We start from the raw sequence: 51,654 nt of genomic DNA, 5'->3' as shown, positions 1-51,654 counted from the left end.
GACACAAAGTGAGACGTAGGTGCCGCTTTCCCTTATCTCATGTGGAAGGTAGGTTGCAGCACCCTCGGTTCTAAGCGAGACTGTGATGGATGGATGGATGGATGGGCTGAAGACTGGCTGGCTGTCATCTACCTTCTGGTGCCACTTCTTGCTTGCTCTCTCCGTTGTGACGCCGTGGCGTGCAGTATCACCTTTCCTTGGGGGGCTTGTGGCTCAGTCCTACTCAGGTGGGTGTTTGTAAACCAGTGAAGGTTTGTGAAGTGAAAGGTTTTGCATGGATTTCAGATTTTTAGGGATGTCGTGATGTGATCCACCTCTGGAACCGAGGTGCAGGGTCGCTTGCTTGCACATGAGCCCCCTCTCTTGGGAATTTGTGCTTGGAGCCTCTAAGGTGTTGGTGCCTCCAGAGCCCAGCGTTCAGAACCTCTCATCTGAGTTGAATTCTGTTTTTGCCCATCCACTAACCACATTAAAATCAGCACTTTGCTCTTTCCAGTGCTCTTGATACAGAAGTGAATTGATGTTTTCTGTGTTGGTATTTTTCAAGCTTTCTTTATCCTTTATTGAAAGCTTCATTTTTAGGTCTGTTGAAGAATCAGGAACAAAATCACACTGTATTTTAGTCTTTTTCTTTTTTTTTTTTTTTGTGGATGTGTACAGCTTGGTTGCCAGGAGCATCCTGCTTCTCAACAGTGAACACATACTCTGTGTAGTACCATGTGTATGGGATTGTGGCGAACCGTAGGGGTTTTGTAAATACTGATGCAAGAAAACCCCAAGACTAAAATCCCAAACCCATTGTTTAAACTCTGTTTTCAACGACTTGGAAACCTATGTGTTCCAAGGACTAGAAACAAGCAGGAGCCAGGAAAACATTGTTTATTTACTTGAATTTTATCTTATCTCCCTTTTTCTTTGCCCTTGAGCTGTTTTCATTGAAGGAAGCGGAACTAATGTACAGTATGAAAACTGGGCAGGGTAAATATCATTCACTGGAAGATGCGCTACTGGTCCTGTTCCTCAAGGCATCTGTTCTCCTCCCTGCCTGCAGATGGAGGGGAAAATCTCAAAACCACTCAGAACTTGTGTTTGTTGAAGAAAGGTTTGGCATTCTTGACATGCTGAGAAAGAGAGAGGCGTGATAACCTCCCTGAATGCTGCGCAGAAGGCAAGGGGGTTAAAATGTGGGGCTGGATGTGGTCTCCAGCCTTACCCTGGCCAGGAGGCGATGGGCGATGCTGGAATGTCCCTCCCGGCTCTCTGCTAAGAGCTGTTCCTAAATCAGGTGTTGCAACTTGAGCACAGCGTTAAAGCCACTTAGAGGCTGAAAATATCCTTGGATGGCATTCATTTAAAAGCGATTTGCTGTTGTATGTGGGGCTTCTTATGCACCCTTAGTAGGACTTTTGCAGACTAAGGATTCAAATTCTCAATGCTTTCACTTCATAAGTATATGTACATGCAAATTTTAAGCAATTACAGGTTAGTGGATAAGATCACTAATAGCTTTAATGCTTTTTTCCCCTGCTGAGATGGCTGTTTAACTCCTGAGTGCCTGGGGTAAGCAATCAGGATGTGAGAGTTGTGCTTTTTTTCAAAGAATCAGCTGCATACTTCCTTCAGTGTTGAAACAGCCGGCAGCTTGTTTCAAAAAGGATGAAATGATCCTTTATTATCCTGAGTCTGGAGGGGCCTGAGCAGGCTCTGGGGCTGTCCCGGACTGCCAGCCCTGCCCAGCACTTGGCTCCAGGCTGTGCATAAACTGGTTAAGCAAGTACCTGCATCTCTTTGAAGATCTGACCTTGGGTTCTGATGCGTGGACTGGAATATAGCTTTTTATTTCTTCTGTTAGTTCTCAACTCTTTCTGTCGGCAACCAAAGCAATGTGAGACAGTGGTGGCAGGGGGGGAAGGCAGATTTTTCTTCAGAAAGATCAATTTGGCTAGTGCTCAGGCTGAAGAGTTACACCAAGCAAGGGAAAAAAATCATATTTGTTACCAGCCAAAGTACTTTAGTTTTTTTTATTATTATTATTTTAAATCCAAATTAATAATTTTTTTGCTATCCAGAAGTTGATTTGTCTTGTGGAGCTCTGAGCCCTTTCAAGATTTTCCTCTCTTTTTCTTAATCCTTCAAATCACATGTGAGCAGTTGTCTTCTCCTGGCCCACGTGTTCCTTAACTGGAGAGAACAGTTTACTTCAATTTTAGATGACATATGAATTTATAACCAATTTATCTCATGAAACTCCCTTACTGAAACATTTTTGTTGTTTTCTGTTTTCCTGGGTGTGTTCTTTCCTGGCGCAGGAACTGCCCTGCCATAAGAAGGAGATCAGATTTCTGCTGTCTCTGTGACATCTCGTGTCTGGGAGGGTGTGTGTGACTCTTTCCTTGTCGGTGCATCTCCTTTAAGCAGCTCTGAGGTTTCTTCTTCACCTTTTCCACTCTTGCTGTGGTTCAGTGGGTGCCTCGACTTGCGTGCTGGGTCAGAAGACAGGTCAAGGCTGAAGCGTGCGGTGCCCAGTGGGGACTGGTGTGAGATGGGGGTTGGACTGGATGATTTTTTGGGTCCCTTCCAACCCAGAACATTCTATAATTCTATGATCTCAGCAGAGCCCAGCTCCAGGTAATCCATGAACCTCATGTTTTCAGCAGTCTAGTTTAGCAAATCCCAGGAAATATGGAAGCAGTTTCACAGGATCAGCATGCTTTGGGTGATTTTTTTTTTTTTAATTTTTTGTTTTTTGAGGACCTGCCTCTGACTAAGTAGAGGTCTGGAGTGACCGATCAAAGAAAGCGGCCAACAAAGCAGCACGGTTCTAGACATCCCCAAGGCCTAGAGTCTCGCTCCCAAGATGAATTTTTGCATTTCCCATACCACAGCAGCTATTCTGAGCAAAGCACAGCATTCGAAACTCTCCCAGAAATGTGTTTCAGAGATCCTTTGTGTTTTGTGTGAGCAGTGAAGGAATCTTTTGAAAAATGTTAGGTTTAAAATCCTAAGTCATGTTAAGAAATGCTTGATACCTTAACAACTACATTGATCTTCAAGGAATCAGGAATCCTTTCTTCTCCAGGCTTGGTGTTTTATATGAAAGTCTCTTTCAGCGTGATGGGTTTCACGCAAAAACTGTCTGCTCATCTAGAAGATGATCGGGATCAGATTCGTCCTGCAAAATACACAGATGAATCTGTGTAATCATAAAACCTAGAGGAAACTTAACTTCACCTTTTACTGAGTCTGCCTTTTGGAAATTGACGCTTTAAACCTGACTTAAATGCAGTTTGATCCAGGGCTTCATTTAAAGTGAGCTGGTTTTGACTATTTTGTATAAGATCTCAGTTATTGCTGAGTCTGCCTCATCTGTTTGCTGTCCAAATTCCTTTTCCCATTTGTCATTACTGTGAAGACATTTTGAGTTCATTAGATAAGACTGAAGAATAAATTTGTAGAAATCTCGATTTGTAGCCGTTAGGCTTTTTGGGTTATTGAAGAGAATGATAGCACGTGGTTTCTAATTGCTTGGAGCCTGCTGGTGTAAGTAATGCTGCAAACACCAGCACATCTGATTGATGGTATTTATTTTGGTCAACTTTTGTCAGCTCATTATGGCAAAGTTCCAGTTATCTTCAGGGGTGCCATAATCAGCCTTTGGGCTGTGTTCTCTGCTATATTTTGGGGAAGAGCGCTGAGAGACCACGTGTGCTGGTGCGGCTGGTAGGAGATGGCAGCTTGACAAGAGAAACCTTGTCCGGGTTCCAGCTGATCTGCAGCTTTGCGGCAGCTCTGGCAGCGGGGTATTAGCGGTAGTTGATAATTAGCGTCCAGATGCTTTGGTGCATTCCTTGGGGCTCGGCACATGCTCCCCGTGCTGCGCGCTGCCCTCGTACCGCACGACTGCAAGCACCCTGGCTGGGACTTGGTCCAGAGGTAAATGACTGTACGGAGCTGGACGTTGTGGCTGTTTGGGGTGGAGGCTGGGTTTGGTCGGTTCCAGAAAACGTTAAAACTAGAGGAGAGCCTTTGATCTGTCTCTCGTGGAGCTTTCTGGAGAGATAGATGGAAGCAAGTGGTGCCTTTGTCCAGCAGTGTAAAGCGTTTCCCACCGTACCAGTGAGCACATCTCACTGAGCAAACAATCATAGAATTGTCAGGGTTGGAAGGGGCCTTAAAGATCATCTAGTTCTTGGTTCATGGACTCTTCATTTGGCTTTTGACCTGACCCTGGGAAATTTGGAAGAAGGGAACTCTGATAGTCTCTTCAGATTAGTGCCTTGCTGTAATTCCTTGAGGCAACTGTTCAGCTGAACCTGATGCTTTGCAGCCCTCGTGCCCAGCAAGGTGCATGCAAACGAGCTGTTGGAAACTCATTTATTTTGTGAAGAGGTTATACTCCAAAGGGTATCATTCTGATATAACCATAAGCATTTCTCTTCCCTCTTTTGGTACCTTAGTGGATAGAAATAGAGGTTTTGGAAGAGGGAGAAGAGCAGAGTAACTTTGACTTCTATTTCTGTGTTTTGTATAACGTTAAAGCAAAAGTGGATGGGTAGATGCTGGACTTAAGGATGTGTGAAGGTTTATAGGTTTCATGTATATTGGTAAAAAGTTAGCTTTCTTTTTAAGAGCTTGATTTAAAACAGGCCAGGGCTGTAGCCATGGAAGGTAATTGTGTTGCTCTGTAATTTTGCACAATTTAACTTTAAATTTCCTGTTCCACGCAGGCTGTTGCAATTATGAAAATAGCTTGTGATGTGAATGTATGACATTGTTTCTAAGTACATACAAGAGCTATAATAAAGCTTGGTTAGCATAGAGGTGCTTTTTCAGGGTTCCTTTATAAATAAATCCACCTGTATGGAATTGTCTCAGGCTGCCTGTCCTGATGACCATGTCTGTTCAGGTCTCTTGTATTCTGTGTAGTGTCAGAGTCCTTTTAGCCATGGTTCTGTACCCAGCTCCTTGATGCCCGACAGCAATATGGTTGAGCTAATGGTAGGGTTTCTGCTGAAACTTCACAAGCTTGCTGGCTGAGAGCAAATAACAGCCTTGCTTTGCAGAAATAACTGGAGCCCACAAAGAGCAGCAGCATCCTTGATCCATGAGGGCTGATCCATGAGCTTTTTTTCCACAGCTGGACTGTGTGAGCTGACATCTGCAGTTCCCACTGGGTTGGGTTAGTCTGGCCGTTTGGGACAAGCCATTGTAAAAGGCAGTTTCTAAAAAGGGAGTCCAAGTGTCTACGGCATGATAAAAACCTCTCAAACATAAAAACCATGTTCACTTACTGACTTTTCCTTTCCCTTCACCGGGGAACGGAGAGGTGTGATGAAAAGTCTATGAAAGCAGAGAATTCTCTGAACAAAAATGTGCTATTCTTTATGAAAACGTGGGAAACTTGTAAACTGACAAAAAACTGTCATGCAAGAGTATGATTTAAAATACAGAATTTATTGCTGTAGGATTGTATTGAAACCAAAAATGCCTCAGCTATGATAAATGAGGGAGATGCTTTACATGGATAACTGAAGGTTAGTAGCTCTTCCAAATTTACGTTAAGCATTCTGCCTCATGGCTTAAGGCAATTCCCAGCTCTGGGGAGATTTATGGGGTTTCTTGCACCTTTCTCTGAAGCATCGGGCATTAGCCTCTGCAGAAGACAGGATGTTGTATTAAAAAAGAGGAAAAAAAAAGCCCAGTCTCATCCATCATGCTAGTCTCTGTGTTCAAATACTCCCTGTCAATAGCGGCTTCTGCAAAATGTTCTCTTTCTCCTTGCAGTTGTTAGAGAACCCTGAGGCCTAGCATCAAGTTTTGAGAGCAACTTACCATTATTCTCAAGAATTTCTGCCTTCATGGTATTACTGAGTCCCTCGACTGAATCGTGCTTGGACTCTGCTGTCTGGCTGCTGGATGTGGCTTTGAGCATTTTGAGCTTTGGCGTGCCCTGCGTCAGCCGCCCACTGCTGGGAAAATGATGCCGCTTCACTGGGCAAATGGGTGCCTGGAGTCCCTGTCTCTGTGTCAGACATTTGTAATCAATGCAGGTCTAAAAAAAGGTGGATCTTAATTCTTTACAGGAAAAGAAGGTGGTGTGTTGGTGAAGCTTGCATGGTTTTTGTTATCCCTTTAACATTTATGGAGATCTTAGGTATTAGGCTTTTAAGCTGCTTTGTTGAAACTCATTTGACAAGGACTTGCACAGATGGTGCTTTACTTTCTGTCTGAAATGTGACGCTTTTTCATTTCCCTTGGGTCAACTCAGTGAATCTGGCTAGAAATTCTTCAATGGATATTTATTTCCCATATCTCTGACTTGCTTCTTTGAAATAAAATTTAGTCTGATAGGAGCAACACGTTGGGTGTCTTTAACTGTGGGCAGAGCTACCGCATTCAATCATCTCTTTCAGCCCTGGAATATTCAATAATTGCTGTACTATTAATTCTTGTGGTCTAAGTAATAAAATACTGAAATCTGCTTCTTCTCAAAGCAGATTTTTTTTTTTTCCACGCTGAGTATGTTCCTGAAGAGCTAGCAAAAGGTGATTAGTTGAAAAAGAAATGCGTGACTGGACAAGGACTTCTTATGAGATGCTGATCTGTCCTTAACCTGTCTTAATGCCTGATATTAATGGTGGCTAGGCAAACCTGCTGCAGGGACGCTGGCATCCCAAAAGATGCTGTGGCACCTGAAAGCTCCGAATGTGTCTTGGGTTGGATTGTGCTGCACACGCACGCAGCGGTTAAAAGATAGCATTCTGTAATCTCATTGAATCTGGTCCATCTGCCAGGCAGTGTGTTACAAATACATACCTACTTAAAATGTTGAATTTTTGCTTTAATAATACCTATTAGTGAAAGCCACTGGTGGGTTGCTTGAACACAGCAGCTGGGGGGGTGCTGTGATCTGCTCGCTCGTGCTGGAGAACGCTGCTGCTGGGAGCATCATCTGGTGGGGTTTTGATCAGAATGAACCCTCCAGAAAGAAGCAGGAGGAGGTAAAAAAAAAGGAGCGTGGCAGCTCTAAACAGAAGGCACGCCGTGCTGAGGAGGTTAGATCTCTGTGAGCTGCCTCTAAGTCCCTTTGCTGGCGCGCTGCTGGAGGTGACGTCTGCGGGAGCAGGCAGCGGAGCCGGATGGGTGAGCGTCTGCTGACCTACTTCAGCCGCAGTGACCCACGTGAGCTTAACCTGGTTACGGAGCAGCCCTGCTAACCTCACCCGCTTCCCCTCGCAGTGAGTTACCAGGTTTGAGGGGGCGGTAATCTCCGGCGATGAGCCGCTGAGGGGAGTGATGTGTTTCTTGGGTAAGTGCGCTCCCAGCCTGAGGAGCAGAACCGTCTGCGAATACGAAATCTCTTTCCAAGGCGTATTGGGTTTTTGCAGAAGTGAATCCGATCCGACTATAGAGAATGTGTCTGGTCCTCTTGCGGTCATCTTGTTGAAAACTAAAGTCTTGTTTTAACAGCAGACTCGAGTCAATACATCGTCTTTGCCCCTCACAAGGGTTTGTTTGAGGTTGTACGTAGGTATTATCCTGTGCGCTGCACAGCACTTTGGGTGCTGCGTGTTACTTTCAAGAGCCCCGGGTTGGACGCTTGATAGCATTTAAAGGTCTGATCCCAGAACAGGAGAGTGTAGGAAGAGGTGATGTTGTTTTGCGTCGTAGAAATACGAGGGTAAATATTTTCAACTGTTTTAAAGGGATGTTACTCATGCAAAATTCTGGGTTTACTGATTTTGTTTTGTGACTGTCCTAGGCTTTCGGGCAGGCCCACACCAACCACAAGAAGGTAGCGGCAGATGGAGAGAGCAGAGAGGAGACCTTGATTCAGGAATCAGCTACCAAGGAGGAGTACTACATGAAGAAGGTTATGGAGTTGCAGACAGAACTGAAGCAGCTCAGAAACGTCCTTGCCAACACTCAGTCTGAAAATGAACGCCTTAATTCTGTTGCACAGGAACTGAGAGAGGTGAGTGAAGGTGCACTGTGTGTGCCACAGCCTGTGGCGTGGTTATGCTTTCTTGTGCCGTGTGGCCAAAATAAGGAGGATTCTTGAGCTGATTGATATCTGCTTAATACCGGTAGCTGCTAAGATGAGTTGTTATTTGAAAGGCAAAAGAATTGGTTTAGTCCAAGCATCGAGATGCTTTGGACATGCTTTTTCTGCATCACACCCACTATGTATTTTCTGGCCACAAAATATTTGCAGCATTATTTCCCCTTCTATCAATTTTTCCACCCTAACTTCTAAGGAGATGGGAGTGTAACAAAACCCTGAAATGCACAGAAGGAGTAATAGTAAAGTTTGTAGTCTTGAGTTTTCTCTCATGAAAGTGATGACTTTTACTTTTTCATAGATTGATTAACTTACTACCTCGAAGTGTCTTTGACCTTTTGTTGGTTTAGTATTGCAACTGCCTACTTCTGAGGGGAAGTAATCACCGAGAAACTGACTTAAAAAGTTTAGTTACCGAAGAAATCTATAGGTCAGCAGGAGTCTCTGTGGGACTGATGGAGAAAAGATTGTTTTGAGGGCTGAAACCTCTGAGTAAAAGTTGCAGAGACTGTAAATCACAGATGGATGTGGTAAAGAAACAACGATTATTATTCATGAGCTTTCTTGCACCTTTCTTTGAAGCGCTGGGTCCTAGTCCTGTTTAGCCTTGTGATAGCTGACTGGCCTTCCCTGCCGAGAGGGAGTACGTCTTAATCTCGACATATTCTACATGGCCACAGCCGAAAACAGAAACGTCTCATTTGATTTCTTTAGGACGTAGTAGCAAATACGTAGATAATATTTGCTGGTGGAGTACTTATGTGGAGATGTGAGGGTTCAGTAATACCACTCTTGGGGATATAACAGAGAAGGAGATTTGTGGGCCAACCTGTCACAGGCAATGAAACAGGTCAGTCAAGCTCTCCTTTAATTTCATGGGTCCTGGCTGGGGGGTAACAGAGCCGGAATCAGGCTGGAACCAGTCCCTGCAAGCACACACGCAACTCTTGCCTTTATTTCCTAACCTTGAAGAGCAGCCTAAAAGAAGAAATCTGCCTGGCCTAGAGGCAGCGTTTGTGTGTGTAGCATGTCCCAAAGGCCACTCAAAAGCATGTTCGTCGGTGGATTTCAATCCAGCGCCCTGCATCTCTGTAACTGCTCCCTCTGGATGCTGCCACCTTTCAGCCACCTTTGCCTGGGGCTGTGTTCTGCTTCATACGACCCTCGGATAAGCTCTTAGTTTGCAAAGTTTTAGGGTGGGTTTGTTCTTGCGCTTCATCCTTCCACCTCACCCACGCACCCTTTTGTACGAACATGCTTGAGTGAGGTGGACCCTGGTGAGAGCTGAAGAGTGCAGGAAGGGGGAAAGTGTGTTATGTCAGGTGTCTTGTGAAGATTTTAGGGTTTTTTTTTTAAAGAAATTATTCTAGTTTTATATATATATATTTATATATATATGCACAAGGTTTCTTCTGCTGCATGTGGGAAGGTGCATTTAATTACTCAACTAGAAATAAAGGCTGATGATAATTAACCAGATATGACTGATTTTAGGAACTGAACTCAGTGAGAGAAAAATGCAAATCAAGCCCTAATGTGATAAATAACTGCAACCTTACACTTAGGAGTTTCTTGTATCATCTCAGGGCCGTGTTCTTCCCTTGCCTTTTTTATAGCCTAGCTCTTTCCTCTGCTACTGGTAAACTGTGGTGGTGTGAAGAGGTAAGGAGGAGGAAAAGAAATGGTGTGAAAGACTTAGCATTCAACTGAAAGCAGCTGGGCCACTTGACCATCTGTGGTTTGGGTTTCTCTTCCTGTCAAGATGCCCAGTTGTTTATTGCATTTGGGTTTTGCGTTTTGGTCTGAATTTTCTTAGAACTAGTGGTAGGAAACGGTGACGCAAGGTGTGTGAACAGAGCTGCCGACCTCCTTCTGGCGCACAAAAAAGCTGAGTCAACATGATTGGCAAGATGAGCAGCGTGGTTTTCCCCCGTCCTTGTTGCCGTGCTTGGCTTTAGGCTGTCTCAGGGTCCAAGTTTTACGCTGATGTTAATCCAGGGAGAGACTCCATGCTCTGAAGAACGCTGCTGGAGTCTGAAAGTGTTGGGCCTGAAGGTGGAGTGTGATCTCCTGTTTCATACTGCAGAGACGTGGTGTAAATTCCTTCCTTCATTTTTTCTGACTGCCGATGAAAGAAAAACTACCGTGGCTCTTCTCTGTCTCGTAGGGAATGTTTGTGGCAGATTTAGTCTTTCTAGTGTGTATTTTGGAAATCCTGTATTGTTGCCTATTGAGAGGACTGACTGCAAGAGCAGGAAACTTCACTTCCATTGTAACCGTTCTGGATTTGATCCAAGTAGGAGGAGGGATGTGGAAAATGCTTGACTCTGTCCAGGCAGAGCTCTTCAGCTGTCGAAACTAAAAGGAAGTTTAAAAAAAATAAAGAAAAAAGAAAAAGTCAGGAAATCAACGAAGGCCAAATCTCTGCTTTGTTGTTAAGGGAGGTTTGCTTGTGAGGGCAGGCTGCAGAAGTTTTTTATGTGCTGTTTTGCAGCTACCTGGTACCATACAGAGTTTTAGTGTTGCTTTTTTGAAAAAGACTGTTCAGCCTGTAGTAGGGGCACAGGGAGGGTGGTCGAGCCCATCGGCCAGCAGCTCCTGCTGAGGTGCTGGGGGCGTGTTGGAACAAGTTGTTGACCTGAAGCACTTGGGTGTGCGTTTGAAACCCAGTGTTTAAGATGCCGTCGTTCCTTTTGTGTCTTCTCAGGACACTTGCACAGAAGCAACAAGTTGTTTTCAGAAGGAGATGAGTGACATTCAGCACCCCTGGAGCTGCTGTAGCAGATGCAAGTGGTTTTGACGCTCTCCGTTCAATTATCTAACTCTGGCCTGTTGAGACAGGCCACGGGGTGTTACCAGTTCTGAATTCTGCTGCAGTCATTTGCTAGCTCAGCAGCTCCTGTGTCCTGGAAGAGTCACTGGAAGGAGTAATTGCTCCTGAGTAATTGCTAATTGCTATTCCTTTTTAATCTTCTTTAATCTCTCCTGTGTTTTAGTGGCACCAAAACAGATTTCACAGGGTTATTTGGCTGTGAAGTCATGAGGCAGCCGTGCCCGGTAGAAGCTGAAAAATAAATGAGCGATTCTTTCCCAGGAAAGTAAATAGTGTTCTGGTTATGTAAACTAAAGAGGAAAATATATTTTAATGTGTGTGCTTCTATACGCTAAGCTGACATGGCCATGGTACGTTATAATAGTGTGTGTCAGGCATAACGAACACCACGCAGGGACCTGGCCCTGCTGTGCATGAAGGACACTCTCCCACTTTTTTTTCCTGTTAGTAATGGTGGGATTTTCAGGTTTGTGTTAAACACTGGCACACGATTATTTATCCTGGGTTGTGTTTGTTTTTAGACCTCTGTAAACATCTTGGGTTTCTCCTTTCTTCTTACTCTCCCGTCTCACATTGGAGGAATTGATCATGAGTTTGTTCTTCCAGAATCAAAAATGACTCTAACCGCCTTCTTGCTCTAGTCATATCCTGTAAATAAGTTCATGGCATGTGGAACTCACTTGTGCTCTCAGAGTAAACCTAAAAACCTAACCAACCAGCCCCGACACCTTTATTCTGCAGTGAAGACTCACAACTTGATCTCTGGTCGTTGGTAGCTGGATGCTTCGCTGAGGGGCACACGAAGATCATTGCCTGATTACGTTCTCTGATGACAGCAGATCCAGGTGGAAGCTGATCTTCAGGCCCTGAGAATGTAAGATGCACTGTGTTATCTACCGATCAGGCCACTTTGACCATGACATGTGCAGTGATGCAGTTGCTTGCATCTGTCTCTCCACATGCTTGCCCCTAGTGCTGGTGCTTGTATCAGTTTATTTGGCCTTGCGGTTAAAATGTGTGAAGAGAGGTGGGAGAGACATTGCTGGGAATCCCAGGACGTAGTCTGTTCAAAATATTTGACTTCTATTTTTTGGAGCCAGTGTTTTCACCATGATAGGCCAATAAGTTCTTTGTTAGTCATGACCCTGTCTGCTCAGAGCAATGACGGCCGATGGGTCCTTTATAAATACTCAGTAACTGATTGCTGGAGCTCTCCGGGTTTCCGTAACATCACTGGCGAAGGACAAGTATTCCTAAAGTTATGATTACACTTTCCTTTCCCACCAGGATTTATAGCTAAGATGCTGAATCGTCCTTTGTGTTGTTTTCTCTTTCTCCCCTTGGCCACACCAGTAACAGGAAGATGCACAACCGACCTCCCCTGCGGCTGAGGAAGGAAAGCCTCCGTGTTGTACGTTCCCTAAATGCTGCATCAGGAGCCGTGCTTAAAGAAGGCATGGGTTTTGTTATAGAAGGGAATGAGCGGAAACAACATCTTATTGTGCTCTAAATTACCCATGGTGCACTGCTGGGATGTGGCCAGAAGTGTGTTCAAGCAGTTTATTACAAAGTATTCTAGATTTTGAAGTCCTGTGGTGCGTGTAATCTGTCGTGTATTTCTGTATTTTATCAAGAGGGCTCACTCTTCGTTTTCTTTAGCTAAGTGGAGGAAGGAGGGATACATTCTTGGTGCAATGAAATCACATGGAATTCTCCATGCTATTGCTGTAATACTTGTGGACATATTGCAAATGTCAAAAAAACCTGAGGCAATGTTAATCACGTAGCAAAAAATATGCTTGTGGAGACCCTCTGTACACGCTTGCATAGTATAAACTAAATGACCTCCCCCAGTGTCCAGTCTGTGCTGCTGCATATGTAAGTGAACAGCTTAGGGAAGGGTGAGTGTGGAAAGATTTGTCTTTCCTAATAAGAATCTTGGAGAAGAAGGGAAGAAAAAGTTACTTGATCTTTGCTACGAGGACAGGCTGCGAGAGCTGGGAGTGTTCAGTCTGGAAAAGAGAAGACTTGGGGGGGACCTAATAGCTGCCTTCCAATACCTGAAGGGAACCTACAGGAAGGCTGGGGAGGGACTTTTTACAAGAGTGTCCACTGACAGGACAAGGGGAAATGGGTTTAAGTTGAAGGAGAATAGATTTAGATTGGACCTTTGGAATAAATTCTTCAGTACGAGGGCGGCAAGACTTTGGAATAAATTGCCCAGAGATGCTGTGGCTGCCCCCTCCCTGGAGGTGTTTCAGGCCCGGGTGGACGGAGCCTTGAGTAGCCTGATCTAGTTGAGAGGCGTCCCTGCCCATGACAGGGAGGTTGGACAAGATGAGCTCTAAGGTCCCTTCCAGCCTAGGCCAGTCTAGGGTTCTTTAGAGGAGTTCTTTGCAAGCAGGAAGGACAGTAGGGGAGGAGGATTGGCAGCTTGTAAAAGTGGGAAGAGTGGAAAAAGTGGTCAGAGATGTAAATGGCATTAAAATGATGTCAAACGTAGAAAACGGGGAAAAGGCAGATTTTTCATCGGCCATATGACTTGGAGGAAGGGAAAGGAAGATGGCTTCAGTGGTAATCTTTGGGTTAGTTGGAGTGAAGGTGGCTGAGAAGCTCATGGTAGACTTGGTTGCTGTGGAGCAATGGAATTTGGAGTTTTGGTGGTATAAGAGCTTTGACTGCACTTCAGGAAGGTGTAAATAAAGGCTTTTCTATAAACCTTGCCTCTAGGAGGTATGGAGAGTTGGAGACCCCGTGGAGACAGAATGAGTTGAGAGAGAAATTCATCATGGTCACCAAAGAAACGGGAGCGCAGGGCTGTGATCTAGAGGAAGAGACAAGAAGAAAAACAAGGGTTGGGGTGGAATGTGGACAAAGAGCAAGGAGCAAGCTCCTTTTGTTTAAGGAGCTAAACTAAAAAAGAAAAATAATCAACTGCAGAATACGGTGAGCTTTGCTAGAAAGCCCCGGTAGCAGGGCTGTGGGGTTGGTTTGTGCTTCAGCCTCGTCTACCAGATGAAGCAGCCCGAGTGCTCATATTCCTACCATGCAGTCCAGCAGCCCTTAGAAGATACTCATTGATTCGTTGCTGGTTTTTTGAACTGTGCGTACAGCAGCCTCTTTAAATAATGCTAAAATACACTGAAAGAGTGACGTCAAGTGAGCGGCGTGGCTGGAAATCATCTGCGAGACGTGCTCCAAATGTCCAAGTGGCTGCTGCGGATTGGTAAAGCTCCATTTCTAAAAGCAAAGCAGTGACGAGCCCATCACATTTAGTGTGCGGGACTAGACTTTTGAAAGAATTAAGGTTATGATGGGAATAGTTTTATTTCGATTTTTCTTTCTTTCTTTCTTTTTTTTTTTAATTTTTGAAAATGTCGTTTGTGCAGTGCAGGAAGTTCAGAGGCAGCGATAACCGTACGATAGCGGCATGCTGCTGCGTGCTGGCTCAGCACATTGCAGATGGCAGCTGTTCTCTTCCCACCTTTTTATTTTCATTGAAGTTGATTTTTATACTGACAGCTTCTTTTTTTTTCTTTCCTTTTTTTTTAAAAAAAGAATAAGCTGAGTATTTTTACAAGGAAGTTCTGCATGTCATTTGTGTCCATCTGAAACACAGTAAAAATCCGTTCCAAAGAAGACGGATTGTCGTGGAAATTCAGTTGATGTGCTTTGCACGTATTCAAGGAGGCATCTGCTCGTGATTTCTCTATTGTTGTTGTTCACTGATATATTCAGATGAAAGATGTTAACAACAGTGTTTTTCTTGCTGTAATGGCTGCTGCCTGGGAACTCAGTGTCCAAAACAGAATTCATGCTGAATATTGAGGAGATGAAACCATTTGAACACTGTGTGTTTTCAGATTTCAGACTGTGAAGAAACATTAAAATAAAATCTTGTTCTTTCGACATCATAAAACTCTTAATGTGATTCTCGAAGTTTCAAATAGTAGTTAAGATTCCACGATAGTCCATTGTTTGGGAATTAACCTGGTAGCGTGCTTGCTGGGGGATCTTTTCATTGTCGTGTTCTAATTAAATTGCTGGGTGCCTGTTGGTGCTGCAGTAACAGCAGGGTGAGTCTGTCTGTTTAGACACAACTCCTCGACCTTCGTTAGGACCTTTGCTCTGCCCGAGGTTTCTGCCTGGAGCAGTTGAGGCAGAAAGACTCTTGTCTGCAGCTGTAATCTTTTAACAGATGTAAAATCAATATGTGCAATTAAAAGAGCAGCTGGAAATGCTTTAATCAGTGAAACAATGGCTTGAAGTTACTTTGCAAACTTAGAGGCGATTTAGATTAAATTTTTTTTTTTCCCCCTCCCTGCTTAGTGAAAACTTCCGCTTCTCTGGCGGTGTGGGTTTAGGCTGCAGAAGCAGAGAGATTGCTTTGTCTGTGCTTGGCACTGCTTCCATTCAAGTACGTGACCCTTGGCAGTCTATCCAAGCGAGATTTGTTTGGGTCAGGTTGGCATTTTTTATTTTTTTATTAAATAGGAAAGAGCATGTACTACTGTATGCCTCGAAGCAGCACTGTAATATACCTGGGAAAAAAATTCCTTTATTTCACCTCGTAGTTGTGTGCTGATAGAACTGCACGCTGAGATTTATTTTCAGGTCACATACAGTAGGGTTTTGAAAACAGGGCTTGGGCAGAAGCACGAAGAGGCAGTGAGGGGATGTGTCTGTAGCATCACAAATAAGATTGCTGTGCTGGTTTTTGTGGCTATATCAAAATTCTTTTTTTTTTTAACACCTATGTTTTGGTTTTTAAGTTTAATTTTGATGTACTTTACTGATACTCCTCTTCATACTTTTTTTAGGTGAAATAAGTTTGGGGTGGTAATGTATTAAATTTCCCTCCCCAGCTCCCCATAAATGCCCACTGGATCATCTGCAGATGAATGCAGAAGTCTAGGGGTTTTTAACTGACATTGCTTAGTATTCTTTTTCTTTATTTCATTAGTGAGTGTAGCTAACTCGTTAACCCCTACTCATTTTTAGCATTTGATTGCCCAGAGGAGGTGTCGGCTGCTCTAGCAGTTGAGCAGATGAGAGAAGCCCAGGGTAGGTGGCATTCCCTGAACCAAAGCTCCCTGTCCTCTGTGTGCCTGGCACTGCCCTGAGCTCTTCCTGGGCTCCCCAAAACCGAAGGGGAAGCACAGAATGGAATGACCAGGTCTTGAGTAACAGTGTGCGATGAAATCCCAGCTGCATCTGCGCGGTCTGGAAGCCAGAGAGGTATCACTGGTTTTTTTCTTATCTGGGTTATCCTGACTCTCCATTGCTGGAGGGATTGAAAAGACTGGTAAGTAACTGGTTTGGATTTGGATTCCGAGAATTTCCAAGCAAGTTTATGGTGTTTCAGTGGTGTGGCCAACGTGAACGCCATCGGCAGCCCTAGGACCGTTGGACAGCTGATGCCATACAGGCAGCTGTGTCACTGACAGCTAACTGCTTCCAGGAACTGAGTGCCACCACTGCGACCGTCATGGTATTTTGCTCTAAAATGCAGAATAAAGAATGGAGAGCAACCCTTTTTGTGTCGTGGTGATGGCAGTGTACGTTCCGGTGGTTGTTCTGACAGACCTGTTTGATCTTCACAACGTCTCAGAGGAACTTGGACAAAAGCTCTTGTGGAAGGAAAAGCTAGCATGAGGTCAATGAACGTAGCTTTTTTTCCAGGACAGAGAGACTCTGCTGCTGCTGCCGCCAGTTTTGCCTACATGTGGATTTTTATACAGGATAATTTTGGGATGATATATGACATCAGGTCTTAGGAAGAGAATCTCTTTTTTTTTATAGAAAGAGGGCATTGTGTTATTCTATTAAGGCCAAAGATTGATTTTTATTTTTTTCCCCTTGCTTTATAGAAATAAAAGTCAGTGGCCTTACAGCAGACACAAAGTTTGACTTTGAGCATGGAGCCGAGAAAATGGTATCTTGCTAGTTACTGGTGGCCAGCTTGAGTGGTAGAGTATTGTGCGCACAACTTGGCTGCTCCCTCCAAAGCTTGTCCTGCAAAGAGGAGGCTGCTGTGGCGTAAATATATTCAGAACAACTGACCCACTGGTGGTTTGGGCTTTTGAAAGCCACTTGTAGTTGCAAGATACCAGTCAAGAGACAAAGGAAATCGTGAAGGCAGCATTTAGTCATTATTTGACCAAGATCCAGTTCCTATGTCCCCACATCTGTTTCTGTAGTAAACAAGCCAGATGTAACATGCTGTCTGACGTGCAACTGTGAAAAGGGAGGGAGGTTTCATCCTTTAGTCCTAATATATATGAAGTAATTGCATGAAGTCATCAGAAAGCTATTAAAGTCTGTCCTGCTAAGTGGTAAACAAGGCTGCCGAAAGAAAATCTGAGCTACTTGGGTCCTGCTCCTGGTGCAGCCTGCAGGTTGTCTGATGGAAAACAGAAATGCCGGCTGGGATACGACAGCAGCTGGGGTTATGCCCATCCTGATGCTCTCCTGCTCCGTCCTGGCTTTCTGTCCTCACTTGATCCTTTTCTCTTGCCAGACATGTTGCCTCTAGGTCAATACAACTTATACACAGCAACTTAATTTGGAAAAAAAATTGCACTGGGGACACTTTTCGCAATTGGTGCAGTTGGTGTGGAAGTCAGTGAGTTGTGTGTGAAGTGTTACTGGAAAACGTGGCTGCTAGATTAGAAAACAGCTACTACTTTGATTTGGGAATGCTGAGTGGTCCTGATCTCACAGCATGAACTGTGCTAGAGCCTGATGCTGCTCATTTTGGGAGCTGTTCCTGCAGCCAAAACACATGGAGCCCCTGGCAGAAGCTGGCTGTTTGTGTGAGTGAAGACTGGTAGGACTGTGGTGCTAGCAGATCCTGCTCTGGGAGCAGAGTTAAGGCAGTGTTTTATCTCCAGTATCACAGTATAGAGCTCACTGTATCCACCAGTTGTGTTTCCTACGGCTCGGGAGTGCTTTGAGCGTTTCTGACAGCCCCAGGTGCTGCTTCAAAATGTGAGGGTGAACCTGGCGGGCATTCCTTTAGGTTGGACTGGGGGTGGGTGTCATTTAATGACTCGCACCATGTCCCTCTCACCCTTTGGGGCTCCCAGGCAGCTGCTTCTTCTCTGCTTTACTCTGGCCTGTAAAGGGAAAATCTCTTTTTTCATTATTTTTTTAATCTGTAAGGCTTCCATATCATATTACTTGATATTACAGCATTTTCCTTTATTCCATGGCATTTTCTGAAAAGAAGCACTACTTCCATAATCGAAATGTGAAGCGAAAAATCTTTCATGTGCCTCTGCTCTTTATCAAGCGATATCTTAGGTATCATTAATGTAGGCAGAGAACCCCTTTGGGTTTTAGGTCATTAAAATTGCTTGAAATAGTGATGGAGCTATAAGCCAGTGGTGTGGAGATGATTGTATCTCGGTAGGATTGGGTAGTGTAAGCTGAGCATTTTGCACGTTCGGGAGGTGTGGCACCTTGTGAAAATAGGCCACTAATGCTGGGAGTATAAATTTAGCCAAAGCTTTCATCTCATGCTTTACATATAAATGAGTTATGGTGATATTAAGTCAGTAGGAGACCTCTAATCTTTCATAGCTATACTAACTTTGACTTCTTGTTGATACTGTTTTAATTGTAAATTTTTCCAGGTCTAAGAGATTTGTGGTATCTCGTGCTGAAGGCTGTACACTTGCTCCTGACCTGCTCCTAGCATTAAATCTGCTCCAGAGAGACTGTTGCCACTGGAAACAGTTAATGGAGACATGAAAGTAGACTTTTTAATATTGCAGTAAGAAATACGGATAAGAAAATAAATAAACCTCCAACAGACCTTGTAACAGAGGAGGGGTAGGCTTCAATTAATAAGAGAAGCATTGAAAATGTGGTTTGGGCTGCTGGCGTGGAGCACAGTGTGGTTTTATTCTGGTGTGGGAGGATTTTTATCGATAATCATCACAGATTAACAGAAAGGTGATAAAGTAAAACAACAGAAGTAACAATAAAACAGTGAGTTGGCACCTCAGTGGATACAATCCCTATTCTGACATGTTGTGCTTGTGTTGCGAGCCGTGTTCCAGCAGCGTGCTTGCTCTTGAGATGAGTGTCTTTCTGAAACCAGAGATTTAGGCCAGTTTCTAGGTAAGGCAATTGGTCTGGTTTGAGTTTGCTACCAAATTATTGCAGTGAATCGTGTGTGTGTGTTTGATTCTCCTAAGACACCTGGTTCGTTAGAGAAGTCTAGATTACGTGCCTCAGTTGGGGAAACAAAACTGGGAGACCTTTCAAGGATCTGAAATAAATTTCAGCAGAGTACTCCTTCAAAGCTTACTTTATTGGTCTCGTGTTCTGTAACTCCTTAGAGCCATCACAGCTTTTCCAGGCAGAGCAGTATCTCACGTGCAGGTTTTATTGCTGTTTTCTGTTAAGGAGTGCAGATGTAGGGGAACGACTGATTTTGGTTATTAGCTCTTAATAAGCAGTTCCAAACTGAAATACAAAACCCCCTATGTTTGATGTCACAGTATAGTTTATGTTTGTTTTTTCCTGATTAAATTAGAGCTACTAATTGAAATCCATCTTTGGTATCTTTTTATTCCCTGAAGTATGGGCTGCAGACAGAAGCACGGAGGAGGCAGCGATGACTCTTTATGCTTCTTGTGTAAGTCTAGCTGGTTTGTTGTTCATTTTGTGTTCCTGGCAGCGTGCTTCATCTTTCAAGTCCCTTGCTAGTTTGCATCCGTAGAGAGAACGACTGCAGTTGGAGCTTGAGTTCAGATATTCCTGAGGTACATCCGAGTTCAGCTGTGCCCCAGGGAATGACATCTGTGTGCCCTCCCAAACCTGGGGCAATGAGAGGCAAGCCCTTGAATGTTGATTCAGTTACTGAGCACTTTTCTTCCATCTTCTTTCAGCTTGAGGGAGGCTTGTTGAAACAACCTCAAGCTTATTTCATTAGCATCTGAAAATACAAACACAGTGCATGGAAAACCCCTCCAAAGCTGCTGGCTGAGGCTGCAGGCAGGCAGTTTTCCTGGGGTGTGGTGGGCAAGGCTGCCGTTGAGCATTGCCCGTCTCTGCAGGTGGTTGCTTGGGGACACTGTGGGTGGCAGTGACTTTCTCGGTCACTTGGCTTCACCAGCTGTTCTGGAGGTACAAACTGGAAGGCCTCGGAAGGGTTAAATGTTTTCCGTGTGGCAGTGAAGGACATGGAAAGCCGCCAAGCATTTAGGTTTGAGATTTGAAAAGCAGCTGGAGTTCGACTGCTCTTAGCAAGCAATTCCGGGGGGAAAAGCCTGTAATAATAACGTTACACAGCGCCATTCATAACCCCGTTGTTAACTTGGGGGCAGCTTTTCCATCCAGACTCCCACGCTCGGCTGGAGCTGAGGTGCAGAGCCCAGGCTCACTCGGCGCTGCAGGAGGACAAGCCCAGGTCTCCGAAGAAGAAGGGTCAGTTTTATAGGCTTTTTAAATCCATCACATATAAAAATGAGCCGTTTTTGAAGCTCTGGGAGCTTCCCTCCGTGTGCTCCCAGCCACCCTTCTTCTTCGGAGATGTGGGCTCCAGGACACGCTGTGGTGACTGAGTTTCTCTAATATAGTGCCGAAAAGAAGGCCACGACAGTGCATTGTTCTCCGGTGTTGCGATAAACCCATCCTTAATGTGGCAGCTTCACAAAGCTTTTTATTTAATGGTATGCCAAAAAAAATCAATAAATCTCAAGCTGAGTGTATTAGAAAGGTGGTTCCCCAACTAAATCAGAGCTAAAGAAAACCCTGAGACACGTATCCATAGTAAGATGCTTTGTCATGGGGTAGATGTTTGGATACTGAGAAGATGTGCATGCACCGAAATTTCCGTGTAGGTGCATGTCTTGCATTAATGGTTCAGAGCTAGTGGGAGCATTATGTGTATAATTCATAATAAATAGCTAGTATACTCTTTTCCCCATTTGGTGCCAGGGAATAAATGTGCTGCGAGTTGCCCATATGCCACCTCTTCTTCCCTGCCATCTCTTATTTGTGTTGCCCGCAGGGGACTCGTCATGGAGTTCAACCTGACTGTGCTTGGGAACACTTGGTGTGCCTCAGGAATTAGAGCTCTTCAGATCTTGTCTCCTAGTCCAATTAATAAAAAGTAAGGCTGCAGCTTTGCTGGGAAAGAGACATCAGATCAGATTAGCTCAGTAACTCCAAATGCTTTAAATGTAGGAAAACCTCGAACGGGGTCAGGTGAGGAACTTCTCTGGTAAGTCCTTTTTTAGTGTTAGTTGCAGAACAACCCAGGGTGCTCACAAAGGGGTTCCTGGTGCAGTATTTGGGAGGCTCTTGCTGCGTTCCTGAGCTGTGCTGGGAGCACAGGGCCGCTCCAGCGGCATCGGAGCGTAGCTGGGATTTGTGTGAGAGCGCTGGGGACAAGGGCTGTGCTGATGGGCTTGGAGCTTCTCGTGTGCTTTTCACTATTGGGTTGGGGTTTTTTGGGGGGGGAGGAGGAAAAGGGGTTTTTCTTTTTGGTGTTGGGGTTTTTTTGTTTGTTTTTCCAGAGTGAAGTGATATTTCGGAGAGGCACCTGGAAAAGAAGGGAGACTTTGACCAAGATATGAGTCATCTCTCTCTTGGTTGTTTTGTGGGGTTTTTTTCACTCAGTATTTTTTTCTGTATGAAACGCAATTAAAGCTTGACTTTGCTTTTGAAAACACACAAACAAAACACTGTTTCTTCTACTTCTGAGTGACCCTGGTGCTCCACCTTCTTCTGTCCTTCCCTATTTCTCTCTTCTCCGCCTGCAGTGGCGCTTAGAAAGCTTAGCTTGGAAAGCTTCACAGCTTTCTGAACTTTCACAGCTTACAAAGTCGAGCAGCTTTTCAGCAGATAGACCGTGTCGTGCTATGACTTGCAACAAAGAGTGGAGAAAAGTCCAAACTGTAGTTCAGTGTAATATCTTCATTTTTTCACCAGTGAGTTGTGTGAACAAGTCACTGAAGCCAAGTGCTATGAATTCCAGAAAGCACAGTCCGACCGATGCAGAGAGTGGCTTTGTCGACTGGTTGTCTGGTTTTTCTTTTGACTGTGTTTGTGTTGTAAAACACTGCTGAGAGCATCTTAACCTTTCTGGCACTTATAGGAACTGTTTTCTTTGTAGTTCCCCATGCAGTGTTTAGAGAAGACCACACAGCTGCTGGGTACAATTAGAAAAAGCGAAGGTTTGTATCCAGAGCGTGGTCCGTGCCTGGTGGGTAGGACCAGAGGGGGATGTCTGTGGCTCAAACTCAGTTGAAGTATGAAAGTTGTGATAAGTACGGTTGAGTAACTCACTGACTGTCATATGTCACCCAGAATAGTTGAATGCAGTCATAAACACAAATTTGGGGTGGTAGTTTTTGTATATATTTTTTTTTTTATGTATAGAAAACAGCCAGGCGCAGCGATACCTGTAACTGTCAGTCTCCAGAAGAGTTGTTTTAATTTCCTGGCATTCCACATGTGGAATACATGTGCTTATTGTGGTAGAGCCTGAATTCCATACAGGGGTTATATGGGAAATAAAATGGTGTCTTTTCCCAACTTGAGGTTGCCTGAGCCATGGTACCTACAGCTGATTTATTTATAAATCTTTCCTTGTATAACAGAGCATCTTGTGCTGTACTGACACCTGTGCACGCAGGATGCTGGAGGTGCAGGTGGGATTGGAGGCAGAACCAGGCCACCATGGCATTTCTTCACCACATAAATAAATACGTAAATGTTTCTATACTGCCTTATATTTCTCCTATTGTAAGAACAGACTGCACAAAATTCTAGAAACAAGTAGCTCTTGTAGCTCCTGTGTCTGAGGAAGATGAGAGGGAAGAGGCCATCGTTAGGAGGTGGGTGTGGATCTGCCTCTCCACCCCAAAAGCCTGATCTTGTTATTGCAGTAGTGCGAGTTCAGATTTTCAAACCTTTTGCTGATAAACAGTTGGATGTAATGGAACATTTAATCTGTTTTCTCTCAAATATTTGTGTTCTGTTTAGTATCTATGATACAAAAAATAGAAATTTAAAAGCCTGTAATTTGAGAACTAGGGGAACATTATTTTTGGTTTCTTATGCAATCTAATTTTATATCCCAGCCCTAAATTACAGTTACACAATACTTGCCACAGGACTACGGTCGTCACAGATGGCAAAGGCAGGCAGTAAAATCAGATGGGCAGCTGTGAATTTCACACAAAACTTGCAACTGCTAAATAATGGAACCTGTTAGTTTTTTGGGTGTCTAGTGATTGACCTGAAGTTTTCTTTTTGTGCATAGAAGAGCTTTATGGTCCATATTTGGAGTTCTTAATTTCACTGTTGGTACTTAGGGTAGATGAGTTAGCTCTGTGGTTGGCTCTTCCAGAGGGACAGCTGTAAGTATGAAGGAGGCGTTCAGAAAAATATTGGCTGAAGTACCTCCTTCAGAAAAGTGCCAAATGCCCTGAGTTACGTGTCCAAGGATTAGTCACCCCAATTTTCACGCTGCTATTTAATAAAATGTTTAAGAGGTGGTGTTGTATTGATTATTTTGATGGACTTGGTAGTGTTAGGTTAACAGTTGGACTCGATAATTTTAAGGGTCTTTTCCAACATAAGTGATTCTGTGAGTCTATAATTTTCTTCTCCCCACAACAACAGAATACATGTGAATTGCCGTTCTTTCTGCCTGCACTGCATTTCTTCATCCTTTTCTGTGAATCCTTCACGTGAAGAACAAGAGGGAATGATGACATCTAGAAGTATTTACTGCATGAAACACTAAATCTTATTCTAATATTAGTCGTTAATTTGGGCAAACTAAGTCTTGACTCTTGATGACATAACGACATGGAAAATGAGGTGTGAGCGTGTTGACTATAGTGAGGAATTCGAACTGACCCGTGACCTCCTGAGCTGGTGGAGCTCAGGGTGACAAACCCTGCTGGTGACACAGCATCGCTTGCAAGACCAGCCCTGGGCTGGTGTCAGATTGGTGGTTGGACTTGATGATCCCAGAGGTCTTTTCCAGCCTCAACAATTCTGTGATTCTAGCACCAGTGCTGCTCGGAGGGGCCCTTTGCAGAACTCTTCGGAGGCAAAGCCGAGAGGTTGAGAACGCTGAAGACACGCTCTCCAGCAGCAGGAGGGGGTATTCTGTGGCCTTTGGATCGGGCCAAATCACTTTCAGATTGCAGCCTTTTCCTGAGCAGGATGGAGGGGAGGCTTCTGCATGGCAGGAACATTCTCTAGGTCAAGAAGTTGAGGGGTTTTGTCAGGTAGATGAGCACTCAACAGGATTTTATAGTCATCAGTTCTCCATATAGCGCTAATGATATTTTAAAGGGCTGTATGATTCGCTTGGGTGGAGGTGTGAGTTCCTCTAGCTGAGAGCCCAGCCAGGCATGCCCCTGCTCCAGCTCCCTTTTCTCCTCCCTGCTTGGGGGTGACTCAAGGCAGAGGAGAAAGAAGAAGCCACTAAGATACTGAAGCAGCAAGAGTGACGGAAACGTTCAAACTCATTGGTTTGTAAAACAACACCTGTGAGAACATGTGCTATGTGTGTGTCTTGAAATACATGAATACCACGTGCTGTATGGGTCATAGAAAAGTCTGACGAAGGAAGGATGCAGTAGCTTGTTTCCTGCAGAAATAAATCCCGCCTTTTGGTCAGTTATAGGAGCTGGCGTGGCATCCTGTTTAACTTTGCAGCTTGCACATTTATTTGGCAAGAAAATGCTAAAGGCAAAGCGAACGTGCAGTTTGCTAAACAGCCAATAAATCTGGGTTGTATATTCCTTCCCCGGTCAGGAAACCAGGGAGCTATTTTTAAATCTGGCCTTCCTGTACACATTGAAATAGAATGATTTTTCTTGTGCTAGGCAGAGCACGACAATACTTTCCCATTAAGTAACGAGCTCTTAGTGTTGCTCTGAATTAAATGGGCAGGATTGGACAGAAACCATTCTTTCTTCAAAAAAGGCCAACTCCAGTGATTTCTCCAGGCATTGACCTCGGCAAAGATTAGATCATCCAGGGAGGAAGAGGAGCAAAGCACCCTGAATGGTGGGGAGAGAAGCTCGCCAGTAGCTTCGTGGGAGGTCTTTCGTTGCATTTCACTTCCTCAGAAACGGGGAAAATTACAGATACAAACCTCCTAATTTGTACGAAACTCAGCTTGATGCAAGAGCCTTTTGCAATCCTGAGTGTTAAACAGTTGGGATTCTCTGGCTGGAGGCTTTTCCTGCCAAGGGCAGGAGGTCTTCACTGCAGTTGTTAAGGAGAAAGTTGGGCAGTGAATTCACGTCAGCCTGTAGCCTTCGGCTACCTGCGGCCCCGGGTTTGTGTGAAGATAGAGGCGACACCCACCAAGGCACGGAATGTGGAACGGAGCAACTTTTCGCGTGCGTTGCTGTACTGCAGTGCCTGGTTTCAGCAATTAATGTTTATTTTAGCCTCTCGGTGTGCTGCAAGGCAGTGCTCTTCATTGCTCAGAATAAGCAGACAAGTTTATATAGTCTAATTTTCACCTGACATGTATAATTTAAATATATCGGTCTTAACAGCGGCAGGTGATTCTGTGTTGGTGTTCAGAACGTGCCAGGTTCAAGTCTTGGCACGCGCTCCTGCTGCAAACATTTCCTTTATCTCTCGGCTTCCTGAGGGCGCCTGTTAATACCTGTGTTGGATTTACTTGGGCTGTGTTCCTGCCACACGCTTGCGAGGGGACTGAGGCTGTCTTTCATTCACTGCTGATGTTCTGGTTTCTACGCAGAAGTGGAGAACGCGAAGGGAATCTGAGTTGGTGTACCAGAGGGTGAAGCTTTCATGGCTAGGCTGCTGGACAGGTGAAAACAGAAATAACATATCATAACCCAGCTGGCCGAATGGGTAGGCTGCCTCTTTCCCGAGCCTGTGTTTGTTTTGCGCTGGTTTAGAACGGTTTGAGGAGCCATCCTGTCACTTCCCGGCTACGGCTGCTAAAACATCTGGATGCTATTTCTGTAGGCAACTGTGTTGCCTTTTTGCTTATCTCCGAAAATACTTCTGCTAATGTTTTAAAACAAAGTGGAAAATATGTTCTAATTAGGTGTTTAAAGATGTGGTTCAAAGGAAAGTAATGCTGGAAGAAAATGAGAGGTAAGTACAGTGAGCTATTCACACAGCTGGCTATGTGTAGGTCAATTTATTTAAGTGTCTGTGCATATTCACAAAAGATCTAAAGATTGTACTACACCAGTATATTGATTTTTTTACTACTTATCTACCCCAAAACAATAATGGTGATTTAGTTTTTTATATATATGTATGTAGTTTTTCTTTAAGGTCTTATACGTAAGTCTTGGAGCTGAGAGGAGGGAACATTTTATAAGTCAACCACAGTTGTTACGTCTTTTGACCTGGGACCTTGGGTTTCTATGCTTTAACTTGGTGTCTTTCTCCAAAAGGATTCTTTAGAATGTATTCCCAAATTTTTGCGCTGGGCATAAGGAAAAGGTCTGTTGAAAAGCAGCAGCAAATACATGTCCAAATAACATCTAGGGTCAATCTGCCTATCTCTTGTGAAAAGACTCACAACATCAGCGTGGATGCCGCTTTCCTTGCTTGCTCATTTAGTTTTCCTTGAATTAAGGGTGAGAATTTGCAAGAAAACAAAGTTCATCTGTTGTGTAAATGACTAATTTTACTGTAATTGTTTTGGAGGGGAAGAGTTTCTGTTTAAAGATAATTTAATTGATTAGTGCATGTAAGGAGAGGTAAAACTTTGAAATTGAATTGTAGCTGATAAATCACCACCTTTGGGGGTTTCTTTGTTTTTCTAGGTCAATCAGAATGTGGAGATCCAAAGGACTCGTCTTCGAGATGATATTAAGGAATATAAGTTCAGAGAAGCGCGTTTGTTGCAAGACTACACTGAGCTTGAGGAGGAAAACATCTGTCTCCAGAAACAAGTGTCTGTCCTGAAGCAAAATCAGGCAAGTTTTCAAAACAGTGAGCACTGCTTTGGTAGCACCAGTTAATTCCTGTGTTATGGCATGGTTCTGTCTCTTTTGAACATCCAATCACTTCTGCTCTGTGTTTCTATTACTTTTAGTACCCAAAATTGTCCTAAAGTGTCTGAGTCCTTTCTGACTCGTTCTATAGCCAGTCTGCTGTGTTACTTGGTTTAGGTTTTTTGCTACACTAGTTTTTCCAGTGTCTCTTTAAATAGCATCCATCCATCCATCCTCTTCTGCAGTATCTCTGGCTGGGGGCATTTTTGACCATATGTCTTTATTGCTACTTAGTGCTTGTATTACTTCAGCTCTGTACTCCTCCCCTCCTCTGGCTACTGTCATTAAGCATGGACTGCTGGTAGGGGTGCTCTGTGCCATCAGATCTGTGTGACCGCTCGTCCGAAAAGTTTGGTTTGCAGAGTTCCAGCTATTTTCAGAATTTTAGAAAACTGCATTTTTGGAACAACTCAGTTTCCCTGCGTTGTCATTTCATAGAACAGTTTGAGTTGGAAGGGACCTTAAAGATCATCTCCTTCCAGCCCCCCTGCCATGGGCAGGGACACCTCTCTACCACCAGCCCAGGCTGCTCCAAGCCCCGTCCAACCTGGCCTTGGGCACTTCCCGGGAGGGGACATCAACAACTTCTCTGGGCAACCGGCTCCAGTGTCTCACCGCTCTTACAGAAAATAATTTCTTTCAAATATCTAATCAAAATCTACTTTTTCTTTTTTGTTTTTGGTGGAGGCAATTAGATTAGATGTGGTCCTTGGCAGGGTTTACTTATCTTCATCTGTCAGTTGGGGACTAACTATTTTTATTCTTCATACACCTGTCAGTCTCATTGTGGAAAATGCTCGAGGTTCAGTTGAAAAAATGGCATAATATTCCTGAAATAAAAGCTCTTGAGGAAAACAGTGGTGTTAATACCGTCTGTTGTAATGAGCACATAGCGAAAGTTTATCAGGATTTCCTTCAGAACTGCTCTAGTGTTCTGAGTGAAAGCTGCCCTGCCAAGCAAGGTATTGGGGATATTGATTGTATTTCACTTATCTCCAGGGGAAACTCCATGTTGGTGTTTATCACTTTAGCCTCACTGATGTGCCCCAAACGGGTTTCCAGGTTGGGCCTGGAATATATTTATTCATTTGATTATGTATATTCCTGGTCTAAGTAAGCTGTTTTGTGTGCCCTGATGTCCTGCAGTCAGGATGCAGGGGCTAGAGCAGGTAGTGATCTGCTAAAATCCAGCCTCTGCAGTTGGTTACTTTTTTTTTTTTTTTTTACATTTTTGGCATCTCATCAGTTGTAATCAGAGGAGCAAGTGAAAGTTTCCCAGCTTCATGCTCATGTTCGAAAAGAATGATAGTTGAGAATGCTGTCATTCTAGCCCGAGCCAAATTTAACCTCAGATGCTATCTAAATTACTGTGTTTGTGTTCTGGAACCTTTGAAAATAGAGTCCAACCTTCAATATTTCAGCTCAGTGGGCATACATAGAACCGAGAGCTAATTCTTTTCATCACCATGGATCACTTCATTTTCTACCTTGTCCTAATTCTACTTGATGAATTTTAAGAAGCTTTAATAATTCTACTGACATAACCAGAAGAAGCCATGAAAATTTCCTAGGCTTAACTTGTAAAACTGAATTAACATGATTGGTTCTTGGTTTTAAAATCAGATGTGGTTCAGCATTACCATATTGGTGTACATTGACATCTAAAATTCCTTTAGCAGTTGGCAAAAATAAATAGTGTCATATATCACGTGGTATGTTTTCCTTTCTTTCAAGGTAACTAAAAGCTAAAAACTTCTAATTAAAAATTCTTCATGCTTGTTTGTTTTTACTTTTTCCCCTAAGGGATTCAAAATTTTATACTAATGGTTCATGTTTGTGATTTCAGTGCAAGACAGGTTTTAAAAAAAGCAATTTTACAGGTAAAAACTTTTTCAGCGTGCCATCAGATTTCATGTAGCAGCACTGAATCTGAAGTGTAGAGTGTGAATTGTAGCGCTCGCAAGATGGGCTGGAAGGATGGTAACAGAAATTATAAAAGCATTTTATTTTGAATGTGTAAAAGCAGGCTTTGACTGCTGGGTGCATCCCAACGGTTTGAAGCCCAGTAGCATATTCTAAGAGCAGTGCAGCAGAGTGTCAGAAGCACAGCTTTGCCATGCTGGGTTTTGGAAATGTCGAGCTTTAATTTGTGGGAAAGTTGGCCAGGGAATCTGTCAATCAAACAGAGGAAGAGTTTGCATAAATGCTAGGAAAACCTGGTTTGTGCTTCTTCTGTATCAGGCACTGTGTTTCCCACCTGTCTTAATTAACGTGGAATAGATCAGCTTGTTTGATGGTTTGCATAGAAATTCTATTCCATGGTCTCTGCAGGTAAACTGTGTATGCAGTGTTTACACTCTTAGTGCCGAAACTAGAGTCCAGAACTGAAATTGTTGTTGCCATATTTAGCCAAATCGACATTCAGAAGTAAAATTCCTGGGTGCCTTGCAGGCAGATATTTTCATTAGGGTGTTGGGTTTTTTTCCCCTCCATTTTTATATCTGCAGGTGGAGTTTGAAGGCCTGAAGCATGAAATCAAAAGGCTCGAAGAGGAAACGGAATTTCTCAACAGCCAGCTGGAAGATGCCATAAGGTTGAAGGAGATCTCCGAGCGCCAGCTCGAGGAGGCCTTAGAGACCCTGAAGACGGAGCGGGAGCAGAAGAACAATCTGCGTAAGGAGCTCTCTCACTACATGAACATCAACGACTCCATGTACAACAGCCACCTGAACATCTCGTTGGATGGACTGAAGTTCAGCGATGAAGCCACCGAGCCCAATAACGATGAAATCATGAACGGATTCGAGCAAAACTGCCTCAGCAAACTCAGCAATGGCAAGAATAGTTCGTCAACACCTAAGAAAAATGAAAGCTTTCCTCCAGCCCCCAGTCTTGTTTCAGATCTTCTGAGTGAATTAAATATTTCTGAAATCCAGAAGCTGAAACAACAGCTTGTACAGGTACGTAGATTTCCTAAACAGCTATGTGCTTCCAAAGAGCTGCTGGAGTTCATCTGGATTGTGATTTCAGGCTTTTTAAGATCTCATGTGGCCACCATACAGTATGTAAAGACTCTGATTTAGAATTTGAAGATGTTAAATGTTTGTCAGTGAAAAGGCATTGCTTTTTAAATTCTTTTTTCTTTGCAGTCGTGTCCCGTGTTTGGAGAAAGGTTTAATGCACCTTCTGTGGGATGCATGCTGTGTCTGCTTCATTATGTCAGTAGTGGGAAAGATAGTGTTTTGTTCAAAAATTGATAGTTACTTCATCTTCGTCAAAAGGGGTTTTGTAAACTGAAACTATGTTCTGTAATTAGTTCAAAGAATGTGAAGCTTTAATCTGCACCAGGCATTTCTATGTTGTTTGTGCTGTCAGGAGGTTGGAGAGTTTGAAACAAGGTACATGTTTGTGTTGTCTAGAAATGTTTTCAAGTTTTGTGAAGCATTTTCTGAGTCTTCTGTAAGAAAAAGCCCTCGTGGGGGAAAAAAAAAAAAAGTTGGATTTCTTCAAAGTGAGACCTTTCAGAGCAGAAACTTGAAACTCTCATGAAGCTGCAAGCTTCCACCATAGACTAGCTGCATGTTTTCTAATATTTACTTGATTATCTGCAAGATAGAACAGCAAACTTTAGCTAATCTTCAGCTGAAAGGATGTTTTCACAATATGACCACCGGCTCTGGAAGACATTGGTCAAATTGGTCAAATTTTGAAGGGGAACTGAGAAAGAATTGGTAAGGCAACCCTGTGCTCAAGATAGTTTTAAAATAAATTAAATAACCTTTTCCGTAATGTGCAAGTCATCAGATTTCTCTAACCATGTGGACCTTGGCTAAGTTGTTGTCTCTTACAAGAAAACCATTTAAGTGTTTGATGAAGAGGAGGCTGAGGGGGGATCTCATCACGCTCTACAATTACTTGAAAGGACATTGTAGAGAGGTTGGTGCTGGTCTCTTCTCACAGGTCATTAGGGACAGAACCAGGGGGAATGGTTGCAAGTTGCAACAGGGCAGGTTTAGGCTGGACGTTAGGAAGAAATTCTTCATGGACATTAGGAAGAAATTCTGTGCAGAAAGAGTGGTCAGACCCTGGAACAGACTGCTTGGGGAGGGGGTTGAGTCGCCATCCCTGGGTGTGTTCAAGTGTCGTTTAGATGTGGTGTTGGGTGAGATGGTTTAGGGGTGAGCTTGTAGTGTAGGGTCAGTGGTTGGACTTGATGATCCCGAGGGTCTTTTCCAACCTGAATTGTTCTGTGATTCTGGGATTCTGTGATGCAGTTTCCTTTACATAGATGCCTGTGTTCATGCATTTCAGATGGAAAGAGAAAAGGTGAACCTGTTAACAACGCTACAGGAATCTCAGAAACAGCTGGAAAATACGCGGGGCGCCCTCTCAGAGCAGCATGAGAAAGTTGGCAGACTCACCGAAAACCTGAATGCAATGAAGAAGCTCCAGGTCAGCAAGGAACGTCAGTCTGCCCTTGACAACGAGAAGGACCGAGACAGCCACGAAGATGGAGACTATTATGAAGTTGACATCAATGGCCCAGAGATCCTGGAGTGCAAGTACAAAGTGGCTGTGTCAGAGATTAGTGACCTGAAAGAAGAGCTCAAAAATCTTAAGGCCAAATACAAAGAATGTGAGTCCAAGTATGAGGAAGAGAAGAGCAGGTATGAGACCGAGAGCCAAGCTTTCACTGAGAAGATCACCTCATTAGAAAAGTCCAGTAGGCATGATAGAGAGCAAGTGGCCAGACTGGAGAAAGAGCTGAAGAAAGTCAGTGATGTTGCTGGAGAAACACAGGGCAGCCTCAGTGTGGCCCAAGATGAACTGGTCACCTTCAGTGAAGAACTGGCCAATTTATACCACCATGTCTGCATGTGCAACAATGAAACCCCAAACAGAGTGATGCTGGATTACTACAAGGAAGGTAAAGGTGGACGCAGCAGTCCGGAGGCCAAGGGAAGGAGGTCTCCCATTCTTCTTTCTAAAGGGCTGTTAACTATCGAGCTAGGAAAGGCAGAGAATGGAAGCAGTGACAGCAGCCCCTCTCCAGTGTCGTCTCTGCCATCTCCTGTGTCAGATCCTCGGAAGGAACCGATGAACATTTACAACTTGATCGCTATAATCCGAGATCAGATCAAACACCTGCAAGCTGCTGTGGACAGAACAACCGAGTTGTCCAGGCAGCGTGTTGCCACTCAAGAACTCGGGCCAGTGGTGGACAAGGACAAGGAAGCTCTCATGGAGGAAATCCTGAAGCTGAAGTCCCTGCTGAGCACCAAGAGAGAACAGATAGCTACTCTGAGAACTGTGCTGAAGGCCAACAAGCAGGTAACCAGCTCTTACAGATGTGGAGGTTAATAATGTTGAGGAATTAGGTCATAAAGACAAGAGATTTATCCTTGAGGTCATGCTGCCCTACCCTCGACTCAATGGGGCTTTTGTTACTGATTTTTTCGGTACGGGCTGAAGCAGGCTGTTCCGTTAGGGGCACACAGATGTCCTGCTGTAGAGCTGAGCTGAGGCTTTAACTGAATTTTGCTTGTCGCATACTCATGAGACAAGACTCACTAAGCTTAAGGGAGCTTCAGTCTACTGCCTGTCTGAATTGTATCACATTTTACAGACTGTAAGACACCTAAAATGAAGAGGTAAATCTTATTTTCTAGTTGAAAGAATCCCAGTGGTTACTCTTAAAGAGATCTTACGCTTAAGTATTCTTCGGTCTCAAATTGCAGAATAAAAGAAAGCCTTCTGAGATGAGGATGGGATAAAAGAACATGGTCAAGATAACAGGGGCGTAGGGTAGAATTAGTCTTTGGGGATTGGGCTGTGCTTTTTGATACGTGTTAGCAATGCAGTAGATGAAAATAACTACTGTTAAGACACCATGTGACAGGCTTCATTGTCTCCTCTCAAGTTAAAGTAATGCACATTGAAGTTGTCTTTAAAAAAAACGCCAAAAATGCATAGTGTTGCTTGAGAAATATATATGTACTTTCGATTTTCTTTTGCACATTTTAACAAAGATGTCCTGAAACGAAAGATAGGCAAAATGCTCTACACTTTAGAGAACTGGGCAAGTGATGATGTGTTTAGAGGTACTGAATTGACTATTTTGTTCTTCCTGTTGAAGTATGTAAAGTTTAACAGCGGGAGATCGGTGTCACTGAATTTATATTCTGTAACTTCCTAGATGCTGCTGTGTGGTTAATGGGAGTAGGAGACACATCTGTCTGATCCATTTCCACTGTTCAGAAACGAATTTTTTAATCTGTACAAGGAAAGTTTGCCAGAAGTTTAACGTTCGAGTACAAAGTAAAAGTTGCATTATGTGAATAGTGATTAGAAATCTCTTTGCCAGCCCCTTTGTGAAGAGTTCCATTAACTAGTTCATTTCTGTTCTTCTTGGTAAAAACAGACTGCAGAGGTAGCCCTCGCCAACTTAAAAAGCAAGTATGAAAACGAGAAAGCTATGGTTACCGAGACCATGATGAAGCTGCGAAATGAGCTGAAGGCTTTGAAAGAAGATGCCGCTACCTTCTCTTCCCTGAGAGCGATGTTTGCCACAAGGTAAGGAGCATGTGAGCTCTGGAAAATGTTGTTCCTTCCTTGGGTGGGGGAAGAGCTGAACATCTGCCCACCTACTCATGCACAGAGGGCTGGAGGGGTGTCTTTTCCCAAGTTTTTACAGTGTTAGTGTGCAAAATGTTCTGACCAATGAGGAAAACATCAGGGATAGAGTATCTTGCTACAAAACAAGTTATGGAGGTATTTATTTAATTAAGGTGTGTGCTGGTTCTTGAAGCCATTAACTCTGGGAAGAAGTGACATCTAACAACGCAAAATCAGTGTTTATTATGCAATGAAGATGTGATTCTGCTTGATCTGTAATGAACCACAAAAGAGTAAAGGTGTTAGAAATATCTTACTATTTTTAGATTGTCCATCTTGCAGTTGGCATCTCTATCATTTCATTTACCCGTGTGAGCTGATTTGGGTTGCATTTATGTTTGAAACTTGCTTCTGCTTCCTATTTGTGCTTCGTGGTGTTACAGACAAAAACCACCCACCTATGTGTCACGTGCTGTCCAAGTGAGAAATGCTGTTGTGATCTGCATGTCGCTACTGCCGCCGGCATTGACTTCTTGAAGTCTGCGTGTTTATTTTGGGTAATGTTCAGGCAACGACTTCATGTTTCAAAATCCAGGTCTAGACCACAGCTAAGGAACATTCAGTTGGCTCCTGTGCAGATGATCCTGGAAAACAGGAAAATATTTAAAAGTTGTCAGTTGCAGCTCAGTGGGAGTCTCAGGGACAGCCCTGGCAACATTTGCTTGCAAATTCATGCGTTGCCTAAAGAAGATCGAGAAGAGAGACTGCACAGGATGCTGTTTAATGTAGCCTTGATGCGTGCTTTTCAGCTGACCCAGGGAGGTGGGAGAGTCTGTACGTGCTGTATGGTGCTTCGTTCTCTGGACACTTTAAAAAACAAAACAAAAACACCAAAGAACAAAACCCAAACAGCAACCAAAAGCAACACCAAAACCAGACAGAAAGCATTTTATTTCTGTCACTGCTGGAGGACTGTAGTGTGGAATCACAAAGGTGCTTATGAGGATTCCTCAGGCTCTTCTGTATGGTCTTTTGTGGGGATGGTTCTGCAGCAGCTCTCATTTCCTGAATAATTTTAGGCTTCCTGGTGATTCAGCCTGTCTCAGCAGTATCTGTGCATGTGGGTAAGCATGGAAAGGAGACATGGATCCCAAGGAATGCCAAGGGTTGAACTGTGGCAGATCATTATGCTGGAGAAAGGACTGCCCTGTACAGTCTGGATTTGTCCTCATTTCTCTTGTCTCCCTCCCTCCCTTTCCTGGAGTGTAACTGATATGTAGAAATTGCGATCCTTTTTGTTAGCTGTAGATCAACTTGAAGCTGAGAGGAAAAAAGCATTCTGTTAACTTTCAGTTGTTTTTCCTAGCTGCGGGTAGCTAGCTGGCTAAATTACACGTAACTGCAGCGTGTTTTCCCTCCACGTTGTTGTTCCTGCTTCAGCGTGGAAGTGTGAGGGTGGCTGCAAACTGATTGTCAGAGAGATGCCAGAGGGGTAACTCTCTATTCTGCCTTTCTCTGGTGTATTGCCTAGAATTTGGTCTTGTCCTTTTACCGGGAGGACAATAATGAGGATTCCTTGGCATTGCGAAGTAAAAGCGTTTCTGAAAGCAACAGATTTAAGAGCTCTGGGGGAAGCTGTGGGTGACTCGAGGCAGGAGCGAGCTCTCTGCAGGGACACGTGGCAGGCTCCCTGCCTAAACGCATAATTGTAATTTCTGAACTTACGCTTTACTTAGTAACTTAAGCAAAAAAAAAAATTTAAAATATCAGGGGCCAAGAGCAAAGAGGGACTTAAAAAGCTGGGGATGGAGTGAGCAATGACGTGGTCCCCTAAGCCTTCCGTCCTGTGAGCGCTTGCATTCCTGATGGTGCATGGCAGCTGGGCTTCGCATTTGGCATCTAGCCTAGGGGAACGGCAGTTGCATGGAGCACGAAGAATTGCTTCTTTCTCCCAGTGTGCCATGTTTCAGATGCCACAGTGGCTGCGAAGATCGATTACTGCAGGCAGGACACTGTCAGCCCTTCCCTGCCCCATGCCTGGTCAGAGGGGATTAGCGGCGTGGTGCTTGGCCGAGCGTATCCCTCTGCCAGCGACTGTTTCTTCTAAGTCTTCCTTTCGGGTAAGGTAGGTTTGGAAGGGACGTTCCTCAGTGCTTTGGTGAAGATAACCTCAAAAACTGTTTTGGAGTCTGATTTCCAGGTGTGTTTCAAATATCAGAAGTATGTAACAGCCCAGTTTGTCTTCGCAAAGGACCTGCTAATGGGACACCTCTTAATCTAGAGTAAGTGTTTCTTTTCTGCCCAAGAGGTTTGTATCAGCAGGGACTGAAAACAAGCGATGGGGCCTTTACCCCGCCATGTTTGTGCCGGTGTTGTGCTGGAGCGTGGGATGAAGCAGGCTGCCCTGCTGATACGTATTTTCCACAGGAAGATGCCTGTTTGGTAGGATGCGGGAGAGCGGTGACAATACATGAGAGTTGAAGGTTGAGCATGAATATAGTAACTGACCTAATTTCCTTTTTTAAAGTAGGTTAATCCCACTAATTTGACAATACTACCAGCTATTTTTAATAAGTAAGGAAAATACAGTACGACCTTAGCCTGGAGACAAAGGAACGCTTGCAAACAGAGATTAAGAGCTTCCAGCACTGGGGGACTGTGGCAGCGCTCAACACTGCGCCTAAAATTGAGCCGTTGTACAAAGGAATAAATCAAAGTGTGCATAATGTACTATAGACATACATGTAAGAGCAGTCCTGCTACAGTCCAGATTCTCTTAATGAACACACATATCCCTCTAGTATGTACAAACGGTCTGAAAGCACTGGAAGCAGATTAAAATCTGCCCTGTAGAGCTGAAAATGGAATTTATCAGCTTAATTAGACTGTAATGGGTATTTGTGTATCACCCTCACAATCAAACATTTTGGTGTTTCGTTAGTAAACTCTCTCCTCACCAGACAAAAAAAAAAAAAGATGCAATCACTTCTCCATTTAAAATCTGAAGAGAAACTGAGCATCTTTTTTTTTGTTTTACTTTTGTCAAGTAGATTTGCACTTGCTAACAGGCAGCTTGGGTGCTGGAAAATATAAAGGAAAAAAGGGCTGATGCTGATGCAGCAAGTGTTCATTAGGGTGCAAGGCTTCAGCTTTATTACAACATGTGAGGTGGTGCTTAGTTCTCTCTGTAGGTGCCAGCTGGCTTCTGTACTTTACCTGCTCTCTGGAAGAACTGTTTGACAGAACTATTTCCCAAAAGAATCTTTCTCAAAATTCATCTTATAAAATACCCTGCTGTCCTTACGGGCTTGAGCAAGTTATGAATGTGTTTACTTAGGAATTTAAAACAGAAGAGCTTGTATTCACATGATGAGATTGACCATTGTAAAGAAAGCAGTCCCTTTGACACATCTAACACGGAACTGCAGTAATCTCTGGGTGGGTATGGTCTGTATTTTAAATAATAAATCCTTGCAAATTGGCAAAAGGAAATAAGGCTTCGCACAAGCTACTCATGCGAATTTTTACCTTAGTATCAACTAATTTGTTTTCAAATAAATTTTTCAGTGGGAATTTCTAGAAGGCGGAATAAGTCTTCAAAATGCTGTGTTAGCGCTCTGAATTTGAACTGAGTTTTAACTGCATCTCCGTAACGGAAAAGTAGAAAGCGGACATATTTGCAGCTAACTCGTTTAACTCGGGTCTTTGCTGAAGTACATACGAATCAAGGGGCTGCTTTCAAAGTGTTTGAGTTTTTATTACAGAGTTTAATGTGACCAGTGCCCTATGGTAACAACACCAAGGGAAAAGCAGAGAGGGAGAGCAGGAGTGCCCAGACTGGTGGCAGATCCTGCTCGTGGCATTCGGGTCACTTGGAAGTGATGTCAAGGGAGCACAGGGCCAGGAGCTGCCGCTGTTTTTTCTTGTCAAAAATACTTGACCTCCAAAAATACTTCATGGTGGGCTTAAATTATGATTTATAGTGTTTTAACTCTCATTCAGTCGGTTAAGATTGATTATTTTTATATATGCAGAGCACTAGTAATCCCTACTTAAGTATGAAGAGAGGATGTTAGTAGCAAATTTGAGATAATTAATTCATCTTCCTCTGAAGTATTGTCAGAACAAAGACTGATTCCTTTCTTTGCTAGAAAAAGAGCTTCTCTCAAGTGCTTTGAGGGCGCTTGAAATGAGTATGTCCCGTTTCTCATGATTTGGTGTGGGAGTGAAGCACCGTTTCCTTGTCTTGTAGGTTGAGCTATATTTCTCGATTGCCTGTAAGCAATTTGTCTTTCAAACGTGTGAGCCACACTAGAGCTCAGGTTTATTAAAATTGGTTAGAGGAGGGGGAAAAAGTATGAAAACAGATGAGAAAAATTTGGCTTGGAATTTAAGCTTGAGTCTGGTTTAACTTTTCGGTAAGGAAGGAGGGAGTAAGAAGCCTGTTGGTTCTGTTAGTTATTGGGAGAACACCTCTGATTCTGTAGTTCCCAGAGTACACTGGGAAACAGCTTGTTGTGGCTTGGACAAGGAGGCAATTTAAACACAATTTTGCATTTTAAAAAGCAAAAATTATTTTGTTACGTTAGTCTTCTCCTTGAGTTTGATTTGCTAGAATTTATGTGAGCATCCTGGCAAAAATTAATTCTACTGTGTTCCGAGAATGGAGAAACTGTACACAGTGCAAGTACAATGTGGTGTTTCACATTTCTCTTCCCCGTGTTATTTTTCTGCTGGTTTTCCCTCTTTTGATGTAGCCTGCATGTTTCTTGTCTCTTTAACTTGCGTCTTAAGTACTACACGCACTCATGGGAGGACACCATGATTTCTTCTCTCTAGAAGTGCCTCCTGTGCGACAGGTTACAGCCAAACTCTTGCGGTGGATGGAGTAAATTAGGCTAAAACCAGCCAAGCTGGCTCCTCGCTGGCTTATTCACTCAAGGTCAGGCAACAAAACCGAACGATTATATTCAGTGTCCTGATAAACCCCAGTGGACTTAAACTGCCTCGGAGAAATGACTTAGGATTCATCTTCCCTTCTCTGATTAAAGACAAGGGTTTCTCAGCTTTGAGATTCATAGATTTTGTTTCTTTTCCAGAGCCTGCGTGCAAACGAGGGTGGTAAGAGAAGAGACGTTTCTCATCCCTCTAACATAAAGATAGAATAGTAATTCAGAAATCTAGCAGAAAGGTTTGAAAAGGAGGATAAATGTGCCTAGGTGTAATTACTGGCTCTCCCCATGTTCTGGTGTTTCACAAACGGTAAATAAAAGGAAAGACAAGTCAGCGCGGGGACAAGTGTCAAGTGTTAGAACACACTGGGAAGACTGACAGCGTGGAACAGAGACTAAAATTACAAGATAGCGCTCGTGATAAAGCAAGAAAGCCATGATTACATGTGCAAAACTAGCAGTTAGCTGTCGTTCATTAATGGAGAAAAGGTGTTTCAAATGAGTACATATGTCAGAATCCTACGCGGTCTGTCAGTTTTCCAAGCATCCAAAGCATTTGAGAAAATATTCTTGAGTTCATGGACACGAAAGCTCTGCAAAATGTAAAGCAGTTTGAATTCATGCAGAGAATTGTGCGGTCCTCCCAGGCCTGAGAATTATATATAGAGAGAGTTAGAGCGTCATCCTGCTGGACTGCACACAGCAGAAATACTCCACTTCTCTAAAAATATCAAGGCTCAGAGGAGCCAGACACAGAAAACGTGACTTTGAAAGTTTCCAGCATGGGATTCCCAGACAGGAGCAAGAGCATTTGCCTCCTATTCCTGGTGCTAGATCTAGAGGTGATGAATGACGTCTGAAGAGAAAAATGTCTGGGCCGCCAGCACCCACGTGAAAGCACGGAGACACCCGGGCAGGCCAAAGGCATCCAGCTCTTACACACGTGCTGCAAAAACCCGTGAGTGACCTCTTGCACGTAGTCACGTTTATAACACGTTTATGACTCTAGGCTCTGAGTGTGTGTGGCAATTAAAATATCTGCTAAAAGAAATGCCAGATACGTTGAGCCTCAGCCTTGGTGAATGTGCCGCTTGTGGATGGACTTGCTGCGTTTCATCGAGGAGGTTGCGCTCTTTTCCCGGGTGTTTTTCCAAGTGGCTGGGCCCACACCACTAATTCCTGCGTGCTGCGGGGCCTAACGTTAAGGGGAATAAAACACAGGAGGTGTTCTTGTGATGTACTAGGGATGCTGTAGAAATACTCAGAATAAGGCAGGTGCCAGCTCTTGTGAAGCCTTTTTGTTTTCAGTCAAAATGGAAAATGAGTCACTTGAGAATAGCTTTTATGGGAGACTACTGCAGCAGCCGTTACTTGCCTCTGGAGAGTTTTAGATAAAGTCTGGGTTTCATTTGGCAATTAATAGGAAGCATCAGTGCTTGTAGTCTGTGAAAAACAAAGCGTGTGCACAGCTTCCGTGGTGTAGGGTAGAGAGGGATGGAGAGGTTGGGGTTAGATCCTCCACCCCTTGCTACTCCTGTTGGTGAAGAACTGGGAAAAATGTCCTGCCCACGCAATAGCTTTAAGCTTGCTTCTCATCCCGTGGTGTAGGATTGTTGATTTCAATCTGTAAACATTAAAAAAAAAAAAAAAGGGAGTTTTATTTTGAATTCTAGGAGGAGGGGACGTGCCATGAAATTTTATGATCTCTCCTTGAGAGCTTTTCTTAGTGGAAATTTAGAAGAGCTGCACTTCCAGCAATATGGGGCTGATTGTTCCCTCTCAGTACAGGAGGTAATTCTTCCCATATGTTTCAAACCACAAGAGAGATTTGGGGTCCGTTTATTTTCTGTAATAGCTTTGACTAATGGACATTGATTACACATGGCTGATTTTGAACATTTTGGAAAACTATAGCTGGTTATAAACTATTCTCTGTTCTTCATGAAAATTACTGTGATTTACACAAATGAAGGCCACAGCAGTCATTCCTTTTGTATATACAGCTCGGATGAGTTTTCAGAGCAAGGTATTGAGGAAGTAATTACAAATTGGCAATTGGCTAAAGCTTCCACAGATGTTCCCGTTAACTTGCTTATCCGTAATTCTAAACTGCCTAGATCTGGGGTGCTGGTTCTTCTGCCTTCTTCAGGATTGGTGCTCTGTTTCGTTCTTTGGGGGTTCTTGAAGAACACGTCACTGGAGTTTGGATGTGTGTGGCTTACAATTGTGCAAACTGAGGCAAGAGACGGGCTTAGTATTCTCGCCACAGATGCCTCAAAGGTGCCGACCGAGCAGAGGGACGTGTCCTGCAGTCAGGTCTGTCTCAGTTCTGGGGCAGCCGCGCTCCGACTAGCGCACACGGGGCAAACTCGCCCACCTGGAGCGTGCGTATGTGGGGCCAAGCTTTTAATACTCCCTCTTCAACAGCTTTTTAAAGAAACAAATTGTATTTGGGTTTATAGATAGGCACAACTCTCTCCAGTGTGAGCTCCTGCAGAGGAGACCAGCTCAGGCTGACGTGATGGTTATCGTGGAGTTTTTGCAGGCGTGCCTCGGTTTTGGTGCTGCCAGTCCCTAGTTCTCAGCCTTCTGCCTTCTTCCACTCTTAAATCCGTGTATAGCCAGACTCTAAGCCTTGCCCTCGGTTCTTCCCTGTGTCCTCCTCTGGTTATACGAAAGTGTCGCTTTCTCTGCGCGTGAGCTGGTGTTCACCAGGGGGCAAAGTGTTGAAATCCAGTCTTTTAGCATTGGTTTCTAATCTACAGGTTTGGTTTGAAATTGCAGGTGGCCAATACCCCTTCCAGCCGAAGGCAGCCAGTGCTCATTGACCTGCCAGTTGAACTGCTGCCCTGATAACATGTCCCCCCCCTATACTTTTAATAAAGCCAAAAAAATTAACTTTAATCCTCCATGTTTTAATTTCTGACAATTTAATCTCGTGAGGTAGAAGCTGAAATAGTCAGTACTTCTCTCAAAAGGCCTCCTTCAGTTGCCTCTGTATTGCTTTCTGGGAAGGTGTCATCTGGTCAGATCGACTGCAGAAGAGCGAGGGAAATAGAACTACACCCAGATGCATTGGATTTTTTTTTTCCTCCAGAATAGATCTTGATTCAGTAGTGAATTTAGTTATAAATATTATTAAATATAGTACATACTAGAGCTTCAATAAAATATTTCAACAATTTGGCTTCAGATGGTGCTTTAGAGAATTTAGGTTTTTATTTCTCATCATTATAGTTAAGATTCAGGATATTTATTTCCTCTGCGTAGGTGTATTAGCTGGTGGTATTTTTAAAAAAACTTGTTGATGTTTCCTTAAGCTCCTTTTCTGTGTGTTATTGTTAATTAACAGTCATAAGAAAACAGGCAACATCAAAGCCTCCTGTTCACTATCCACTTAAAACCGTGAATGTGTAAATGTGCGACAGGCTTATGCTAATTTCATATTCTGCTTTAAAGCATGAAAGCTCAATTATTTTCTTTCAAAGGTATTTTTAAGACGTAGACATTTTCTGTTCTGATTTCCTAATGATTTTTTTGTATTGAATGTACAACTGGGAAGTAGCTCAGCATGTGGAAAAGGAAATTATAAAGAAGAAATGGGTTTCTTGAGAAAATTAAAAAGGGAGCTGGTGAACAGCAGGAAGGGTGTAAGTAGGGCAGATCCCAGCCCACCTGTGCACGCAGCCTCTGCATCCACTTCTGGGAAACTTTTCTCTTCAAGTGAGCAGTTGCTGTATTTCTCAGAGTGCAGCGTTCCTCTGCCCCGGCCAGCCGCGCTGCACCAGGAGAAGGTTTGGTTTTGAGGCTGTATAATTTAATTTGACATAAAGCTCAGGAAAACAGGTTCCAGATGCAGGCCTGTGTGTAGTCATAGTTGTCCTGCCTCTCCCCAGCCCCCTCCTATGTGTGAGAGAACAGTTATTGAGACAGTAGAGACTGCAGCTGGCAGATAACGCTTCCTTTTGGTTGGAAAGGAAGGAAAAACTCCTTGCGTAGAGGGTTTTTCTGGTAGGAGAAAAATAATTTCTGTATTTGAAGTAATGCCTTGTAATTTCTAAGGCCAGCCGTTTGATGTTTTAAACCTTTGTGCTAACAGAAAGCTTGAGGAGATAATGACTTGCTGCAGTAACCTTTCGGAGTCAAAATCTTGGCTGGAATTCTAGCTTGGCTCACGGCGAAGGACTCCGCTGCCTTCTAGACTCTGACAAGCGCTCGTGTTACCAGTCAGCTCCCAGGTTTGGCACAGCGGGCTGGGTTTGATCAAGAAGCATTTGAGTAACACCAGAAATGTTTAGAGAAGAGGATTAAGGGACATTAGCAAGACAGTGTGGGAAGTCCCTACTCTGCTGTGCTGCAATGGTTTTGTTTTCTTTTCATCATATTATCTTCTTCTTTTTTTTTTTTCCTTTCTTTTTCTTTCCTTTTTTTTCTAAATTGGGCTGGAGGTTGCTGAGAGGGATCTGCCGCTCTTGCCTGGGCTGGCTTTGATCAGCACCTCTCTGGTGGAAGTCCGGAGCAGACAGACTGCAGTGAGTGATTGTGCTTCACCGAGCTGAAAATTTGGGAGCTAAATTGACTCCCTGTTCTATAGAAGAAAAAAAAAAAAAGTGGGTGCATTTCAATTGACAAGAAAGGAACTAGAAAAGGGGGTAAAAGACTTCCTATAATTTCACCCTGCCCAAATCTCTTGGGAGGGCACTACTGAGAATGAAAGAAGGGTGATGGGGACCGGTCACTCCAGTTCTGAATCATATTTTGCTGAAGAAATCACAAGACATTCCTCAAAGACTTGGTGTAACGCTTTCTGGACATTCCTCAGGTTGGCAGTTAGTGGAGCTTTGAAGGAATGTGGCATGGGGAGAAGAGAAAGGTAACTTGGGACATCACCAGACATGTGCTTTTCACCTCAGATGTGTGTGTGAGAACTGGAAGGAAAGCCCGTAGCCCTCAGGCCTTGCTCCTGTCCCGAAGCGAGGCAAAGCCGTCTCTGACAAGCTGGAGCAAGAGGGCACAGGCTGAGCAGAGGTGCTGTGAGCTCTTTGTTCCTGCAGCCGTGCCCTCCTCTTGGAGCTGGTGCCACCTCCCCTAAGAGGGGAGGACTGCTATACCCGCAAGATTTCTTTTCGTCTTCCTCTCTAGTGTTAATGGTTAATCGGGTAAGACCTTCCCTTTGGTGTGTGTCCACTCACTGGGGTGTACGGATTCGGTGATCCCAGGGGTCTTTTCCAACCTGAATGATTCTGTGACTGTGATTGCTTTTGCCTTGTAAGGTCCATCTAGCTATGAAAGATTAAGCTAGCAAGATTAAGGTTCCTGGGTTTCTGTTTTCAAAAGAGAAACCCTCCTGGTTTTCCGCTGTGCTCCATAGTACGAGAGATGGTGCTGAGCTCAGGAGCAGGATGCACAGAGATTTGAGAGGGTCGAGTCCCTCAACTCAACACCTTCTGGCATGCTAAGCGAAGCTACTCTGCAGTTGTAGTTCACACAGGTTTTATATGAATATTTCTGGGTTGTTGTTTAATCTCCATATCTATTAGAAATAAAATTCTGTGGATTTCTTGCCCTTTTTCTCTTCCCAAGCAAATACAATTAGGAATATGAGCCTAATCCGGCTATTTAAAGTCAGGGAGAGCAGAAATCAGGACTTGGTGGCATAAGCACAGCTTATCTGCATGTGAAAGCAGTTTTGGTTTGTGGTGTGGCTTTTTCTCCTCAGTCTGCTTTGTATTACTTCGTGGTGATAAACATCCCTTAAAGTTGGGGACTTTGCCATCTTCATGTTAAAATAACTTTGCTGTTGATATTTTTGCTGTGTTTTACAGATGTAGCCACTGGAAATTCCAGCTGGTACCTATGAATTTTTCTACATATACACGTAACTGGTCTTCTATGTGCAGTAAATATGCATCTACATGTAAAGACACACTTTTGTTTTTTAATTGTTCATGATGCACTGCACAAGTCAAGTAGCTTCCAAGCTCAGTGAAAAAAACTGTCATGAAACAGCTTGCAGGCGTCTGTACAGCTTCCCCCCCAGGGTTCCAAGCGATGCTCAGTTCCTTTCTGAAATTGTTTTAAAGCTACTTTGGTGGGGAAAACAATTACATAAAGGCCATGTGCTGTGATGAAAACAATAATAAAACACTATAAATAAGAATTTTTACATCAGGAGTCAGGGTGGGATAAAGTCGAATAGTGCTTGTTTTTTAATAACGCTGTTCAGTCACCGCTGGAAATTGGTTGCTTGAATCCTCTGTGTAAAGTAACTATGAAGTTTGGGTGCTCATCCAGCGGTTTTAATAGTCATTGTACAGCGCTCCGGTTCCCCTCAGACTCCCTTTCCAGCCTGAAGCTCAGAACTTTCGTGCTCTCTGCGTAAGTAGAGACAACAGTAACGGGACTGCGTTGTGCCTGCTCACTATGGAACCACATCTTGCTCATCTTTAGACATTTATGCTTTACTTTGGGCCCCACACTTCCATTATCTAAGGATGCTGTTGATTATACTACACCTTGACAGGTGCGAACGTAAGCACCGAGTGTTGGATTGCAAGAACCCCCAGTGTAAAGGAATTGTGATTTTCTGCAGGTTTGGTTGAAGCTCCTGTTTACAAGTGTGCAAATGCACAAGCGAGCACAGAGCTGTCGCTCTGCTCCTACGGGCCAGGCGCGAGGGACTCGTGTTTGATGGATGGAAACGAGATTGCTAAAGATTGATGTATTTCATTGCAGATGTGACGAATATGTCACACAGCTGGACGAAATGCAGCGGCAGCTTGCGGCAGCCGAGGACGAGAAGAAGACCCTGAACTCCTTGCTCCGGATGGCCATCCAGCAGAAACTGGCACTGACCCAGCGCCTGGAACATTTGGAGCTAGACCACGAGCAGTCCAAAAGGGTGCGCACAAAATCCGCCTCCAAAGCTAAGAGCGGTAACCCTAGTGTAAGTCACATTCGGTCCTGCGGGGACAGGTCTGAGGGATCTGTCCTTAACAACCAGGTTTTTTGTAGCGAGAAGTATAAAATCTATTGTGACTAGGACAGGTGTTTAGGGAAACCGTATTATGCATCTTATTTTATGCTGTAACTGTCAGCGTAAATCCCCACTATCTAATGTTGCGGTGAGTTGACTTGTACTAGTATGTTGTTGAACCAGGTAATACAAATTGTATTATGGTGGTCTTAACTGTAACTAATTCGTAAGTGCGGGGATGCTATTAACGAGTTAATAGTGGAAAAGAATTAGCTTTTTCCACGATTAACGTGTATGGGGTTTGCTGTTTATGGTAAGTGTTAAAAAGAGTACACCTGATAGAGTATATCTGGTGCTACTAATCGTAGATTGTACAGCACAAACGGGATCCTTTCTCCAGGGTTGCAGCATACTTCAATAAATGCTTTCGCAGGCAGAAACACACAGAAAACCTTCCTCGTTATTGTGGCTTAAGAAGTGGTGAAAAGCAAATGTTAAAATTAGAGGTAGGTCTTGCAAATGCAGAGCATTTTGAAACTGGGACTTAATTTGCCTGTTGTGGCAGATGTTGAGAACTTGCTGTCCTATCTCCACTGGCCAAAGTCCTGAAGCTTTTCTAGGTTATAAAAAGCTAGAAAAAAATACTTGGTAGGGTACATTATTTACACTCTGCTTCCCTCTCTTCAGAGGGCTAACCAGAAGAAACTTGCACATTTCCATGAAAAATATGCAATATTTACCCCGTCTGATATAAAACCTAAAATTTTAAGAATTGGGATCCTACCTGGTAGGCAGTTCCACTTTAAGAAGTTATGCTGTGGAAAAGTGTCGTGTCCTGAAAGGGTCTTTGTGGTCTCATGTTGCTCGTTGCAAGCCTAACACTTTGGAAATAATCTGTTTTATATATTACTGTGGCCACACGACATGTATGTGTAGAATTAATGTGACTATGGTCTAGGATTGTCAGTCACGAAAGGGTTTTGCTCAGCTTTCAGTATTAATCTAAATAGGATAGTGTTTCGGAGCTCTGACTGTTGTTTTTTTAAACACGCAGAAGATATTGCATTCCTTGTGCAAGCACATATTTTGCAGGGCTCTACATTATAGGCACAGGAAATTGAACCAGATCCTCCTGCTAATAATTACGTATGAAGTAGCTTAGTATACATATTAATCTTTAAAAACAACTAAACCTTTGTCTGCTGTTGAACTTTTAAGGGGCCTTTTTAGCCGCTTAATTACAACGTGTTTGATAATATAAAAGTGTACTTCGTAATTGGTGCCTATCTAAGCGAAAAAGATTGAAAACGTTGCTTCTAAAATTGCGGAAAATTGACGGAGCGCAACAAGGCACGCTTTCTTCTTCAAAGTGCCTAGCCTCGAACTTTTATTTTAATGTAAAGCCCTGCTGGTTTTGTACTCTTCCCAATAATTTTGTACGCCTGTCGTGTTACTAAAAGCAACGCGAGACCGCGCAGTTGTCTGCTTGACGGCGACGTTTTGTAAAGCCATTGATCCCCCCGGTGTGGTCCTGCCTCATCTCACGGCCGTTTCGTAGCGACGATCGGCAGCTCGCTTCCCGCGCGTCGCCGCTCTGCCTATAGTCAGGAGATAGCCCAGTACTAACTGAAGGGAATAAGGAGCACGGCTTGTTTCCCCAGGGCAGGGGAAACCACCTGGGATTTTGCCTTCCCGGGCATTACCCATTGGGGAAAACTTCGAAAATCGTACGGCGAGCCTTTAAACCGGAGCTTCGCTCCGGACGGGCAGCGTCCAAGTGCCGCAGCCCGGCGCCAGAATTGCATTTTTCTACGTTGAGAGGAGGGGAATTAAAAAAAAAAAACCAAACCAAGTGATTTAAGTCTGAGACGTTGCTCAAACGTCACTACTTGAGAAGTTTAAACAAGTGGCGATTCTGGCTTTAGAAACGAGGCCCTGTGCGTCTTATTATTACTTTTTTTTTTTAAGAAAACACTGAATTCTCCTGAATTTGAGCTTTAATATTGCTAAATAGCAGGTTTGATGTTTTAGAAGTGAGACATCTTTTAACAATTTTCAATCCTGCTTTTCTCTTCTTTGCTGCACAATCTTCCAAAAGGCCTTTATTCTTATCATTCCTGCATTAAGTATAACTTAAAAATACTTTGTACAAGCAGGCATTTGAGTGCTGACTTTCTCTGCTCCAATGGAAACAGCTACAGTTTCGCTTCCACTATGGCAGGGAGCTTTAATACAATTTTCACTGCTTCCATGTCTCAGATGGCAGTATTTTTGCAAAATACTAATGGCAAAAAGGTAAATTGGAGAAACTAATCGAATGCATTGTTAGATTTATCAGTCTTGTCTCACACTTTCGGTTCCAAGTATGAACACTTTTGCTGTTAGCCCTGTAGTCTTAGTAGTCGTTTCCATCTTGATTCATTTCTGTGAATCTTAAAAAAAAAATAATTAAAAAGCACCACCCTGACTGCTGTTTGAGCTTGTCGAGGTTATGGTTTAACTTCTTCTAGCACCTGTTATAAAAAGAAATGAGGAATGGTGGTAAGGTGACTTGATCCTGCTGTTTGTGTTCGTAAATAATATTTAAATGGAGTCTTGTAATTATTGATCAACAATTTCTTGAACGGTGTATTTGCTGTACGTCTTTCATATCACTTCCAATGGGTTGGGATGAAGCATGGAAAATTCCTTAAGCCGTCACCTACCTCTGCAAGAGGCTCTTCCTCTGAATGCCGTTCTCTGCATTGGCCTGCATGATAACTGTCCTGCATGTTTCTGGAGAGCCTGAAGCTTCACTCAAAATGTTTCTTGCACATTCACTGCTGTTAACTTGGGCTTGAAAAGCAAAGCTTTATTCAGTACTTGTAAGAAACCTTCTTTCTGCAAAGCTCTTGCTTCCAGGCTAAACCCACACAGCGTTGGTTCGTCAGCTTGGAAAGCATCGGGGAGCTGAAACGGCTGCTTGCACCCCAGTAAGCTAACAGACGCCCTCAACCAACTAACCTGCTTCTGCAGCACATTGGTTTAAGTTTCCAGTTCTTTAATTGAGAAATAAGCACTGATTTTCTTCAATTTTTTTTTTTTTTTTTCCCTTTTCCTAATGCTCTTTTATTTTTCCATTTTTCAGCTGTAGAGTAGTCCCCGGAGAAGGCCTTTCCAACCGTGCAACAGCCTTGCTTAGCCTCTCTCGTTCTGGTTAGCAGGGGTAGCCCGTTGCACAAAGAATGGAAACCACTCACCCCGATCCTAACTTTTGAAACCAACCTTTTCCTAGATACTACCTGAAACTTCCCTTTAATGTCTGAAGCGATAAAACAAACGAGCTTTACCCATAAGTGCTGCTGCAGTAAGAACACTTACAAGTGCTGAAGAAACCTACTTCCAATGTAACCATCACCACGTTAGTTCATGATCCACTAGAAATGTTCGGCTGGGGGAATTTCTTACTTCGTTGCAGATGCTCATGTTTTTTGGGGTTTTTTTATCTGATTGTTAAACCTGTGCACTTTTGATATTTTGATATTTTTTCTTTAGCTTCTTTAATTCCTTACGTAGAAGAGTTTATATAAATGCCGTGGTTTGTGCTCATAGTCTCCAGTTTGGGCTCATGATTTTTGAATTCTCCATCAGGGTGTGGCAGAGATTTGGGGCGGGAGGGGCTCTAGATTGTGATTTGAAAAGAGTTTCAACAAAAAACAGGAGCTCTGCTAAACTGTGTGCTGTGCTTCAGCAGCTTTTTTATTATTATAAGATGTTAAGCTTTATATGTTTAAATTACTGATTTTTTTTTTTTTTTTTACCTGCCATGTTCATTAAGAAATCCAGGGTATTCAAATTCTGGGGTTTTTTTCATATTGTATTATTATTCTTAGGAATAGTTCAATGTAACAAGAAGAAAACTTGACTTTGCTCTGGTTAAAACAGTAATAGGCACTTGAAAAATATTAAATAAGTAGTATTACCTATAAATTCCAGAATTCCTGGGTTTTAGGAAGTTGAAGTATAATTGATTAACAGAATTTTGTACAACTATACCAGTTAAATTCCAAATTGGAATTGTTTTGTTACTTTTTCATTTTATTGTGCCAAATTGTGGTACATTTAGAAAGAAAAATTCTAAAGTTGTCAATGATAGGGTGTTACGTATCAGCGCCTTTCTGTCATTAATTATTGCCAGTAGTGCCTTTAATCATTTTAAGGGAGACTCTTAGGATAGCTTAGTCCAAGTCCTCGTAAGTTTGAAGAAATGGAATGGCTGTTTTGGAATTTGTTCAAGACGTGGAGCAATAAGTGCAAAGTGAACTCCCCTTTCGCACATTTTTAATGCGTAGTCTTACTATAGAGATTATATATTCAAGGAATTGTAAAAAATTCTGTTAGTCAACGATATTTCATCACGCAAATCCTTGCAAATTCAGGGGTATAGAGGGGAAGGAGAGAAAAAAAAAAAAAACCACAACGCGAAAAAAACCTAAACGAACCCGAATACGTTTTGGGAACCAAATGGGCTCGTGTTGAGCAAATGAGCAAAATGCATTAACACGTTGGTGGGAACAGCACAGAGAACGTATCCGGAATATTGATGTCACGTTAGCTCTGTCTGGTGGTGGATGCAGTTATAACCATAGTATTGTTTGCAAACGCGGACAACAAAAGCGTCGGGATCTTCTCTTGCATGTTGTATCTAATCATTGTAATTTCAGGAAACAGAAACAGAGAAGTGCGTCAACAAACCGTGCCCATCTCTCTACTGTTTGTTGAGGCTCACGCGAACAATTAAATTGGTACTTGCTGGGAGGGAGCCTTCCCACTCCTCAAAAACAGTACAAATTGAAATAGTATTGACAGCAGGGAAAAGATTTCTGTTTGCTGGAAGAAAAAAATAAAAACCACACAAAAAAAGCGCATTATTATTCCTAGATGTGGGGACTTATATTTCCATCTTCTGTTACAGTATTGATTCATAAGAAATATTGTCGCATTTAAAATTACTACATTTGTATGTGGGTATTTATTTGAAATGATGTCGAAGTACTGTATTATGTTTTATGTGCATTACCTTTTAGTGGTGGATTGGTCTCCATTTAATGTCATATGCATGTATTCTTGCCAAGTAACCTTTACACAGACCTGAAAAAAAAAAACAAAAAGAAAAAAAAACCCTTTAAGAGAAAATGTGGAAACTTCTTAAAAGTATAACTGTGTGTTAATTGGATAACCTTAGGAGGTATAGAGGGCAAAATGTTACTTCTGAATTAATAAAAAAGTGTTTAATGTAGGAAAGCCATCTGCCTGCGTAAAGGTAGTCACATTGGCAGTATCAATAAAAGAGAAAAAGAACCGCGTGTTCTGCGTGTTGATTTTGTGTTTTCAGAAGGCGCCGTTTTAATTAGGCCGTCTGCCTAAGCTGCGTTCAGTGTGGAGCTAAATAAATGCTCTTTATTTATCTGAGAGAAACTGAAAAGTTAGAACTAAGTTTGCTGCTGAACTAGAGAAATAATTGTTTGTGCTCTTATTTGGGGAGCAGCATCCTTGGTGCTGTTTCCTGAGGTTTTCCTGGATTAGTTTGGGCCATGATCCAGTTGGTTTAATGTGATTCACTGACCTAAACGCTTGTACAGGAAAGGTGAGGGCAGGACTAACGCTTCTGGGCTCAGCGGTACCAAATCTGCCTGAAATCACATCTTCATTTCTCATGTACTCTCTCAAATGTGTTACGATGACGCTTATCCGATAAAATTAACAAACTCACCAAAAAAAATCCTGCAGGAGTCTGTTTGAAGTCTGAGCGTGGGGCTGAGGTTTGCCTCGTTGATACAGGATTTTCCTGGATCGATAAATTGATATTGGCCCCTAGAAATACCAGATATGGTTTTATCGCTATAGTTTGACATCTCTTGTGTCCTTAGGTGGGGTTCCTACAGCTGTTCTGCTCATTGCTTATGGACTTGGGACCAGTCAGTTCCATTACACCGGCTAATCAACATAATTTATGTTAGAACTAGAGAGCAGCGTAACAGTTTTAAGTGAGGCACCGAAAATCCTTGTTGAGTTGTGTGCAATAAAGTAGCAGAGCATATGCGGACGCGTGCTCTGATTGTATGATTTTGCATTTGCTGTAATAATGGGAGCTTTATCTGCAGGGTGAGCCTAGGGAGAAATATATATAAAAAAAATAA

At 43.2% G+C, this 51,654-nt stretch overlaps 1 protein-coding gene across 1 annotated transcript; it reads left to right on the top strand.

Annotated features, from left to right (window-relative positions):
* Positions 1 to 7,768: 7,768 nt before the first annotated feature.
* Positions 7,769 to 45,830, top strand: BICD2 (bicaudal D homolog 2 (Drosophila)). Its single transcript, XM_009878970.1, has 6 exons — positions 7,769 to 7,975; positions 26,702 to 26,854; positions 29,440 to 29,892; positions 31,244 to 32,263; positions 33,354 to 33,505; positions 45,235 to 45,830. Exons 1-6 carry the CDS (start codon positions 7,865 to 7,867, stop codon positions 45,539 to 45,541), a joined length of 2,196 nt encoding a protein of 731 aa, XP_009877272.1. The 5' UTR covers positions 7,769 to 7,864; the 3' UTR covers positions 45,542 to 45,830.
* Positions 45,831 to 51,654: the final 5,824 nt, after the last annotated feature.

The sequence above is a fragment of the Apaloderma vittatum genome, unplaced genomic scaffold, assembly GCF_000703405.1.
Source record: "Apaloderma vittatum isolate BGI_N311 unplaced genomic scaffold, ASM70340v1 scaffold15821, whole genome shotgun sequence".
NCBI lineage: Eukaryota > Metazoa > Chordata > Aves > Trogoniformes > Trogonidae > Apaloderma > Apaloderma vittatum.
This window is presented reverse-complemented; position numbering and strand designations above follow the sequence as displayed.

Coding starts and splice junctions, on each gene's coding strand:
- BICD2 (XM_009878970.1), top strand. CDS start 7,865: ATGAAGAAGGTTATGGAGTTGCAGACAGAACTGAAGCAGCTCAGAAAC. Junction 26,855..29,439: donor CTGTCCTGAAGCAAAATCAG/GCAAGTTTTCAA, acceptor TTATATCTGCAG/GTGGAGTTTGAAGGCCTGAA. Junction 29,893..31,243: donor TGAAACAACAGCTTGTACAG/GTACGTAGATTT, acceptor CATGCATTTCAG/ATGGAAAGAGAAAAGGTGAA.